The sequence below is a fragment of the Pelodiscus sinensis genome, chromosome 2 (assembly GCF_049634645.1).
Source record: "Pelodiscus sinensis isolate JC-2024 chromosome 2, ASM4963464v1, whole genome shotgun sequence".
In the NCBI taxonomy this organism is placed as follows: Eukaryota; Metazoa; Chordata; order Testudines; family Trionychidae; genus Pelodiscus; species Pelodiscus sinensis.
Window position 1 is genome coordinate 48393614 of NC_134712.1, and position 71443 is coordinate 48465056.

General features: G+C 42.9%; 3 protein-coding genes across 6 annotated transcripts in view; 2 read left to right on the forward strand and 1 right to left on the reverse strand.

The window, feature by feature from the left end:
- Positions 1 to 2230: 2230 nt before the first annotated feature.
- On the reverse strand, positions 2231 to 33704 carry CHMP4C (charged multivesicular body protein 4C). The gene is made up of 5 exons (XM_075920464.1): positions 33307 to 33704; positions 12051 to 12228; positions 10952 to 11066; positions 6598 to 6706; positions 2231 to 4862 (listed from the first exon to the last, which is right to left on the reverse strand). Exons 1-5 carry the CDS (start codon positions 33500 to 33502, stop codon positions 4798 to 4800), a joined length of 663 nt encoding a protein of 220 aa, XP_075776579.1. The 5' UTR covers positions 33503 to 33704; the 3' UTR covers positions 2231 to 4797.
- Positions 33705 to 35396: 1692 nt separating this feature from the next.
- On the forward strand, positions 35397 to 48259 carry ZFAND1 (zinc finger AN1-type containing 1). 2 transcript variants are annotated; one of them, XM_006135289.4, is made up of 8 exons: positions 35397 to 35550; positions 39713 to 39755; positions 41244 to 41283; positions 41537 to 41664; positions 41752 to 41843; positions 42937 to 43061; positions 47303 to 47458; positions 47578 to 48259. In XM_006135289.4, exons 1-8 carry the CDS (start codon positions 35496 to 35498, stop codon positions 47746 to 47748), a joined length of 810 nt encoding a protein of 269 aa, XP_006135351.1. In that variant the 5' UTR covers positions 35397 to 35495; the 3' UTR covers positions 47749 to 48259. The 2 variants fall into 2 exon arrangements, with proteins under 2 accessions (XP_006135351.1, XP_006135353.1); XM_006135291.4 differs by having other exon boundaries at positions 35550 to 35664.
- A 9432-nt stretch (positions 48260 to 57691) lies between these two features.
- The window catches only part of IMPA1 (inositol monophosphatase 1), a 14845-nt gene continuing 1093 nt past the window's right edge, over positions 57692 to 71443 (forward strand). Inside the window, exons 1-8 of one of the 3 annotated variants that reach the window (XM_075920465.1) lie at positions 57692 to 57778; positions 59292 to 59373; positions 60558 to 60691; positions 61993 to 62097; positions 65615 to 65660; positions 65788 to 65896; positions 66991 to 67099; positions 70333 to 70484. In XM_075920465.1, the coding sequence (XP_075776580.1) occupies positions 59311 to 59373; positions 60558 to 60691; positions 61993 to 62097; positions 65615 to 65660; positions 65788 to 65896; positions 66991 to 67099; positions 70333 to 70484 (718 nt within the window). In that variant the 5' untranslated portion in view covers positions 57692 to 57778; positions 59292 to 59310. The other 2 variants (XM_075920466.1, XM_006135288.4) reach the window with 2 other exon arrangements.

Sequence of the window (71443 nt, forward strand, 5' to 3'; positions counted from 1 at the left end):
TGCGAGCACATTATTGGGATGTCTTTTGTTTTTCATTGTTACAGTTGTCAGTTAAGAGTGTTAGAAAACTAGCAACTTTTCTTGGCTGGTCTATTACTAAGCCCTAAACTCTGGCATTACATGATATATTCTCAATCTACAGTAGGTACATTCCATGTAGATTATTCTTACCACAAGCCCACTTGGTGCCCATGCCTGTGGTACAAAGGCTGAGAGATTCAAGTTCTTTAAAAAGATAGAGCATGCTCAACCATGGTTACTTACAACTTTGTGAGTGAATTGGAAATCCAGGATTTCATTAATTGGGTAGGGTTGGAAAAGAAGATTGCCATAGAGAGCAAATTCTAGCCATAAAGACCCATGCCCAGGAAAGCTCTGCCTTTAGCAGTAGAATTCCAGTACTTGGGGAGAGATAGGAATGGGCAGACTTGAGTTTGTCTAAGGACCCATTCAAATAACATGAGTTCAAAAGCTCATCTCAGATATTAGCAAATATGAGCTTTGTTTCGGAATGACTAGGAGAGAAGTGGGGAACGGAGAGAGAGAGGGAAAGTAAAATTCTCATTAAAAATATGCACCGTACACAGACACGTACACCCCAAGCCTGGGCAACTAACACAGCTGTGTTTTTTTTAAAAGTATTAGAGGTGTAAAGTAAAGAAAGTCAAGAAATGACAAATTTGATTCTTCACGGTTTGGTTTGATTCTTTCAAGGCAGCCAAGGGTGTTTTCAGGAACCACATCCTCTAAGTCACCCACCTTCGTATCCTCCCCTGTGATTCCAAGTTGGATGATCTAAAACTCAGGTTTTGTTAACCCCTATTTAATTCCAATGTCTAATGTTTTGGTAAATTTGACAAGTCCACCATCTCAGGTGAGATTTGAAAGGCAATAATATATATTTTGGAAGAATCCTCAAGTAAAACCAGAGTTGATGTTCCTAATATATCTAAAGGTAAAACAAGACAACACACACATTCTGGAAAAAACAAGAAACATGTGATCTGTCCTATCTCTTCCAGGCTCTCGTTGATCAGTATTTATAAAAGTAATACTAAAAAGGGGCACAAAGTCCAGTTAAAGAAGAGACCTTTACTAGTCTTTCTTAAAGCTCTAAGAAAGGAGGGTCTGCTTTACAGGAATTCATTCTAATTCAATGGAATTCTCTTTGCGGGAAGATCCCAAATAGGACAGTTGGAATGGTAAGACTCCAGGAATGTAGACCAGGTATCACTAACTGAATCACCTTTAGAAAAATGTTTGTATTCCACACTAGTTTTGGGAACCCCCCGACCCCCCAAAATTGTTTTTAAAAGCCTTAAACTCCAAAAGGTTTGTCAATCCCTGATAACAGTACTGCATCCAAATTAAAGTATCAGGAGAACAGTTTAGGTACCATACAATAAGCAAAAACATCAATAGAGCACTTAAGACACCAAAATATTTATTTTTTTAAATATACACAAGCAGCAGAAATTTAATGTTTATATTTACAAAGATGATTTCCCATTTTGAAAATACCAAGATTAAACTGTCAAAGCTCAGTAAGAAAACAGAGGTTCCTAAAAGAGAGTGTGAAACTTCCTTTCTGAACTGAGCAGGGTCAGCTGTAGTGAACCGTAGGCTTCTATATTCCTTTGTGTAAGATACACCCAAGTGAATGAAGAATACTCTGTACTTCACAGGACCAGGATACAGGCTAACAGATAGCTGGAGTTCTGCTGTTTGTAGTGCCAGCTTGCCCAAGATGATGATTGGCCTCCTCACTTTCTACTGTCCTCAGAGGTATATATGGGAAAGGCTCCTGCACAGAGGCAGTAGGTTTGCATTTTCTCAAGTGGGCTGAAGTCACCAGGAGCCTAATATGGGAAGATTTGCACACATCTTTGATCCTGTTCACTTTCCTAAACATCCTTGTTCTGCTATTCATTGTGGCCTCCATTTCTCACCCTTAGATTCTGCATTCTAAGGCTATAGATTGCCTTGCACTTTGCTAACTTAAAGCAATATGCATTCCAGAGTTCCCTGTATAGCCTCTGAAGGTCTGCTGGGGATTTTTGGAGATTGAAAACTATAGTGTGCAGGGGTGGGAGGAGCCTTTTTGATTGTGTCACAAGGATGCTGACCCCCATACAATGATCAAAAAGTCACCCATTGTTGATATCTAGACACTTAAGAGGTATAGCTCCCATACAGAGGAGGGCTGTATATAACCAGACACAGAGAAAGCTTTCCAGAGCCCGGACAATGTCTTTATTTTCAAGAGAAAATAAATAGAAATACAAATCTCTCTGGTTGTTTCTAGAAGATACAATAAAATGTACATTGGTTTTTGTTAGTGTTAGTCAAGCACTTTGAACAGGTTAAGTGCTACATATTAGACAATTACTAACAAAAAAAACAGATACTATAGGTGAGTCTTTCCAAATGAAGCATGTAAACATATTGGCACTGCCTTACTTCTGTATAGAAATACCAAATGTGTGCATTGTGATCAGATGTGTGCAAACATAAGGCCAGTTATGTGCATAACTAGTCTATCCCTGTTACCTGATTTCTCCCATATCTTAGCTGCATTGACATTCAGGAGCTTGCTTAACCTTGGAAATAGAACCCCCCCTCATCCCAGCAGCTTCTTGCAAGTATATTATCTTGCATTTTAGAATGCAATATAATTGAATGACACTTTATTATGTTACTGTATTAATTTCCATACTACATTTAAAGCAATTTAAATTTAAAACATGCTATTTTAAAACAGAGACCTGTAAAGTTCCAGCTTTCTTTTTCTTACCAGAGAATCTTTCTGATGTATCTCCTAGCTCTGGAACCAAGTTTCACGTGCACCTGTTTTTTTCTAAGGCTTGGTCTACACTAAAGGGGAAGGTCGACTTGAAATATGCAACTCCAGCTATGTTAATTACATAGCTGGAGTCAAAGTATTTTAAATCGGGTTTTTGCATCATCCACAGAGCATGAGGTCAATGGGAGCACATACTCCCATCAATTTCCCTTACTCCTCATGAGGAGCAGGACTACCAGCAGCGACAAGGAACCCTCTCAGTTTGAATTAGCAGGTTTTCACTAGACCCACTAATTTCAACCCAGGAAGATCGACGGCGGCACCATTGATCTTCTCCATAGTGTAGAGAAGCCCTCACAGGCCACTTGCTTACTCAGCCTAGCACACAGACTTGATTCTCCATTAATTCCTGCACAGATCAGAAGTAACTCCAGTAAAGTGAATGAAGTTACAATAGTTCTTTACAGTGTTAGAAAAGGAGAATCCAGCCCATCATATCTGTTGTTTCTGAATCCATTCCATCAACAGGACTCAATCTACCAAGATGCTGAACACTCTGGCCTTCATCTGGTAACTTAATGTTAAATACGTGCTTATGCGTGAGTCATGAGAATGGTGACTCATCATTTTCTGGTGAGAGGCCAAAGTGCTTGGCAGAAAGTCCTAGGCGGCAAATCTTCTGCGCTTACAAAGATAAAGAATGTCTATTGTCCACTGTCTTCTAGCTGGACTGATTGTCAATTATAATTTTTAAAACAAGAAACCCAGAGTACTAGATTTCCAGTACTCCAGAAAACCCCACAATGTAAGTGTTTCACTATTTCACTGAGGATGGCAATGAGTTACCAAGTCTGACTGTCTCATTTAACATCAACATTCTCCTTCACAGAGAAGCATGTTTAATTTTGCTTCTTCTGATTTCTCTATGTAGACAGTACTTCAGCATTCAAAAGTTACATTTGTCCCTTCAGACTAAAAATAATCAGATGTACAATACTGTACATAAGCATCACAGATAAATCACTCACATACAAAAAAAAGAGAAAGAATGAACAAAATTTCAAATATTAACATTTCAATTTCTACTCAGGCCTTAGAGGAATTGAAAGCTTGGAAACCAATGTTAATTTTGAAATCATAGTGTTACAAGACCCTTCATGACTTCTTTTAACCATTTGTAATATGAAATTTAGATTCATCCTGGAAAAGTTAAATTGGGAGGCACATTAGTAGTAGTTAAGCCATATCTCCTCTGGTTCTTTCACAGAGTTAGCTAAATCAATTTTAAACTCAGATTTTTAAATTTAGCAGAGACCTAAATTAAAACTAATTTTACACCCTATTTTCTCCTAATCACACCGGAAAGCCAAATTGTATTTTCACTGAATGACTCTGAAATGATTTTAAACTTGGATTATAATTATATAGATTTATATGGTGATTTACAGAAAATTAAATAAAAAACCCAAAGCATATATAGAAGATTCTGCCCAAAGGAACTTACAATCTGAGACCCGGATAATGTAAGATGCTCTGGACACATGATCTTTGTGCCCCATTAAGTCCACATGCAGAGCAACTTACAGATGTTCCAACAGCTTTCAAATACTCTGAGGCAAACTGACTACTGCTTGTAAGCCTGGAATATATTTCACCTACTCAATTCAGCAGCTAATCTGGTCACCTATGTACATGGAGTCTCAGTGTCTCACAAAAATGCTGGCGCCATATGGCATTAGTCAGTAAAAGCTCTTTATAATACATATTCCAACTGGATTCTTTTCTGTAAGGTGACAGGACACTGGCCAAGTCCTTAAATCGCTCCCTTTTTAAAAAAACATTTAAAAATAGAATTGAAATTAAGTAATTTGGCCCTAACAAAGTAAAAACAAGAGGTCAAATCGGCTCTGACTTGGTAAATACATAAAATGTTATTGCAACTCTTTATACCAGTACTGTCAGAAACCTTTTGTTCTAAACACTGCAGTCTGATGTTACGAAGCCCAAGCTGCCAGCTGCTTCATATCATCATCGTCTTCCACTTTCTTCCTGGAGGATGCTACACAGTGAGAGAGAACAACAACAATCAGTGACTAAAGTAACAGTACCATTTTATTTGCTGCAGCACTAGTCAGCCTAGAGGTATCTCAAAGCAATTTACAAATTAGTGAGCTAAATATGGAAACACAGTGGCAAGACAGACTAAATGCATATCCATTATGCCCCCACAAATGGCTCACTTACAGCCTTGGCCATTATAGGTCTGATTCAAACGGACTTCAGTAGGAGCTATTTTGACCCCTAAATACTGTTACTGAGGGGTAACATGTGGCAACTCACTTTAGAAAGTGATGTGTTTTATAAACCTCACAGGGCACTTATGACAGAACTCCCATACGATGGAGAAGACAATCAAACAGAGCTCCTCCTCCTAGGACTGTGCTGTGCAGTGCTGCAATGCTATGTAAGCATTGCATGCAAGTCTCAGCTCAGTCTACACAGAGTTGCACCAATGTAGCTAAAGGGATGGTGTGGTTTTCTAGTGACTAAAGTATTGTATTGGGATCTGGAAGACCTGGGGTTCTATTCTTAACTCTACTACTCTCCTGGGTGACCTCAGACATATCACTTCATCTCTTGCCTCTGTTTTCCCATTTGTAAAATGGGAATAATGATTCTTCCTTTCTTTGCGTCTCCTGAGATATGCTTTTTTTTTTTTTTAGCACACACAACATTTAGGGGTTACTCTTATTACTAATAACTCCTGTATAGCTAAATTGGGTTAACACATCACTTGATTTAACCCTACCTTATACTGGGTTAGCTTGGCCAAACTAATATCAGACAGTTTTGAACCAAAGTAAGTGCCCCCATCACTGCCAGGAAAGTTGCACTGGATTAGCTACATTGTTTTTAAACAGATTCAAGTTATACAAGTGCAATTTGTATAGGCAGAGGAGGCCTTTGCCATGGTGTGAACGTTTTACTCTTCCCACAAGTCTTAAGTGTTGTCAGCTGAAATCTACTGAAGAGCAGAATAGATTAACAGCATCTTGTGCGTCACTGTAATGCCTTTGGACCAGATTTGTATGCTCTGGTGCAATTTCAGTGCAAGGTTGTTCTCTCAGCTGGCGAATAGGCATGAGGTGAAAAAAAAAATATCACCGGATAACAGTGAACTCGGAGTAAATGGTTCAGGACTCCAGCAAAAAAGAGCTGTGTACCTAGTTATTAGCTACAGCTTAATTTCAAAATGAGGTTGTTCAGGGTGTGAGCATGTCCCAAAAGGAAAGGAACTGAAGCTACTTCTCTAAATTTATATTTGCTTTCATCTCCTTCATGGTAAATACACTGTCAGAGGCAAATTACAATCCACTGCCATGCTGAGAAGGAGAAGGAGTTGTGCTACTGAAATATTCTGAACACAGGTTAGCCTCCCATTTCAAAAGGAAATAAATGGCTGTACTGCAAGAAATGGGGGGAAATTACTTCCCATTTCTGGATTACCTACCTATACGATCCATTGGAGAATACCGCCATACATATGCTAAAGGCCAAACAAATGCCAGTGAACATTCATTTATTTACACTTGCAGAGATTTTGATCCATGAACCAAACCAAAAATCTCAAGTATTTCATGTGCGCAGACACAACAAATGGGTAAGAAGTCTAACTTAAAAAAAAAAAAGGAAAGCTGAGTTAAATGCTTCATTTGAGCTGTCACTCTCTCCCCCTTCTTTCTTTCTCAGGACATGGCGTAATTACAGGAAACTTTAAATAGCAGGCAGCTTACTAGGGCGGGTAGGCAGCGATGTGGATGGGACACTTGGCAATCTGATATCCGTCATTTTCTTATTCAGTTCTTCTTGTTCCAATTCCTCCAATTCTGCCATCAACTCATCCTGAAGGTAAGAAAGACATAATTTGCAAAGCTGTATTTCAAACAATGGGTTCAGATCAGATCATTTAATATCAAGGGCATCTAAAACCACAATCACTAATCCTGTCCAGTGTAATAGTACTTGGAAGGGAGCTCTTGGATCATAATATCCAGTGTCCAGCTAGCTCAGGTACCTTGGTCACATAATCTGTTTAATAAATATCAAGTGCCATCTTAAAACCATGTAGGTTGTTCGTGTCCCCATTACTTCTGTTCTAGGAGCCCTCTCCTCTTGGTTAGAAACCTTCTTCTAGTTTCCAACCAAATTTATGGTAGAGATGTTACAATGGTTGACTGATTAAAGGAGAACGCTTAACTGATTAACCATTTTACCTTTGGTCCTGCCACCCAATCCTGCTGTGGCCATGAGGTCTTCCTGCATGCATATTGTGGCCATAAAGACCTACTGTGGAGTTCCACCATGGTTGTGGGTCCCACCGCCTGGCCCACCAGCCCTCTATAGCTAAGGCTGCTCCGGCCGGAGTACGCTGGCCAGGACTGGTTCACCAGTAAGCTTACTGATTAACTGTTAACAGCCTCAATTCATTGCCAATTAATATCCATTTGTCCTTGTATCAACACTGTCCTATAGCTTAAGTGGCTCTTTTCCCTGGTGTTTATCCAGGATGTATTTATGGAGTGTTGTAACATCCCTCCTTGGACTTTATTTTGCTAGGCTAAATGAAACATGCTGTTTCAGGGCTTGTCTCCACTGCAAGCAAGCAAGCAAGCAAACGGCAAGTCTCAGAACCTGGATCAACCAACTCAGGCTTGTTGGGGCTAAAAATATCAGTGTAGATGTTTCCACTCAGGCTGCAGTCCTAGCTGTGAAACCAAGCAGGATGTGCACACTATGGTATTTATCACTATAGCATAAATCTGAGTCAGTTATCACAGGCTCTAAAACATGCTGCTGCAGGTTTTGGGTTTTTTTTGTTTGTTTGTTCGTTCATTTGTTTGTTTTGCAGTGTAGACGTACGCCTCTCATAAGCAAGGTTCTCCATTCCCCAGATCATCTTAGTATTTCTCCTCTGCACCTGTCAGTTTCAATTCATCTTTCTTGAACATGGGTGACGAGAATTATACACTCCAGTAAGGTCTTAACAGTGCCTTGTCTAAGAGCATTAATACTTATCCATCTCTGCTAGAAATACCTCCCCTGATGCCACTGAACTAAAAGATTTAATTTAACAAAGAGGATGGGAAAACCCATGGGTCTTTGGGCTTTGCAAAACTTCCACTTCTTTGTTAAGGGATTTTGTTACATCCCAAACTTACTTAATAAATAGAGTAAGCATTTTAAACCTTTCCCCTTTAAAAACAAAATGTGATTCTAACTAAATGGAAACGTGTGCTATACAAACAGTAACGAGCCGCATTTGAAAGGCAGAAGAAGGGCAAGGAAAATTAATAGCAGAGAAAGACCATCAGAAGTGAAATAAGAACTTGAAGCAACCTAGCACCTGTGTTTACCAGAGCTCAAAATACCTTGCCCTTCAAGAGGTTTGTTGCAAATCTGGAAGACTATATTTAAGTGGATGTCCATTTTGAGAAAAGGTTTTCCACCTCCCATTTCAAAAACAAATACATTCTACACAGCCACCTATCTGAGACTCTCCTTCTGCAGTGCACATTGCTGTCACATCAAACTCAGGATTCTCCAGTGTCTCTGGGCAATACTAAAATCCTGGTTATCTTCCTAATTCCTGTTAGACTCTCCTAAAACACGTACCGTGTTTATTTTTTAAACACAGAACCAGATATGGAAAGACAGCCAAATCTGCTTTTGCAAGACTAAAAATATAAAACAAACCCTTCAACAATTTGTTTTTACGCAGTCAGAGACTCACTCCTCAGAAGAAGCATTTCAAGGTGGGCAACTAGATATAATGTATGTCTGCCTCTACTGTTTTAATTCAAAACATTTTAAAAATAACTAAACAGAATGTGGGATAGCAACAGCTGAAAGGAAAAGATTCTAATAGGTTTTGGAAAGGGTTCTTTCCAGATATTTTACAGGGGGCTCATCCCAAGATAGAAGCTAGAAATAATCTCCAAAGCTAGGGCCCTACCAAATTCACGTCCATTTACGTCAATTTTCACAATCACAGGATTTTTAAACCCACAAATGTCATGAATTTGCCTATTTAAAATTGAAATATCATGGCATCTCAATTGTAGGAATCCCAACCCAAAAAAGGAGTTCAAAGCAGATTGCAAAGTTATTGTAGGGGAAGTTACAGCACTGCTACCCCTTTACTTCTGCACTGCTGCTGTCCAGGAACTGCCTTCAGAGCTGGGCACTTAGCTAACAGATGTCACTCTCCAGCCTCCCAGTTCTGAAGGCAGCATGGAAAGAAGGGCAACAGTAACATGACCCTCCCCCCTAAAATAACCTGGTGACAACTCCCTCTCTCCCCCTACCCCTGTAATTCCTTTTTTTCAGTCAGGACCTCCAATCTTTTTGAGAAACGCTTATCTACCCAGTGAAATCTGAATAATATACAGTAAAAAAATACACACACAACCAGAATTTTCATAACCATGAATTTGGTAAGGCCCTACCCATATCTCTTGCACAGAAAGACTTTCCACAGATTCATAGATTTTAAGCAAAGCTGGGTAGAAAGGGTATTTGAGATGTCTAAAAAAGTTTCCCCATCCCAAATCAGGAAAGAGTCAAAATCTCACATTTTCATGAATTAAACGCCTCTCGCTCCTCCCCTCCAAAATCAGATGGGATCATTTCAATTTTGACTGCTTTAAAAATGTGTGGACGGACACACACACACACACACTATTATATGTAAATTAGCTTATATGTAATTTGAAAAAATTAGAAACAGTAAATTTCTCAAAAACTGATCCTTCCCTTCTGTGTAAATTTTTGGCAAATGGACATTTTGACAGACAAATGTTGTGTCAAAACATTCCCAACAGGCTCTAATTAAGACCAGAAAGGATGACTATGATGATCTATTCTGACCTCCTGCATAATACTGACACAAAATTGTCCCCTCTGCCCCAAACACCAATTTCTGTATCAAGACCACAAAGTCTCATTTGTTGGAGCTATCGCATATCCTTTAGAGAAACATCCACTTGTGGTTTAAAGGCTTCTAAGAAGACAGATTAAATAAACAGAAGGAAATGGAAACAGAAGTCAATGGGAAAAACAAAACACAATAAAAAAGTATTGTTCTTTAACAAGTCACCAAAAGGCCTAATACTAAGGAACTAGGAAAAAAAGGAAGAAGTATTTTTTCGGGCACATATTAAAACATTTGAAATTCTCTCTTCCTCTCACCCCCCCCCCCCCCCCCCCGAAGGCTGTATGTTTGTTTTCAGTGGGGGTGGAAAAAGTGATTAGAGTTATTTAAATAATTCTTAGTGCTCATCATTTCAAAAATCAACATGCAAAAATCTTCAAACTTGCCATGGATTTTGAATCCAATTCCGAGAGGTGCCAAGTGCTTTCAAGAATCAGTTGCTACCTTCCATTGATTTCAATGCTTGTTACTTTGCAGGACCAGATTCTTAGGCCCACAGTAAGAAACAGTATTTTTTCCACATTTGAAATAATTGAGGGCTTAATTATGTGCCCAAAGACAACAGGCCTCCCATTCACTTCAGTGGGCACTGGATAAAGTCCTAAGGTCTAGATTCTAAAAAAGTTAGTTGCCTAAAGATGCAAACAGATGCCGATTGGGATTTTTTCAAAAGGACCTGAACAGGTTGTGCGCCCAAATCCCACTGGAGCCCATTAGAAAGTTTGACACGTAACCCACTCTGCCACTTTTGAAAATCCTAAAGTGCATATCTGCATCTTTAGGCACCCAAATACCTTTCAAAGTCTTGGATGTTTGTGCTATTTGCCAATCTAATGTGTCTTACAAAAGCTGAAGTGCAGTGGTCCAAATATTCACCCCATCAAATGTGTGTCTATTTAGAGCACTGGCGATCACGCATTTCAGTTACGCCCACATGGACAAGGTAAGAACATGAAGAGCGTGTCTGTGAGATCAAAATGTCTTTCAAAAATATTTTAATCTTATTTATAAAAGATTTATTTAATGTATCCTAACAATTACGTAGTCACAACTTCAATGGGAAAAAGCTTAAAACAAATCACAGTACAATAAAATAACCTCTGTATTAGGCTGGTACATTTTTTTTTTAAAATCCTTGATTTTATTGCAATACTAACCTCATCAAACTCATCTCCAAACCCAACTCGGTTTGAAATAGCTTCTGAGATCTCCTGGGCAACTGCTTGCTGTTCGGTGACATCATCCATCAAAGAATCAATTTTGTCTAGGTCCCTAGAGAAACAATATTTAAACCAATTTTAAACCATGTCTTCCTTGGGAAAAACTAATCTGAAGAGGTTCTCATCCCTTTATTAATAAAAAATTTGAATACAGAAAGTCTCCAATTTAAGTTGTTAATTCAGGAAGGTACTAAGCATCTTTAAGCATGTGACAAGTTGACAAGTCACACATGGCAGGTCTTAGTCCTATCCTTGAATGCACTACAAGAACCCATATTAAACAGAACTGATTTTATTTTAGCAGAACTAGTCATGTGCTCAAAGCCTGTTGAATTGAGGTTGAACTTGGACACCTTTAAAAATCTGAATTACACAGCCATTTAGGGCATATTTACACAGCAGGGCAAAAGTCGAATTAAGATACGCAACTTCAGCTATGTCAATTGCATAGCTGAAGTTGAAACCGCTTAACTCGGCTTGAGGCGCTGCCTACACAGTAGGCAGTCGAAGGAAGAACACTCTTCCTTCAATTTCCCTTACTCCTTGTGAAATGAGGATTACAGGAGTTGGAGTAAGAAATCCTCCAGCTTGACATTATTTTGAAATAATGGCTTGCTGCATAGATACGCAGCCATGATTTCAAAATAATGTCAGTTATTCCTAAATAATGCTGCTGTCTAGAGACGTACCCTTAGAGACCTAGGAGAGAAGAGTTCATATTGTTCCTTTAAGTGCTATTCTTCTGTTACACTCTGTTCTCAGCATCCTGCATCCCCAATGGCATTCAGATACAATAACAACATCCCTTTGCACTTCGCAGGACTGTAGGGCAAGGTTTCAGATTTGTAGTTAAGGTGAGCTATTTTTTCTTCCCGATAGTGTAATACTTTATTTGGAGCGCTCCCCAAAACATTGAATGTTAACAAAAACAAAAATCAGGTGTCTCCATGAAACTAAAACATTTAATCCATACAGTCAGAGGGCAAGTTATACAACACTGAAATCCTTACTGTGGAAGTGGACAGAACACACTTACATATTTTCATGTACTTTTTTCATTGCTTGTGCAGCATAGCCCATATTCTTGAACACTTCTGTGTTGGTGTGAGAATTTTCCAAAGCTTCCCGCTGGAACTCAATGGTGGACAGTGTCCCATCAATTTGGCTCAACTGTTTCTCATACTTCTTTTTTCTCTTCAGGGCTTGTAATGCAGCTATTGTGTAAACAGAAGGGACACAGTTAACTGTCTTTTCAGACTGAAATGCACATATGAGATTCAGTGACAGTATAAACAGAACAACATATAATTTAGGAGATGTTGAATGAAAAATTCACATTCCTTTGCCTTATTTTAAGCTCAGAGGAGTAGCCGTTATAGTCTGTAGCTTTAAAAAAAGAGTGGTCCTGAGGCACCTTAGAGACTAACCAAAATATAACAAATTATGAGCTTTTGTAGGCAAAAACCCACTTCATCAGATGAATTGGAGTGGAAATAACAGAATCCAAGAAAATATATATATATATATATATATATTTTCTTGGATTCTGTTATTTCCACTCCAATTCATCTGATGAAGTGGGTTTTTGCCTACAAAAGCTCATAATTTGTTATATTTTGGTTAGTCTCTAAGGTGCCTCAGGACCACTTTTTATTTTAAGTTGTTATCCAGAAGCACTGACACAAAGAAAAACTGGGACCCATTCCACAAAATGCACTGCTCAGAGGTCTGCCTGTTTGTTCTATTATTGCACAAATATACTCTGTGGAAATGGGCTAGCCCCTCTTGTGCATCACAGAAGCAGTATTGCCTGGAGACCAAAGGCAGCTTCTTCCTCCACAACAGAAGGCACTGAATTTCACCATGTCGCAGCATAAAACAGGACAAGACAAGTGAGGAAAAGAAGGAGCAGCGGAGAAAGGCTGGAAAACAACAGGGAAAGGAAAAAAATAGAAGGAAGGAATAAGAGGATGAAAAACAGGAAAGAAAAACAGGGAACCCAAAGAAAATAAACTATCACATCACTGGTGGTGTCTGAGTACTGCCCCCTGAAAGTCACATTCCAGAATCGGAAGTGCCAGGAACAATAGAAACCCTGCATCACCTAGCCAAACAGGTCAGTTAGCTTGGCGGGAAGAGGCAGATTTATTTGGGAATTAACAGAATTGTGGTCTATCTGCTTGTCAAAACTGCTTTGGGGGCTAATCTGTGAACCCTCACATCAAGACCACCAGCAAATTTCAGCCACTCCCCACTATCTCTGGGACTTACCAGAAATAATACAGCAACAGAACAGGACTTTTAAGTGAGCACCTCAAGATACCATACAGCATAGGCAAAAACACAAGAAAAGATGGCCCATGCTGGAGTTGAGGAGGGGTTTTAGTCAGGCTCTGGGTGTGGATAGTTGTCTTCTCACAGCTATTCTCCAACTTCTGTCTCTCCAGCAGCCTGTAGCAGGCTGGTCTGCTCCATTAACAGGCACTGGGAATTTATCAGACCCAGCTAGGAAGAGGTCAGGTTGTCCCTCTGAAGGGATTAGTCAGCTCAGTTGAGGAGAGATTTGCTGGAGAGGGAGGTTACTCCTGAGACTGGCCCTGGAGCTGACAGGTGCAGAGTGAGGCCCTTGGCAGCACCCATGGCTCAGGAAATAGCTTGGCAGGGTTGTGTTTTGTTTGTTTGTTTGTTTGTATCTATCCATGTGTTGAGGAACTAGCCTGAAAGAGCCTGGGATGTGGTGTTAGGCCTGCCTTGGTGGGAGAAAAGCCAACAGCCCTACGCTGCCCTTCCTCACTGGCATTTGTACCAGGAAAAGGATGCAGTTAAACTCTTTGTTTACTGTGGACAAAGTAGTACTCCTGCACCCTGTCATACTCTTCCTGCTCTCCCAGATCTCATTTTTTAAGCAGGTAGCATTGCATGTCACTTGGTGCTATAACTAGGGTTGCCAGATAGTCTCCCAAAAAATACCAGACGCGATATTTTTTTGGTCGAGCAACAACAACAAAAAAAACAAAAAAAAAAAAAAAAAAAAAAAAAGGAACGCGTGATAAGCAGCCCCCCCATTCTGGGGCACCCAGAGCAGCAATCACAACCCAGCCTCCCAAGCTGGGAGGCGGGACCATGATCGGTGCTGGGAGCCTGTGATTGCTCAGAAGCCTGGCGGGGGGAGTGGCTGCCCCTGCCAGGCTTCTGAGCAATCACCGGCTCCTAGCACCGATCGTGGCCCCACCTTCCAGCTGCTCCCTCCACCCATGCCAGGCTTCCGTCCCGTGCACACCCGGAAAAAAATCAGAGAATACCGGACATTGCACATGTCCAGTATTCTGATTTTTTTTAATGGGACAAAGCGCAAATACCGGACTATCTGGTAGAATACTGGACACCTGGTAACCCTAGCTATAACTAGCTACCAAATGGCTGACTGAGGTTATCTATTTTGTCTCATTCTAACTGCTTATCTTCAACAACACTGAGCTTAAACTAGATACTGCAGCACCTACCAATGAAGCCAAGACCCTTACACAGGTATAGAACAGTCACCATTGGTGACAGTTGCCCTGAAATGTACTGTGCTTTACTGATGAATGCCATGCATTATGTCTTATCGGTTGTATGAGGCCAAGTGTTTGAGTAGATTCTGAACTACTGACTATCTTGCAGTGCCTACAGCAAAGTGTTTTGGAAGGAGGAAATTGTAGTTACAACATCCTGCCACTCAAATGTACCCAAAATTGGAATGCTCAAATTCAAGATCCACCCAGTCTTGCTGGGCTGGTCCAGTGACTTCAGACGTGCTGAACCGGCATCATGTGCTCAGCCGACATCATGTAAAAAACCCTTGCCAGGCGGAACCAGAATTTCCACAACCTAAATACAGACCTTTTCAACAGACCTGAATTCCTTCCCTGCTTCACATACTCTCGCAAGTATTTTTCATGCTGGTTTTACACTGTCCTCTATTCCCCAAGTGAGAATCACATCTCTTTGCCTGCTTCAAATCAGTCAGTCAACCCTTTGCAGGGGCCACTTTATAATGGATTCACAGTTTTAAGGCTAAAAAGGTATTCTAACTTTCTGCATAGCACAAACAGTAATAGAGAGCTTTCAACTGCTCTAAGTGAAAGATTTTTTTGGGGGGGGGCTATATAAATGATGTATTAGGTGCCATTTGGCAGAAGAGTATGAATTGGGGGAAATGTCTGTTGAAAGGGAATGTAAATTAATAAGAGAAAAAAGGCATTTTTGAGCTGTGGAACTTAAAAATGGCATTAGTATTAGTGACTATTCATATTGATTATGACTTCGTTCTATACGTAGAAGTTACTTCTAAAATCTAGAGGGCTCTGAGTTGTATTTGATTTTCATGTAGTTAGCTGCCTGCCTTTAGGGTAACACACCATCTTTATTAACTCATTTAATTTAGCTTTTTCACTATGCACTTATGGAATGCATCACTTTGTAACATCAATTCATACATCTTTCACATTACCCAAGATATACAACATTCCCATGCCTCCACTTAATTAACCCGTATTTGTGAACTGAATACCACATTTGTTAGCTGTAATATTGCCACGTCTTACATCATCACATATATAATGTCCCTTCCAGGTTTAGTATTCTATGACTCTATAAGCAGCACCATCATAATACATACAGGTGAGGGAGTTACAGCTTTCCTGTCAATCTCAGATTTGAGTTTCTAAATATTGTAGATTCCAAGTCTCAAGTACAACGTGCAATTGATTTAAGGTTTTTCTTATTGCACATACATGACTCAAATATTTGTAACTGTGTTACAAGTAGATGGTAGCATTGTATTGAAATTCCTCTCAGAAATGCTACTATATAATTAATAATCCATCTGTAAAGGAAAAAACAAATAAAAGGACATCAAAAAAGCAAAGAAAGTGAGTACAGGAGAAACTTACTTCACCGAATGAGACTGAAAGAGGATGTTCTCCATTCCAAAGATTTCAGAAAAAGAACAGAACGAGGCAGGAAGAATCAGAGAATAATCTGAAGAAATAAACGTAACACCAATTTAACCAGGAACAGAACTATGTTTTCTTCAGGAGACAGTAAGCTCTTACATTAACATTAGTCTGCTCCTAAGAAGTTCTGAGTACCTGCAGCTCCCAGTGGAGTGAGAAGCAGTTACCACTGTTCAACAGCTCTCAAAAAATCAGGTGCAATATATTTCACCTTGAGTGAGGTGTCAGGGATCACTTGGGCCTGTCTAGCTATACAGTAGAGTCCCTATCATCCGACGTAAACGGGATCAACACATGGTCGGATTACCGAATATGTCGGATGATAGGGACTGCTGCCCTGGCAGGAGCCCCATCAGCTGCTCCTAGAGAGCACGGGAACAGCTGCTGCCGCCGCCGCTGCCACCAGAGAAGAAGCAGCCCCGGCAGGAGCCACATCAGCAGCTCCAGGGCACGGGGTGGGAGAACAACCCCACTTGCTGCTCCGTTGTCCCGGGCAGGAGCGGCAGCAGCTGCTCCAAGAGAGCAACGGGGCAGCAAACAGGGCCGTTGTCCCCGCCCGTGCTGTATCCAACCCTGCAGCTCCCAGGGACAATGTCTCCGGGATAATCCGGACTCCAGACTCCACTGTACAACTTGTAAGGTCTCCATTGTTGTACCAGCCATTAGAGCATCTCCCAGCACCTTGACTGAATTTATCCTCACAGCACCCTTATGAGATAGGAAGGTGCTGTTATCTAGAGCTATGTAAGTGATGGATTTTTCAGTTCGCCAGTCATTCCAGAAAACAGAAATATTCTGGACCAAACCTAAAATGAAATATTTCAATATTTCCAGCATGTTAAAAAAAATATACAAGTTTTGGTCAAATGAAATTGTTTTGTTCTAACAAAATAAACACATTGCTTTGATTTCAACCATTTTAATTTTTTGTTTCAATTAAAAAAACAACCCTGAAATAATGTTTTGAATCAAAACTAAATAAATATAAATGCTTCTTTATTAAAACGTCAAAAGATTTTTTTTCCCCCAACTAAAATATTTTGTGAAATCATGACAATTTCATCAAAAGATTTCAGTATCACCGAATCTGCATTTTGAGTATTTCCCTCCCCCCCAACTCTACTATTACCCTCATTTTAAACTGAGGCACTAAGCAACTTGCCCAGGGTCACACTGGAAGCCTATGGCAGAATAAGTCTAGGCTAGTGCCATAGCCACTGGACCATCCTTGCCTTCAGCAGTATGCTAAAGCCACACTAGGATTTTGTTCAGCTTCATACAGAGGACTAGAATGAAATGGATTGCTAAATTGTTATGATTACTTGTGTACACATGGAGAAAAAAGCTCCATGGTCAAAGTAATCATTGTGTCTATGGTAGGAAAATGTGGATCTTCAATTCTCCTCCAAAGCACCTCCACTGGGAGTAGCAATGGTATAAATAGTAGATTAGACAAGCATTTTCAGTGTCATATCATGAAAACTAAATCAAGATGAGATGAAAGAGTGATAAAAATGCCTGTGTTTTTGCTACTCAATGGCTTCTGTGATTGTTACCACCACCAGAGAATTATAAATCTAATCTTCCAAACTATAGACAGGAGCACAGTATTAGAAATGTTGTTGTTCACAGAGAAAATCCAAGTAGAATTCCCAAAAAGTGATTCCTAAAAGGATAGAGCTTCTATGACCCGTATGTGAAACTACACAACTTCATAATCCATTTACCCACATGTTTTCCATACAAAGTACAATTTCCACCTCACATTAGTGAAACAACACTTAAGGCTATATACTCAGTCGGTGTAAATCAGCATAGCTGTACTGACTTCAATAGTTCTGCCATTTATATAAGAACATTAGAAAGTCCATACTGGGTCAGAATAAAGGTCAATGTAGGCCAATCTCTTGTCTGCTGACAGTGGCCAATGCCAGGTGCCCCAGAGGAATGAACAGGAAATTAAGTGATTCATTACCAGTTTCTGGCAAACAGAGGCGAAGGACACCACCCTTGCGCATCACGGATAATAGCCATTGATGGATCAATCTTCCCTGTATTTATCTAGTTCTTTTTTGAGTCTTGTTACAGTCATGGTCTTTAGAACATCCTCTGGCAAGGAGTTCCACAGGTTGCCTGTGAGTTGTGTGAAATTTATTTGTTTTAAACCTGAAGCCTATTAATTTCATTTGGTGACCCTAGGTTCGTGTGTTGAGAGAGTAAACGCTTCATTATTTACTGTCTCCACACCAGTCATGATTTTGTAGATGCATTTACTCATTTACTCTCATAACACAAGAACGTAGGGTCACCAAATGAAATTAATCATATCCCCCCCCCCCGCAATTATCTCTTTTCTAATCTGTAAAGTCCCAGTCTTATTAATCTCTCCACATATGGAAGCTGTTCCATACCCCTAATCATTTTAGTTGCCCTTTTATGAACCTTTACATTGTTTTGGAGATCAGGTGACAACAGCTGCACACAGTATTCAACATGTGGGTGTACCATGGATTTATATATAGAGGCAATAGGACATTCTGTCTTATCTACACCTTTCCTGATAGTTGCTAATATTGATAGCTTTTTTGACTGCTCCTGAATGGATGTCTTCAGAGAAACTACCCATGATGATTCCAAAATGTCTTTCTTGACTGATTACAGCTAATTTAGAACACATTTGATATGTATTGTTAGAATCAGGAATTTTTAAATGAAGTTAGTAAATTGAGTAGTTTATAAACATTCTATTAACTATTCATTAGTCGATAGGCAGCCTGGCTCATTTCTGACTCACGCTAGTCTGGGACTAAACCCCAGTGTGGCTCTGCAAAGGGAAAGGCTTCTCAACTCCTACTGCCTTTTAATTAGAGCGCCGCAGCAGGGTTTGATCCTGGGCCCAGCACCAGCTGGGACTGAGCCAGGCTGCCTGCCCGGCCAAAGGAGCCTCTCCCCGTGGCCAGCCCGGATCCACTGCAGACAGGGGCTGCAGCAGACCAGGTCCCCGCTTGGACAGAGTTATCAGGTGGCTTTAAAAAAAAAAAAATTATACACACATACACACACTTGATCTCAGATGGGGGGGGGGAGAGAAGGGGGGACACCAACTGGGAGGGGAGCAGAGCTGGCCGGGAGGATGGGGGGGGAAGAGGAAAACCGACTGGTGGGAAGCAGGGGGGGCTGGAATGGGGGTGGGGGCAGCGGAGCTACACAGTCCTGTTTTTTGTTTCAGCTGCACCAGACTAACACGGCTACATTTCTACCACTAAAGATTAATATGTCACTCCTTGCTTCAACCTCCCTTCCAGAAGAGATATGTCCCTGCTGACAACAGGGTCTGCTCAGTAACGATCCAAAGGAGTACAGACCCATGTGCTTATTTTCATCATCTGATTCAGATGGGGTTAGGTTTTGTAGTTTCCACATCCAAATGCTGCACTTCTAAGACTTCTGGAAGCATGCTCCACACTTCGTCCTTCTCAGATTTTGGAAGGCATGTCAGATTCTTAAACCTTGGGTCAAATGCTGTAGCTATCTTTAGAAATTTCACGCTTCTTTGATTTTATCAAATTTGCAGTGAAAGCGTTTTTCAAAAGAACAACCTACCAGGTCATCATCTGACATGGCTATAACATGAAATACAACAAAATGTGCTTAAAACAGAGCAGGAAACATACAATTCTCCCCAAGGAGTTTAATCACAAATTTAATTAATGCATTATATTTGTATAACAAGCATCATCAGCATGGAAGCATGTTCTCTGGAATGGTGGCTGAAGCATGAAGAGGCATACAAATATTTAGCATATGTGGCATATAAATGCCTTGAAAGCCAGCTAAAAGTGCAATGAGAATGCTTGTTCTCACTTTCAGATGACACTGTCAATGTGAGCAGCATTATCTCCTGTAAATGTAAAACATTTCTCTTAGTGATTGGCTGAACAAGAAGCACGTTGGAGTGGATTTATAGGTTTTAAAGCAGGATTGGGCTACATAAGTGGCCTTCCATCTCAGCAGGCTGCAAGATTGTCATAATCAAGATAGTCTGTTGGGTTAGGATAGTTTTGCTAATTGTGCTAGATAACCTATAATTTGCAGAGTGACAATTAAACCGTAGCAGTGCTTTGACTGGATGCAGATGGAGCTCATGGCTCTCAGTCAATGTTGTGTGCCATCAGCACACGCCTCACTTCATGTACACCTGCTTTATGTCTGTGCATGTCGCTTTAGTATTAATCAGTAGGAAAAAACCTACAAAGGGAAACCAAATGAATTTGGCAACTCTGCACTTGGGCAAAAGGTAAACAAAATGACTAGTAGGCCATACGTAGAACCCTTGATGGGCCACAGGTTGCCCACTACTACTCTAAAGTTTTACATTTTTTAACTGCATTCCAAAACAACCACACACTGTATTTATATGTTGCACTTGCACAAGAAGTGAAAATAAGGGTTCCGTGATAAAATTCCATTACAATAACATTGTGATTTAAAAATAATTAATATTATGTGATTTTTGTTTTTAAGTATGTGCAATTAAACTAAAACTCCACCATGAAGCCTCAAGGAGTTTCATGCCAGTTTCATACCATGGATGAAGGAGGAGAGTGAGAATGAACAATGAGCGAAAAATTAAGACCTTGGTATTAGGCATAATGGATGGTCCGAATAAGAGAGAGGCAGACCCCATGGAGAATGGGTAGATGATGTAGTAGATTGGTGGGGAGCTCATCTCCAGAAACTAACCCACTCTGCACTGGACAGGGAAAGATGGAAGGAAATAGTTGGGAGGCATCAGATACCAACGGGCATTGAGCCCATGGTTGTTGTTGATGATGAATTAAACTAAATGTTGATCTTATGATCTTGTTTAGCATTTGTTTATTATTATCCTCACTTATTTGTGGCTACTTTTTCAGCTCCATATATTAGACTATTAGGGGTTCCGCAAAATTCTTTCAAGTTTAAAAGGGTTCCTTGGCCAAATAAAATTGGGAAACACTGGCCTAAAGTGTAATTTCTTTGCTATGAATCATTTCATTTACAGCATTTGAACAGAACAGGTTTCCAGAATAAAAGGCAATATTGGCTTAGGAGCCCATATTGTTAACAGTAAAAAGTCCCTCCCCTTGTGATATTTACGAACTTCGCAGGCTCAGGCTTTCAACTTCCATTGTTTTCACAGAAATCTGGCAACATACTGATAAGAATTAGTCTGTAAATTTTTTTAAGAACTGAAGCCAAACCTCAAGGGACTTTTTCTACTTTTGGAGATCAAAGTTTAGTTACCTAGAATTCAGATAATTGAGGTTCCATTGTACCATGTGTCACACAGCCATCAGACGTATGCTGCACCATAGCTTTTAAATAGTCTCCTTGACCCCGTCAGTGTGCCAGACCTCTGAAGGGTAGGCCACACAGCCTCACTGCTTCCTGGACCAAACTACAGGGCTCCAGCAACCCTGCTTCACACCATGAGATCTGCTCAGCGACTCCAACTGAGGCAGATTCCTACTAGAGACATGTACATTTCCCAGAAGTATTTGCAGCCCAGCCAGATTTGCCATGACACCCCAGATAACATTTTTCAAACAGATGGGGATTTATTACTTAATTGGAATGCAGCTCTGGAAGTCCTTAGGTTAAGATAAAGAAATAATTAAAGCAGGAGTCCATTTTTGTCAAGCCAAAGCAATTCACCAGTCAAGCTGTAGCAAACACCATTTTTAAGCTCTGGCTCTCTGACCTCCTTAGTCAGATCCATAAAGAGCTCCCAGACTCTTCCCAAAGTCAGATCGTCATCTTCTGTTCCAGCTCAGTCCTTGTTTTCCAGGCAGGGCCATGAGGTGTTCACAATCCATGCAGGTAAGAGCTTCCAGGAATTGAGTCACTGGAACTTTCCTCCTAGGGAAATTCTGCACCCTTTGCAAGGTGCAGAATTCCTACCTTCTGCAGATTTCTTGGCTCCCCTGCAAAAAGAAATAGGGGAGCAAAGAAAATTGTGGGGAACACATGCCCCATCTGCAGCAGTTTGAGCATGCCTGCTGGGAGCAGCTGGCAACACAGAATAGATGGGGGAGAAGGAGGTGAGCATTCTTGGAAAGACATTAAGGGAATATGGCTGGGCATCTGGCTGTCTGGGAATGAGTAAAAGAATCCCTCTAAATCACTACTGCTGAAACCTCGGCTTGGAGGCCTAGAGCCATGTGTGAAGCAGGCTGTATTCTGGAAGCAGAGCAGAAATGCAACAACTAAAAAGGCAGAGCTGCTGGTGTTTGGCACTTATTTCCATTCTTCATCAATTAAGGCTCTTATACCTTGCCAGAATGCTGTACAGCAGGGTGTTGTATCATGCAAGCAAGGTACTAACAAACTTTATTTACCAAAGGTGAAACCTCTTTACAAAGCTACTGCTGCCCCCTCTGTAGCTCTCACTTAGCCTTAGCTCCTCTCCTCCCCCTTCCTTCCTATTTCCTGTGCTTCCAGACTCCCAACAGCCAGTGCTCCCAGTTCTAATCATTACAAGCAGCATCTAAAACATCACACAGGGCTACTCAACTTTGGAAGGCCAGGGGGCCACAATGATACACATAGCACATGCCGAGGGCGGCAACTTAAGTGTGGTTGAATATACATGTAAACAGATATGCAAATAGCTTCTTTCTCTGATGGGCATGACTGCAAAGATTAAGCCTTAAGCCACGGTGCCAGACCCAAACATGACCAGTGTGAGCCAGTCAGCACCTCTCAGGCTCTGCCCACAAGGCTAAGTAGCCAGCACTTCCCACAATGCCCAGGTGCTCCCAGAACCTCCTCTTCCCTGCACTCGTCTGTTGCAGCCAGCCTGTCCGCTTGCATCTTTCAATGCTCACCCCTCCTGGGAGACGCCTCGCCATTGCGGAGTGTGTTCCCAGTGGAAGCCATGTTCAAAGGATCCCACCCACAGGCCATGTATTGAGCCCCATGTAAACCCAAACCATACCATGGGCCGCATATTGAGTAGCAGGAACCTTATTGTTACAATAACAACTTTACAATAATTGAATCCTCGGCTAGTAAGGTCTATGTGCTTTCTGGCTTCCCCCCCACCCCCCTCCTCCTCCTCTTCCTCCTCCTTCCTGTGCCAGAAAGGAACAATGAGGTTAGATTACAGCTCAGGATCTATTTCATTTATATGTTTACACAAAAATGCAGGACAATCATTACAAAACTGTTTGACTTTCTGCTGTGAAAGTCAGCACAATTTAAAGCGACATTCTACTTCATAGAGCACCAAACACCAAAATGAAAGTAATGTTATGTAAACGAAAATCCAGGGTTATAATTGGAATATGGGGTCTTGGTTACCACATATTTTAACCTAACCTTCATGTGTTTCTAAACGCTCAATGATTATTGCAATTTTTATCTGTATTGTAGTTTAAATAAATTACCAACGTAAGTGAAACTGGTGTGATTATATTGCATCAGTCTGACAAATAAAATATGCAGAACTTTGCATTTTTGATGCAGAATCTTTTATTTTTTGACACAGGATTCCCCTAGGAGTACAGCTTGCATGATCTCTCTGAACCAGTGATGAGCAACCAAGACTAGGAGGGCCATATGAGTGGCCCGCCATCTCAGTGGTGGACAACCTGGGGCCCACTGGGACTCCACCCAGGGTCCGCACACCTCTTTTCTGCCCCCTTCCTCCATGCCTCACACACTGGAGCTCTGCACTTACTACTCCTTCCTAGACCTTTCGGAGCACCATGATTCTGCTGATTCGTGCTCTGTCCCCGCTCCTTCCTCTTCCTCCCACAGCATGAACAGGTGGGAACAACTGATTCACCACATTCAAGGTCTAGGAGGGAGGAGGAGGAGTGGAGGCAGAGCATGAATCAGCAGATTCATGTCTGTCAGTGCTGGGAGGAGGGGAAAAGCGTAGGAAGTGTGGGGCTCCAGTGCCCCAGTATGCAAGAGTAGGGTTATCATACATCCGGTTTTTCCCCCAGACATGTCCTCGTTTTCTCTTGTTAAATATGCAGCCAGCCAGCTTTTTTAAATGGCAAAAAATGTCCAGGATTTTGCCCTGCAAAGAGGATTGGGGAAGGGCTGGGGCACATGCCTGTCAAATGCCATTCATGGCCACTCTGTGCACGTGCCCTAGGCCAGAGCCTGGAGGGAAAAGCACGTGGCTGTGGCGGCAGCAGTTCCAGTGAGACCCAGGGTAGCTCTGATGTGTGTGGGGGGGGGGGAATTGGCTCCTCCCACAGTCACTCCACGTTACCCTCCTCCCCACTAGATTATGTCCCCCGACTCTGCGGGAGGGGTGAGGGCACTGGGTTAGAGCAGGAGGCTGGGGGTGCCTGGCTCTAGGGAAGGGGAAGGGCATTGGGTTGGAGCGGGGAACCTGGGGGTGCCTGGCTCTGGGGGAGGGCATGGGCACTGTGTTAGAGCAGGGAACTGGGTGTTGGAACTTCTGGCTGCTTTCCTTTCCCGTAGCTGGGCAGTGGGTCTGTTGGTTTGATTTGGGGGTTCCGGTCTTAGCTCTGTGAAGACTGTGGGAGCTGGGGCTTGGTGGGGCGGGCAGGGGAAAGGGAAGTAGAATTTCTGGGTTCCTTTTCTAGCTATGCCATTTCTCTCCTCGGTACCTTGAACTTCATGTCCCAGGATCGGCTCCAGCCAGCGGCCTCTCTGGCCCCCCACTCTCTCTTCTTGGCCCCGCAGCAGCTCGGGATGCTGGCTGGTTGGCAGCGCCACTGGAGCCCGCGCTGCCACATGTCTCAGGGCGGTGTGGCAAAGAAGCAGGAGCCTGGCATGCAGCATCCCCTCACACCATGAGAGTCAGTGGGGGCAGTGGCATCCCCCAGCAGCAGCAGCCAGAGCCGCGAGCTTGGTTATCTAAGGTGTTTGTACACCAATGCGAGAAGTCTGGGTAACAAACAGGAAGAACTGGCCCAGTCCAGGAACTATGATTTGATTGGGATAACAGAGACTTGATGGGATGACTTGCATGACTGGGGCGCTGTCATGGAAAGGTATAAACTGTTCAAGAAGAACAGGCAGGGGAGAAAAGGAGGAGAAGTTGCACTGTATGCAAGAGAGCACTATGATTGCTCAGAACTCCAGTACATAGAAGGAGAAAAGCCTGTTGAGAGTCTACGGGTCAAGTTTACAGGTGTAAGCAACAGCAGTGATGTTGTGGTTGGTGTCTGCTACAGGCTGCCAAATCAGGTGGATGAGGTAGATGAGGCTTTCTTCAGACAACTGAGAGAAGTTTCCAGATCGCAGGCCCTGGTTCTCATGGGGGACTTTAATCACCCAACATCTGTTGGCAGACCAATATGGCAGTACACAGACAATCCAGGAAGTTTTTGGAGAATGTTGGGGATAACTTCTTGGTACAAGTGCTGCAGGATCCGACTAGAGGTTGTGTGCAGCTTGACCTGCTGCTCACAAACAGGGAGGAGCTAATAGGGGAAGTAGAGGTGGGTGACAACCTGGGAAGCAGTGATCATGAGATGGTCAATTTTAGGATCCTGACCAAAGAAAAGAGTAGTAAAATACACACCTTCAACTTCAGAAAAGCATATTTTGACTCCTTCAGAAACCTAATGGGCAGGATTCTCAGGGATGCTAACATGAAAGGGAAAGGAGCCCAGGAGAGCTGGCAGTATTTTAAAGAAGACTTATTGAAGGTACAGAAAGAAAAATCATTCCAATGCATAGCAAGAGAAGCAAATATGGTAGGAGACTGGATTGGCTCACCGGGGAAATCCTAGGTCAACTTAAGCACGAAAAGGGAGCTTACAAAAAGTGGGAACTTGGACAAATGACCAGGGAGGGGTATAAATGTATAGCTCGAGAATGCAGGGGAGTTATCAGGAAGGCGAAAGCGCAATTGGAATTGCAACTCGCAAGGGACGTGAAGAATAACAAGAAAGTTTTCTACAGGCATGTTAGCAAGAAGAAGGTGATCAGAGAGGGTGTGGGGCCCTTACTGGATGAGGGCAGTAACCTAGTGACAAATGATATGGGGAAAGCTGAAGTACTTAATGGGACAGTGGACAGCCCTTGGAGGGGGAAAGAACAGGTTAGGAACTATTTAGAAAAGCTAAACGTACATAAATCCATGGGTCTGGACTTAATACATCTGAGAGTACTGAGGGAGTTGGCAAATGTAATTGAGGAGCCTTTGGCCATTATCTTTGAAAAGTCATGGAGCTCAGGAGAGATCCCAGATGATTGGAAAAAGGTAAATGTAGTGCCCATCTTTAAGAAAGGGAAGAAGGACAATCCAAAGGAACTATAAGCCGGTCAGTCTTACCTCAGTCCCTGGAAAAATCATGGATGGGATCCTCAAGGAATCCATTTTGAAGCACGTGGAAGAGGGGAAGGTGATCAAGAATAGTCAGTATGGATTCATGAAGGGCAAGTTGTGCCTGACCAATCTGATTAGCTTCTATGATGAGGTAACTGACTCTGTGGATACGGGGAAGTCAGTGGATGTGATATACCTTGACTTTATCAAGGCTTTTGATACGGTCTCCCACAACATTCTTGCCAGCAAGTTAAGGGAATGTGGATTGGATAAATGGACGGTAAGATGGATAGAAAGCTGGCTGGAAAGTTAGGCCCAGTGGGTAGTGATCAACAGCTCGATGTCAGGATGGCGGTCAGTTTCCAGCGGAGTGCCCCAAGGATTGGTTCTGGGACCGGTTTTGTTCAACATCTTTATTAATGACCTGGATGAGGGAATGGATTGCACCCTCAGTAAGTTTGCAGATGACACTAAGCTAGGGGAAGAGGTACACATGCTGGAGGGCAAGGATAGAGTCCAGAGTAACTTAGACAAATTGGAGGATTAGGCCAAAAGAAATCTGATGAGGTTCAACAAGGACAAGTGTAGAGTCCTGCACGTAGGATGGAAGAATCCCAAGCATGTTTACAGGCTGGTGACCAAGTGGCTAAGTAGCAGTTCTGTAGAAAAGGACCTGGGGATTACAGTGGATGAGAAGCTGGACATGAGTCAACAGTGTGCCCTTGTAGCCAAGAAGGCTAATGGCATACTAGGTTGCATTAAGAGGAGCATTGCCAGTCAGTCCAGAGATGTGATTATTCCTCTTTACTCGGCTCTGGTGAGGCCACATCTGAGTAGTGTGTCCAGTTCTGGGCCCCCAATTACAGGAAGGATGTGAATGCATTGGAGAGGGTCCAGCGGAGGGCAACCAAAATGATTAGGGGGCTGAAGCATATGGCCTACGAAGAGAGGCTGAGAGAGTTGAGTCTGTTTAGTCTTCAGAAACAAAGAGTGAGGGGGGATTTGATAGCAGCCTTCAACTTCCTGAAGGGAGGTTCCAAAGAGGCTGGAGAAAGGCTGTTCACAGTAGTGATGGATGGCAGAACAAGGAGCAATGGTCTCAAGTTGCAGTGGGAGAGGTCCAGGTTGGATATTCGAAAAAACTATTTCACTAGGAGGATGGTGAAACACTAGAATGTGTTACCTAGAGAAGTAGTGGAGTCTCCATCTCTAAAGGTGTTTAAGTCTCAGCTTGACAAAGCCCTGGCTGGGTTGATTTAATTGGGATTGATCCTGCCTTGGGCAGGGGGCTGGACTTGATGGCCTTCTAAGGTCTCTTCCAGCTCTATGAGTCTATGTGCAGGGTCAAGTTTGCTGGCTCCCGTAGGGTTGCCAGATGGTTTCAACAAAACCGGACACACTTGACATTACATCGCAATCGACATTACATCTTATTTAGAAAATACCGGACACTTTTATTTTCTAATTTGTTTCCTGAACAGAAAGCTCAAATAATGGACTGTCCGGCTCAAAACCAGACACCTGGCAACCCTAGGCTCCCGAGCCTGGCCTCCTGTGCAAGTGGAGCAGCCGCTGCCACAGTGGCACCGGCAGGCACCAGGTGTCCTCTTTTTTGAATGTTCAAATATGGTAACTCTACGCAAGAGGCATGGGGAAGAAGGGAGCAGACAGGGGGTGCATAGGCCGCATGCAGAGTCCCAGTGGGTCACATGCAGTGCGTGGGATGCAGATTGCCCACCACTCCTCTGGGCCCTTTGTTGATATAGGTCAATTTCAGCCAGTTTTTTTAACAACTCTATTTATTCCACTCAGGAAGGGAGATGACACAAACACCTATCTCTTGTGCTGATTCCAGAGCAGCGATAATCCTTTTAACTCAATGAGTAGCAATGCAATGAATGAGGAAAACTGAAGCACACACTGACTTCATAAAACTATGTTTAGAAGTGAGCAAGGTGTGCCTCCCACATGACAGCCACTAGATGTGTTCTGTAAGAGTACTGATTAGTATGATTCTCTTTTCCCCAGTGGGTCAGATTTTAATCTCACACTGGTGAAAATAAGGAGTATTGCGAAAAGTCAATGGAATGGTAACAGTGTAAATGATGGCAGGATCAGGCCCATAATTCTTAAAAACCTTGTGGGAGAAAATTGTGTATGTTTGCTATGAGTAGCACAACACAATTCTAAGGCAGATTTTTAAAAATGGAAAGGAAAGGAAAGCTGGCTGTAACACAAGGTACAATAAAGATGCTGGGGAAGTTTCCACACACAACTCTGCCAATCTACTTCAATTCTCAGGTGACACACACTCTGCCATTGAAATGATAGACTTGTTTTGTGGTAACACGAAACTGTTGCATCATTGCTCAACTTCAAAAACCTTATGACTACAAGTCATTTACAAGGAACGCCAGAACATAAGGCATACCCAAATGCATCAATACCACATTTGCAGCAGGGTCTATTAGTAATGCCCTAAAATTGTTATCCCGTGCCTCCACCTAGGGTTTGTCATCACCAATCTGCTGTATGGACTTCTGGTTCTTTAGTGAAACTTTGTTCCTGGTCACAAACGATATATCCACCTTTTACTTGTTCAGTTTATTTTCACTCAACTTTTAATATTCATAAAAGGTGCCAGACTGAGACCACAATCTAATTAAATCAATGCAGCCTAGGCAGCTTCATGGCAGATTTCCCCAACCTGCCTTACAAATGAATCTCAACTCTGAACTGTAGGGAACACCTCTAGCCATGGAAAGAGGTTTCATTCTCTATGCCAGTGATTTTAAAACTAAGGGTTGCAACCCACTAGCGTGTCACCTTGCTGTAGGGTGACTGGATGACCAGGAGGAGCGCTACAGCAGGCTTCCTCCCTGTCCTGACACTGCAAACCCTGCTGCCCCCCAGAAACAGCAAGCTGTTGGTCCAGCTTCTAAGTGGAACTGGATGGGGCTCCCTGCATTGCCTCCATCCTGAGCATCAGCTCTGAGGACCAGTGCCTGTGAGCAAAAGCAGTGTACAAAGCCACTTATGCACCACTGCCTATGAACCAGACCTGCTGCCAGCCACTTCCAGGGTGCAGTGCAGTCCATGGTGCCAGGACAGGCAGGAAGCTTGCCTTGGCACCCATGCTGCAATACTTACTGGGAGCTGGCAGATGAAAGCCATTCCCAAACCCTGAACACCAACCCCCTACTCCAGCCCTGAGTGTCTCCAAACCTAGTGCCCCCCCCTACACTCCAAACACCTAATCTCCATCCAACCCAAGAGCCTGCACCCACCCTGAAACCCACCTCCAGAGCTTCTTCTCACACTCTGAACCCCTCTGCCCTGCCACCCAGCCTGCAGCCCCCTATATACTCCAAAATCCTCATCCTAGCCCATCCCAGAACCTGCACACTTCACCTCCAAACACTGCCGCCCCCCACCCCATCAACCCATCCTGGTCCCTCTCCATATCCCTCACTCTACTCAAAAGATATAATTAGGTTGGATTGCAGAGTCCTTTGCCTTTCTACTGAAATTGTAGTGGATGGAAGTTCTTCTGATGTGGATACCACTCTACAAAACACTGCACAGAAAACACCAGTGCATTCCATGTGGGCAGACATACTCCCAGTGAGTAATAATCTCTTTTGGCCACTACTGACCTGAGGCTGCATTTTAACTCCTAAGAATTCAGTGGTAACAAATAAGGAGCCCGTGTCTAATAATTTCGCCTTCCTTTCCTCTCACATGTATGCCATTTAAAAAAAAATTACTCTTTATCCTTTTGATTTTTTTTCCAGCAACCAGAGAGAACCAAAGAAGAGTCCAGGCTCACAGCAGGGGTCAATAGGTTTAGCTACATTAACTTATCTCTAGCAAAGGATGTGGCACAATGAGATTGCAGATTCACTACGGACAAGTGATTGTCTATGGGGCCCAAAGAGATTTCAAAGCTGTTGTGGAAGGAAACAAAGCTTGTAATGAAAGCACCAACACAAAGAATCCCAACTTGTATCCTGGCCAGAGAGAAAACCTGTTAGTATAGCTTCACTGAGATATTAAGATGAAAAAGGTGAAAATAGTCTGTGGCTACATTTGTAAATAATTTCAGACTAAGATACAGAAACTGGACAGTTGTATTCTCAATAATTATGAGTGAGGAAGACGACAGATTCTAATATCTTGCATAGAGAATATAGTATAGTTATCAAATCAGAAGTTTGGGGCTGGCTGATGTTATTTATGCAAAGTCTTTTCAGGAATCCTTTGACCTCATGGAAAACTGGGCATAAACAGGACCTTATTTATGTTAGCATAGCTAAGCTTAGACTCATGTACCTGGAATCTTGTGAGGTCATTCATATTCAGCCAGTATGCATTCTGTATGAGATGTGCAAAATTCTGTAGTGGATGCACCTCACACACTTCTAGTGTAGGTACACAAGGCCTCTCAGATCATGCAATTACAAATAAGTTGTTCCCAATGCCCACTCCCTCCTGAAATATTAACCTCTGCCAAGAAAAGTAAAATGAAACTTGTGCTCACTCCATCTCTTGTAGTCCCAGTTCATGTTACAAGTTTAGCTAGGTACTGCCTATTTTCCTTTCAACTAAATATTTTGCAAAATATACTATGGTTATGTTATTAAATATAATCTGTGGTAATTAAAACACATGACTCTCAAAACAAATTAAAAGGATGTATTTTGGGAGATAGTATACTTGCTTTTATTATCTATTCACTGGGTAATTTTCAAAATTTGATCGTTTGCAGTTGTTGTTCTCAATCGGAAACACAGAGGTCTTCCAGAGGATAAGCTATTAGCCTAGTTTTACAAGAAGCTACATTAAAAGCACTATTAAACTCAATACAAACTAAAATGTTATGCAGACAAAATGAGAAAGTAGTAATTTTTCAGTAATAATACAATATCAGTTTGGTATTTTATGTCTGAGTTTCATAAGCAGGTACTTTTTCAGGGAGACAAAACTTTGGCTACGCAAGAAAAATCAGACTCCTGAAAGAGATACAATTGTCTGGAAAGGCTGAGAACCACAGATTCACAGTTCCTCTCTCTCTCTCTCTCTCTCTCTCTCTCAATTTCTACTTTGTTGATTTTACTCACTTTCCTCTTGTTCTGACATGGTTATCTACATAGCAGTCCTTTTTAAATTAAAATATTTTCTCCAAAGATAATCAGGAGTTAAAGTACAGTAAACCTAAAGCACAGCTAAGAGACTACCCTTAATAATCAGCCTTCTGTGAGATTTCTCCAATGTATTCCCCCATGTATTTATATTACATTATATTAGCCTGTATTCATCAATAGAAATATCACTTAAAGCGGGAAAAGCACTACTGAAATAAAGACCAGTCTGCCTACTAGCACAGCACAATTTTAGCAGCATATTAAACTTTAAACCAAAAAAAGGCTTGTTGAATACAAAGACCTTGCATACGTTGTCTCTTACAGTATTTGTAGAAGGGTGACATGTTTCAAAGCAATAATCCTATACTGAAGATTATAATTTCAGCACCATGGTTGACTAACAGTTAAAAATCCCACCACTGAGCTGTTAACAGTGAACTTAAATTAAAGAGGCTTAAGTTTCTGCAGAAAAAAAAAACAGCTTGATGCAACTCTAGTCAACTAATTTCCAAGGTTGTTCATGTTTCCATGCTTTTAAAACTCAATTATGTATCAAAGTAAAAAGGCCTGCTTCTGCACTCTCAGAAGTTAATGGGATTTTTGTCATCGACTTCAACAGGAAAAAGACCACATTCATACTATACCACTTCCACAATGTTGATTGCTTCCTATAGCTAAATGAAGAAAGATGGTGTAGTTACTAAGGCCCTGTGTAGGGAAATGTTATTTCCCTGTTCTACCATAGATTTCCTATCATTTAATTCATTTATATACCTCTGTAAATGTTTTGCAAACTCACCATAGTGTGGTAAGAATAAATCTATAAATAGTTGGAAATGCTCAGGTACTTCAGCAACAGAAGCTACTTTTTCCTCTGCTGCAAAGTTGGTGCTTCATTTTACCACCTGAAGGCCAGAGTGCGTGGCTCTTATTTATAGTGGTGCAAAGGATTGTTCACAAGTACATCCCACTGATATCAACAGAATGTAAGGTGCAAAGTACTAGTTAAGATGTATAAGGGCATCATAATCTGGCCCATAGTTAATAAGTTATTTAAGGGCAAGACAATCTGTTCCATACTCACAATTAAGCTGAAAAGCACTGAATACACAAAGCTTTTCTTGTATGGCACTAGTGTGTATAAACATGAACACACACCACTTCTGACTTCACACAAACATTTATACTGTTTAGCTGGAATGGCTCTAGGAAGTCATAAAAGAAACCAAACACCATGTACATGCAGGTTTAAAAATAGAATAGACTTTAGTATGGGCCAATGCTCTCCTACAAGATCTTCCAACTTGCCTATTTTTCTCTGTGATACAAAAATGTGGCACATAATAAAGGAATGGAATAAATATTGATGCACAGTTGGTCTCCTCCACCTGGAAGTATTTAAACTCATGGAGAATATTAAAATTATTTAAAATGTCATATTGGGAGATAAACTAAGATGAACCTATCCCTGTACTGTCCTATATGCCCACGCTCAAAGAGAAAATTACACCTGAATTCATCTGCTTCTGGTGTTAATTACAAGGTACAAGACAAACATCACTTTCCATTCAAATAAGCTGACAGGCCATTGCCTAGCTAGCATTTACACTGGATGCCAGCGGTGGCTCTACACCGCACTGTCCTTGCAAAGGCCTCCAATGCCTGGAAATTGCCCTAAGAATAGCTGCGAGTTACGTCTCCTCGCACCGCAAACTCCCCCGCAGGTGCACTGCGGCAGCTTTGGCAGGCTCCCTGTAGGGGGAGCTCGCCTCGCGGGCTGGGCAGTGACCGCGGGGCGTGGGCGCCAGGTGGCTGCAGGTGCGGGCAGAGGAAGGGGGCTCCTGTCACCTCTCTTGTTGCCGGTGCCGTGGTGCTTGGCCGCAGCCAGCTCCCGCTGGATCCTGGTCTCCAGATACTCCTGCTTCTTGGTGAGCATCTCCTCGGTCTCCCGCAGCCGGGCCAGCGCCTCCTGGGGCGTGGGGCCCGCGCGCCCCTTGGCGCGCCCGGAGCTGCCGCCCTTGAACAGCTTGCCGAGCTTGCTCATGGCTGCAGCCTCTGGTGAGCGCTCAGCGAGCCGCCCGCAGCCAGCGCATCTCCCGAGCGCCCGGCCGAACAGCGCTGGCAGGAGGCGGAAGCTGCCGGGCGGGCAGGGGGCGGGGCCTGTGACGCACACGCGCCTCACACCTGAGACAGGTGTCACAGGAGACTCCGCCTCCCTCGAGCCCTTTGGACGCTGGTCCTCACCGCCTGCTGCTGGGACCCTGTCTGCGCATGCGTCGCGGGCTCCTACAGCGCAGGAGCGGGGCTGCGGACGGCGATAGCCCTGCCCCAGGCCAGGGCCGGACAGCGGCCCCTGCCTCAAGCTGCTGTTGGGGGCGCGCTCTACCCCCGCCCTCATTGCCGCGCCCGAGCGGTGACAAAGGGCATCTGGAGCCCCATAATGGGAGCTCAGTGCGAAAAGGGGGCCTGGAGGAGAGCGGAGGAGGGGAGTAGACGATAAGGCTCAGGGGGAGGAGGAATAATAGGTGGCAGGGCAGAGGGGCCTTGGGCAGAAAGTACATTACAGTTGCTAAGGTTGGCTGACTGTAGTCCTGGAGGTTTCATCATATGACATCATCCTTAATTAAAGATTCATTTTAATTCCTGGAGATGCCAGGAGGACAATACATATATGCATATATCTTGGGGGAGCACAGCCTATGCACATACATGGGACTGGAGAAGTGCAGAGTGCTGAACAAGACACAACTGATACAAAAGTACTTTGGACACTGAAGTTATAAAAAGATGTAAATCACAAGGGAGAAGAGGCATTTGACAGAGCAGGCTTTAGCCCAGTGGGGAGGTTGAGTTCTGGGGCCTAGGGCTTCAATTGCCAGCAAAGTGCCAGGTGCCAGCTGAGGAGGGAACCTGACTGGGTTTCTCCTCGGCTACGTCTAGACTGGTATGATTTTCCGCAACTGCTTTTAACGGAAAAGTTTTCTGTTAAAAGCATTTGCGGAAAAGAGCATCTAGATTGGCATGGACGCTTTTCTGCAAAAGCACTTTTTGCAGAAAAGCGTCCGTGCCAATCTAGACACGCTTTTGCGCAAAGAAGCCCCGATCGCCATTTTCGCGATCGAGGCTTTTTTTGCACAAAACAAATCTAAGCTGTACCACACTGGCCCTTTTGCGCAAAAAGGACTTTTGCCCGAATGGGAGCAGCATAGTATTTCCGCAAGAAGCACTGATTTCAGACACTAGGAAGTCAGAGTTCTTGCGGAAATTCAAGCGGCCAGTGTAGATAGCTGGCAAGTTTTTCTGCAAAAGCAGCTGCTTTGGCGGAAAAACTTGCCAGTCTAGACACAGCCCTGGTGTGCTTCAGCCTTTTAAGTAGATTAAAAGTGGACAGGCTCTTAATCCATTTAAAAGGCAGAGCCACAGGTAGGTTTGATCTAGGCAGGAGCTAACCCCATTGCAGTTTCCCACTTCCATAGACTAGTAGATTATTTGGTTACACTAAATTTAACATTCCTATTACAAACAAATAACTGTAGTACAACTGCACCCCTTATCTATTCGTCAGTTCCCTTAGTTTCAAATGGCAATTTATAATACAGAGGAATGACATTTACCTAATTGATGTTTGTAAAGCATGAACTGTTACTACTGGAGGAAGAGTTCTTGGCATCGCCACGGATTGTTCTCTGAAAACACCCACGCAATACGAAACAGCAACAGCCTCCCACACAAACGTAGTCGTTCCCCGCTTGCCTCCCAAGCAAACTCTCCCCACCAACCCCATTCCTCCCACCCCACACCTCTCTGCTCATACCAACTACAAACAATTCCGCACACTGGATAAAACTAGACGAGGCAACTAGCGCCTCTAGGCCCCGCCCAGTGACCAGCTCTCTCCGGCCAATCGCTGGGGGGAGCGATGACGTATACTCAAGGACTGTAACTCCGCCCCCTATTACTGCCGCGGAAAGGAGTCCTCCTGTATCCCAGCGAACCCCGCGCAGCGACTAACAGAGCAGCCCTCGGCCGTGTCGCAGATGGCGGAGCTGGCGATAGGGCAGCATTGCGGCGTGGAGCACTGCGGCCAGCTGGGTAGGCGGGGGGAGCTTTTGGAGCCCTCGTAGTGGCTGCCTGGGGATGGTGAACTACTTCCGCTTGGGCAGAGCTGCCTGTAGCTGAGCCCAGGGGGCGGGGCTTGTATGTCAGGTGCGTTGAAGGGACGTGCCAGATCTCTGAGGGGGGCGTGGCAGGTAACGACGTACCAATTGCGAGAGGGCCTGGAGGAAGAGGGCGTGGCCAGATGGGCGCGCGTGTGTTGTGGGGGCGTGGTCGATTGTGTGCACCCCGCGCTGGGCACGGGACGCTCGGCTCAGTTCGTGCATCGCCGGGCAGCCGCGCCCGGTGCGCTCATCATCCCCCTGCCCAGGGCAGGTCAGTGAGGCGGAGGGATCTGAGCCCTGCTCCCTCCCCACCATGCTACAGCCGGCGGCTGCCCACGCTGTGTAGAGGTTTCTGCTGACTCCTATTACAGAGCGTGAGAAAGGGAGAAAGAGGGGTAAATAGAGGAGGTGGCCGAAACAGTGTGGCCACTTGCCAGGTCCTGTTTAAACCAGCATAGGCAGGAGCAGTGTCCCTAGCCTTTGTCAAAAGCTGGGAATGGGCAATAGGGGTGGCATAACTTGATAATTCCCTGTTCTGTTGAGTACCTCTGGGGCACCAGGTATTGGTCGCTGTCAGCAGACAGGATAGTGGGCTAGATGGACCTTTGGACTGACCCAGTATGGCGTTCTTAAAATTGACTGGGAAACCACTGGTGGGCATGGGGTAGGATTTCATCAGTGAGCTGATTATCCCATGGTTTGTATTGCTTCTGGGTGAAGTGCTACAGTGGCTGCCTACTAGATATGTTCTAGGAAACCAGCATATTCATCACCTTTGCCAGGGACTATTCATAAGCAAGAGCGAGATGACAGAAACAGGGCTGAAATAGTGCGTATCCCTGGAAACTGCAGAGGCATTGTGCTAACACACCTGTCAGTCACAGCTGACATGTGCCTTCAAGAGATTGAGGGCCTTTGCAGCTAGCTTGCCTGTGCAGTGTCAGCATGTGATGGAAACTTTTTTTAGAAGAACGTGTTAAAAACTTGTTACAATGAAAGGGTGGCAACTGAAGCATCAAGGGTGCCTTCACTGGACGTAGTTTTTGTTTCATTTACTGCAGTGTTTTCAAGAACTGACAGAATTTTTCATCTCCTTTAATGAGATAAGAGCAGGTAGATTGAAGTACAGTAAAACTCCATTTGTCTGGCATCTGATGGTCTGGCACTCCTGATGGTCCGGCACATCAGGAACCCAGAAGTGCTCCGGGCAGCTAGACCATTGGAGCTGCTCTGCCCCCAGCTTCCTCGATTCAGCTGCTGCTGAAACTAACCAGCGGCTGACTCGGGGAATCTGGGGGAAGAGCAGCTGGAGTGCTGCCGGTAGGTCCCGTAGCGCTGCCCCTTGGCGCTGCAGGACCAACCGGGCTGCACCCCAGCTGTCCCCGATTCAGCCACCGCTGAAACTGACCAGTGGCTGACTCCGGGAAGCCCGAGGCAGAGCTGCTCTGCCCCGGGCTTCCCAGAGTCAGCCGCTGATCAGTTTCAGCCGCGGCTGACTTGGGGACGCTGGGGGCAGAGCAGCAGGGGTGCTGCCGGGTTGGTCCGGTAGCGTCGCTCCTCGGTGCTGCGGGACCAACCCGGCAGCACTCCAGCTGCTCTGCCCCAGGCGTCCCCAAGAGCAACTGGGGTGCTGCCGGGTTGATCTCGCAGAGCCAAGGGGTTGCTCTGCCGCAGGCCTCTCGATTCAGCTGCTGCTGAAACTGACCAGCAGCGGCTGAATCGGGGATGCCTGGGACAGAGCCGGACTATCGGAAGGGGGGGGTATGAGGCATCTGGGGTGGCATCCCCCCACTACCCTAGACCCCTGATAGCCCCCCCTTCCGATAGTCCAGCATATTTGATAATCTGGCACCCCCTGGGTCCTAAAGGTGCCGGATTATCGGAAGTTTACTGTATGTAGTTTAGTGGGCCAGAAAAAAACAGTTTAACTTAGTGGAGCCACTGTTAATGGGACTGATATCTCATTTCCCCATTTTTTCTGGTCTGGCTCTTTGAAATCAACGCTATTCCAGGGCCTAATGACATGTATAATAGTACCTCAGAAGCTATAGAGAGTTAGGAGAGCTATAGAGAGCTTTGTGGCCACACTTTTTGCAGCTTCTTTTAGAACTGGCACTTACATATGTTTTGTCTACACCACCAATTTTGGGGAAAACTTTCACTGTTGCTCCATTAAAATAGATGGAGCTTGAGTGTTTTCCTAAGTCATTGTCCAACTTTGTTTTGATGACTGTTAGGTGATACATTTGTAACAACACCTGTCCCTGTCTGCTCTAATGTTTACCACCATTGGAGTTGATGTGGTGCAGGGCCAGTGGTAGTGCAAAACTGGGAGATTTTCTAAACACTGCTACTTCAGGAATAGCCATAAAGACAACAGATGCAGTAAAGAGAGGTACAGCCTTGTTAAAGGTTGGCAGTGGGTCAATTCGCAAATGCCAGTTTGGATGGATAATGTATATAAGACGACTTTACACTGTTATAGCACCATTCTTCAAAAGTTCTCAAAACACTTTACAAACATTAATTAGGTACATTTAATTCCTCTGTATTATAAATTGCCATTTGCAAATGGGGGACTGATGAATATAAAGATACAGTTGTTTACCACAATAAAGATGCAATCGTTTACCACAAAATAGTCTTGTTGAAAGTACTTTCATGAGTAAGTGCTCATCGTTATAAGTAAATGTCACACTCTGGACTAATGTCTTGCCTAAATTTATAGTGAAAGTTGGCAGTAGAGCCAGGAATGTATAGAGCCCAGTAAACCAGATTGATGACCAGTGCTATGGTCTAACTTGGGATGGCAATAATCTTTTGCTGGGGCACATTTAAGAGATTTTTGAAGTGGCCCCGGGCCATATCCATAGTAGTTATTTCTACTATTTGAACCCATAGACAATGATTTTCTGAGGGAGGGGGAGCACCTTTGTTCCCTGTACACCCCCTTCCCCATCGGCTCTCCCTAGGTACCCATGCCCCTGGTGGTGGGAGGAGACTTCCTGCGCTCCCCCACCCCCAGATCAACCAGGGCCTGGGGGCAGGGGAGCATGCTAAGTCTCCTCCCACCCTGCCAGGAGCACATGGCGCTTCTAAGCACTCTGTGCTCTTCACAGGGTGGAGGCAGGGCAGAAGAAACTTCTCACACTCCCCTTTCCCTCAGGACAATCAGCTTGGGGGTGGGGGAGCATGTGAAGTCTCCTCCTGCCTTGCCAGGAGCGCATGGTGCTTCTAAGTGCTGCATACTCCTGGTAGGGTGGAGGAGACGTTGTGCACTTCCTTCTGCCCTCAGGCGTTAATTGGCCTTGGGGGAGGAAGGGATCAGCAGAGCCTCTGCGGGCCGTATCCGGCCCATGGAGGCCCTTTTGCCCACCCTTGGTCTAACTACTAGACATAGTTTCACCCGTGTAAAAAAATAATAATAATAAAACATTCATATATGACTGTTAGATTACACTAATCATTCTACATAATAGCTTCAAAATCTAGATTTGCCCCAGAATTAAGGGATGAATATATTTGTTTGTGTCTCATCTTCTATCCAAATAGATGTATAAAAGCAAAAATCCCCCTTGTATTCCATCAGACTAACTGGGGTACTGATCAGGATGATCTTTCTGTAAATAATAAATTGGCTTCTACTATAATTACAGCTTTCTTAATGTTCTCGTTTATTTATATAAAAAATCCTATTGGTGCTGCTTACAGAAGTGCAACTCAAATTTCTATTCCCAGAATATACATGAATGTACTTCATTTTACCTCTTATTTTTTAGTAGCATAACAAACTAGAGTATATTATGCACATTTTAAGATGGACTAGGAAAAAAACACAGTGTTAAGTAGATAGAATTTTTTTACCCTTTTTGAGTCTGTAGGATTAGCAAATAAGACTTTGTCCAAGTTCTTAAGTATCAATGCAGTCTCTGTATGGAGAGCTGAATGTAAATTTGTTTGAATGCTGTGGTAAGGAAGACATTTTTGTGTTTATTTCTAGTGGGCATTGGTACTTAACTTTATAAATGTCTAGACTAAAACATATTAGCTAAATAATTACTTATCTAACTAAAAAACTTCTCTTTTGGTTTCAGATTTTCTTCCCTTTGTGTGTGATGGCTGTTCAGGAGTTTTTTGGTAAGGCATCATCTAGGATCTTGTGAATTCATCTGTAATAAATAAAAATACAAATCTGCAGTTAGACGAAGAAGATGGGCATATTCCAGAGGGCATGTTTGGTCTTCAGTTTGTGCTTTTGATACTCCTGACTTAAGTCAACAGGAAGACGATTTTTGTACCTAGCCAGCTCAAAACAAAGTTGTCTCACTTAGAGCTCCCTATATAGGATTTAAAATTCTTGGAATGCGTACAATACATTTAGCTCTTTTCTTTCCCAGTTAAGCTGTCAGATAAAGCAGCTCACTGCTCAGATGCTTCTTACATTTCTTTTTGCTTTCTGGTAATATTTGATCAAAGTCACTTGTTTAACTACCTGCTCCCAATACTGAGAATCTTGATAAATAAACATTCCTATATTTTGATGTGACACTCAAGATTAGATTTTGCTCCTGTTGAAGATGTTCTGTTTTGGAGAAATAAATAAATAGTCATTGGGACAGAGAGAGGGAGCCTGGTAATTAGAGTACCCATCTGGAAGATGAAATGCAGTGTCCAGACCCTCTGCTCTATTGACTAGGTCTGCCACATCATGGGTGCTCTAACCACTGGATTGAAAGTCATAAGGGAGGCACATCCTCTAGTCCCTTTCCCGGATTTTGAGTGTGACTCTAGGCATTTATTGAATTGAATCATGCAAGCAAGATAGGCTGTTTTCCCCTTGTCCCATCCTCCTTGGTATGTCGATTGCTTTGGGGATTAGGCATGAGATTGGCTTCTAGCCACACAGAATGGGACAGCAGTACACATGTCTAGGGGCAGAAACTTAAGTGACTAGAGAATTTTCACAGCAAACATTTAGGTGCTGAATGAGTTTATGGTTAGTTAGGCCATTGCTGTGTGGGGTTTTATGGATCACTGTGGAGCTTAAAACTGGGACTAGAACAGGGATTTATCCAGCCATTCCTTTGAAGAGCTGGGTTTTAATTTAAGCATGTAATGCTTTCACCAAAAGCATTTTGCTGAATTTGGATCTGATTTGTTTTTTAAACTAAACCTTCATATACGGTCAGGAACAATATGACTAGAGTCCTAAACATCTGCAGATACTGCTTTATATCCACAGATCTCTGTAGATGTGGATACAAATTTAGTTTTTAGAATCCTGCACATTTGCAGGTATCTGCTTTATACATGTGGGAATTCACATTCGCAGATGTGGATGCAGATACCTGCAGCTCATCTTTGCAGATGCAGATACCAATTTTATATCCCACACAGGACTTGAATTATGCCACTTTTAGCTAAAACCAATCTCTTTGGTGGAAAAAAAAACCCAACCCTGTAGGTTGGGACAAGTTTTGGTGGACAAGAATAGTGGTTATTTAGGTGAAATTGATCAGGATGAAAGCTATGCTACATTATAGCTATTCAAACACATACATACACTCATGTTTTCTTTTTTGAAATGTTGATTGTGATGGGAGTCTTTTTTTCTTTAACTTTAAGCCTTCAACATAGAAGCCGGGATTCCCATGGATGTTCTGAGGTAAGTTGATAATTTGTGATTCCTTTGCAAGACTTCAAAACCCTATGAAACCTGGCTATTGGGAATGTTAAATTCACATAGCTGCAAATGGAGAATGTTTTGTTTTTAGCTTGGAGGTCTATCTTAAAGCAATCTAAATCTACTGTTTTTCTGTAATGTCAGAATCAGTGCACTGAAGCAAGTTGGATAAGGTTGCAAGTTATTTTTCATTACAGATATCTGTTTACACTGGATGTTTCTTAATAATGTTTAGGTGAATATAAAAAGTGAGAGCATGAAACTGGATCAACAAAAATCTTACCCATGCACATATAAGGCCTGTAATGGAAAAGAGCTTTTACCAGTTTTATGCCCCTTCTGCAAGAAACAGTTTTGCTTAAGGTGAGTCGAGCAAAATGTTGAAACACCTATGCGTTGTAGCTAACATATGGAACATCTAACAAGAGTTTGTTTTTCTGTTGTGTATAGACACCGTCATCAGTCAGACCATGAGTGTGAGAAACTAGATACTCTTAAACCTCGCATGGCTGCTACCCAGAAGCTAGTTAAAGATATTATAGGTAAGTACCATAGGATATTTATTGTATTATTTTCTGTAGCAGTTTCTTTGAGCTTCTGTATTAGTCTCGATGTCCAAGCTTGTCAAAAGAATGAAGGTTCCTTGAATGGATATCCGCTGCTTGTGAGTGCCTACATATAGCCCTGCTCCTATATTTGGAGACATAATTTACTATGTTAGATGTCCCCAAAGTATGCCCTGAAAACCAGATATGGCCCAGAGCTGTCCTCTTCATATAAATATGGGATGAAAACAAAGCCTATCAACTCTGGATTTTATTGCTAATCAAGTCTAACTAGAAACTGCTGTTTTTGGTGAAAGATAAGTATTGCAGTTGTGTGGACTGCTAAAAATGTATGTACCATTTGGGTGCAAACCTTAGGCTGCTGACATGTTGCCTGGGCAGCCTTAATAGAAGCAACGTTTGGGCACTTCTATGGCCCCAGAGGGTAGGCCTATGCCGCAAAGCAGAAGGAACTCTGCTGGACTTGGGTCCCTTGGACACAGAATGTCTGTTTAGTGGAGAGGCTGGAATGTGGTAGTAAAGCACATTTAGAAGCATCGCTTCTACCTCTGTTCAGCTCATGTAACTTATGCTCCCCAAACACTGCTCTGCAGGCACAGATGAGTGCAGAGGACATAGTCCCTTTCTCCTCCCTTCTCCCTCCAGCATATTCCTCTGGCCCAGTTACTAATTCCAGTAGGACTGGCCAGACTTCCTAGTGCTTGGAGTACTAGCAGTTGTGTGGGATGGTTGCATGAGTTCATAGAAGAGAAGGGGATCCCCTCATCAAGGGTATGTCTCAAACTTAAGGGGATTATGGGCTTGAGAGTTCATGATGAAGTCCAAGCTACCACATGCATACAGCTATTTTGGTGCACTATCTTGAGCCCTGTTATTGTGAGTCTGTCTAGCCTTGCTGGTAGGCATGTCCCAGTGGCAATGTAGGCATACCTATAGGGAAGACACAAATTATTCCAGTGCATTGAACTCTAAACATTATATAAAAATAGACACCATAGCAATTTCATTTGTAGCAAAGTGAAAGAAAACATTACTAGCAGTAACATTCAGAAAAAATGTTTTCCTCAAGAGTCTAAAAAGGAGGAGGATGTAAGAAGCAAAAGACGGAAAGGAGCAAAAAACAGTGAAACAGCAGCAAAGGTAGCACTAATGAAACTGAAAATGCAGGCAAGTGGGGATAAATCCTTGCCGCAGGTCAGTATACTGTTTTTCTGATTTACTCCTATTTTATTTAAGGATATAAACAGATTCTAGACTTTTGCAGTTAATTTTACTCATTTAGAGTAAAAAAGAATATTTTTTTAAAAAAGTAAACTTTTTACTTATTTTTATTTCTGTATTAGCCCCCTTAAAATACAATAATTCACACTCATGGTTAACTTCACACATGAAAGTAGTTCCATTGAACTCAGTGTAGTACTAGTGTATAAAATTCACCATGTGCAGGATTATGCCCTGACTCTCTTGTCCGAAATCAAATTCTCGTCTGTTGTGAATGGGAAAAATGGACATGCCGTCCACTATTTAAACAGAAAATTAATCTGCGACACTAATCATAAACGAGTTGCAGCCCAGGTCTATACCATTAAAGGCTGTGAAAAACTTCCTCTGTCTGAAATAGCTAGTTCAGCTTAATCCCCACTGTAGACATAATTGACCTGGCTACCACCTCTGAGAGGTAGATTATCTACATTGACAGAGTATCCCATTTGACATGTCAAAGCATTTACACTATAGCGGCACAGCTGCCACACCATAGTTGTGCCACTGTAGCATAGATGTGGCACAAATCTTAAAGCTGCCCTCCCATAGTATGACACCTGAGAGAGGCTCACAACTGAAGCACTTCCAGCCCTCTCATGTGGGTGTATGGAAGGTACAGTTTGCATATTTTTGTGCCAGCTAGGGGAAATCTGGCTTGTACTTGACTTGAACTTTGCGTAATAGCAAAATGTATTCACACTTCTGCTACAGTTTTGCTCATATATATATATATATCTCACCTTCGCCACGGTCAACATTATCCATTTCTTCATAGATTCTTCATTGTTTCTTAATGTGATCATTCAGACCAGCATCTTGTTCTGTTTTGCTTTTTTCAAACGAGGGTGGCTTTTAGTCTGTAAACTTCTTTTTACATTTCCCTCTCCTAGGATTTAATTCTGGACCAGTGCTTAAACATGATCATAAAATATAACTGTTTTTAAGTAGTTTTCTTGCACCTGATTATTTTTAATTCTTTCAGGAGCAGGTGGAAATTAGGTCTCATCTATGGAATTTGTAATGTATATATTGCCCACATCATATGCATTGCATTTCAATGGCAATTACTATTTCATTGCATTACTATTAGGCCTTCTCTTGTAGAACATTCCCTTTCTGAATCTTATTATGACTTCTATTTTTCTACTACAAATTGTGACTTGTTTGGAGAACAAATTAGACATTCCTATTTAAGTAGCAATCATAATGCGAAGTCTGCTTGCAGTACAGTCCTTAGATTATGGCACTTTAATCACGGTCTCCATTTGTACATGTATTAATGTTGTGAGATGCAGGAGGTAATGTAATGAGTGTTGGGTTTTTTGTTGTAATGAACTTAAATTGCTGCTCCCTAACTCAAAAGATTGTAACCAACAGCACAAATGGCTTTATCTTAATTCCTTTCATTATTAATTTGCTTAACTGGAGTTTAATTGTTTAATCATCTAGTTAGTGATAATTTATCAGAGATTCAATTAAACTCCAACCCTCAATTCTCCTCTTTACAGTTCCTTTCTCAGTCTCTCTTCCCAGCCTCCATTCTGTGCTATTGCCTTCTCCTTAGCTACCCCTTCAGCTTCTCACAGATGGAAAGTTGGTCTAGTGAAGTCCTTGGGGTTTCTTTTTCATCAGACCCTTTTCCTTAAACTGGGATTGAGTTTTTTCTAGATTGTTTCCCAAAGTATGCTTTGACTTCAGAATAAATTCAGGTTATTCCTCTTGAGTTTGCTTGGCTTGAGTGAGAGTAGCCTGACTGTGAAATAAATACAGGCAGTCCCTGACTTACGCAGATCCGACTTATGTCGGATCCGCACTTACGAACGGGGCTTTCTCGCCCCGGAGGTCGAGGTGGCGGATTGCTACCTGTGAGCTCCGGGGCGAGAAAGCCCCGTTCGTAAGCTGCTCCGGTGCCCCTGGTCTGCTGGAGACCGTCTCCAGCAGACCAGGGGCACCGGGCGGGTTCCCGCGCTTCTGAGGCTTTGCCAGAGGCAAAGCCTCAGAAGCGCGGGAACCCGCCGCGGCTGCGGCTTCAGTCCCGGTGCCTGTGGTCTGCTGGGGACCGTCCCCAGCAGACCACAGGCACCGGGACTGAAGCCGCAGCCGCGGCGGGGTCCCGTGCCTCTGAGACTTTGCCAGAGCAAAGCCTCAGAGGCGCGGCACCCCGCTGCCGCTGCGGCTCTGCTCCCCGTGTCCCTGGTCTGCTGAGGGGGGGGCGCAGCTAGTGTGCCCCCCCCCAGCAGACCAGGCTTTCGTTTTGGACCCTGGGGCAGAGCAGCTGGGGCGCTGCCGATTGGTCCTGCAGCGCAGCTCTGGGCACTACTGGACCAACCCGGCAGCACCCCAGCTGCTCTGCCCCAGGCCCTGATTCAGCCGCTGCTGGTCAGTTTCAGCAGTGGCTGAATCAGGACGCCTGGGGCAGAGCAGTTGGGGTGCTGCTGGGTTGGTCCAGTAGCGCCGAGGAGCGGTGCTACTGGAGCAACCCAGCAGCACCCCAGCTGCTCTGCCCCAGGTGTCCCCAAGTCAGCCGCTGCTGAAACTGACCAGCGCTGACTACAGGAAGCCCGAGGCAGAGTTGCTCTGCCCCAGGCTTCCTGGAATCAGCCGCTGATCAGTTTCAGCAGCAGCTGACTTGGGGAAGCTTGGGGTTCTTAAGTTGAATCTGTATGTAAGTCAGAACTGGCGGTCAGTTTCAGCAGCAGCTGAATCTGGACGCCAGTTCCGACTTACATACAGATTCAACTTAAGAACAAACCTACAGTCCCTATCTTGTACGTAACCCGGGGACTGCCTGTAGTCAATTTGCTATGTCTGCCATGGCATCATACTCACTTAAGTATTGCAGTTAGACAACTGGAGGCACATCTTATGCTTAGCATTTCACTAAGCTGAGCCACTGTATGAATTGTATCCTAGCAAATAGTCCAAGTCAGATAAGTTGTCTGGCCTTGCTGGACAAATGGTTGTAGTTGGGGGAAAGTATTGGAGAACTATAGGTAGTAGAGTAGCACTATTCTGTATCCAACTACAGAATGGTCATGTTAGTAGGTTATGAGTTGTGCTTGTTTGAGCCTATATTTCATGGGCCTGCTAAGCTGCTTGAATTAAAATCATAACCACACTTAAATTAAAGGTTTTGTGTGGGTGTGCGGAGGAAATTCCGGTTAGGGTCAGCACGTGAGTTATTACTTGAGCTAACTGCAGTGAACACATGCCCACAGACGTAAGGGTAGGGTGGGTGGGGATGTATGATCTCTTTCTAAGGGAAGCCCAAATGAAACCTATGGGGAAAAAAATGTTTAACTTGCTTTCAGTTGGCACCTGCAATAGAAGAACCTATTTAGTGTAATTATAGAACATAAAATAGAAGTTGATGTAACTGGGGGGAAAAAAACGGGGGGGGGGGGGGAAACAGGTTTTCCTTACTTCATGTTCAAAATATGCATCTTTTAGACAATATAGATTGTAATAGTACTCTCTCTTATAAATACTTCAGTCATGGGAAAGGCCATAAAGCTTTTGTTACCTACAGGGTGGAGTTATGAGATGAAGGTTGAGAAGCTACTCTAGGCAATGCTAATAACACGGTTGCTCTGTACCATCAGACAGGGGCAGATGATGGTTTTGCGGGGCCCCGGGCAGCATACTTCCGCAGAGCCTCCCCTTTGCCATGGCGCATGCGCAGTGACGCCATGCGCATGCGCAGTGGCGCCACGGCGCATGCGCAGGGCTTTCTGAAGCGGGGGGCCCGGGGCAGCCGCCCCGTTCGCCCTGCCGTATATCCGCCCCTGCCATCAGAGCTCAAGCATGTTAACTCCACCATGTTCATGACTACCAGCAGCCCTTTGTTTGTTTGCAGCTTGGGTCTTTTGCAGTTTTGTGACTCATTATACTCATGCCAAGCATCAGTAGCCCAGCATTTCCTCTTTAAACAACCCTCTTTCTCTTCAGAGTGATCATTAACGACTGATGACCAGTGCAGAGATTTACTCTTCATGTAACCTCATCCAGCACACTAAGCTCGATTGGGACCTTTGGGAAATACAGCCGTATAACGAGATTCATAATAATTAATGCACGTCTGCTTCGTTCTCTTTAGACCAGCAAAATTAATCCATGTATATTTGTAATTGTTTGTTTCTCCTGAGTGTATGTTTCTCTGTTTCCTATTGTAGACAGAAAGAATTTACTTTCAAGTATTCTTACCTAAGGGAAGCAAGGAGAAGAGGAAACCCATGTTCTTTTGCAGTAAATGGAGTATTGGCAAAGTAGTAGATTTTGCAGCTTGCTTAGCAGACCTTAAAAATGACAACAACAAATCAACAGCCAAGGTAAATCAGTGGTAGCACTTTTCATTTAATGTTACAGGTTTTTTTTTTCTATTCTTACTGCATGAATATGAACTAACAAGATTTTTTTTTTTTTTTTGTCGGTGGGTGTTTTTTTGCAGAAATTAAGGCTGTGTCATACTGCCTCTGGAGAAGCTTTGCCATTGGACCACACACTGGCTACTTGGCTGTCTAATCAAGAGTGTCCATTATATAATGGTGGAAACATTATTCTGGAATATCTTGGTCCTGAAGATCAGTGTGTAGAAGATATAAATTCATATTTAGAGTAGCTAATTGGTGAACTGGATGGAAACAAAGATCACAGGAAAAATCACTAAGCTAAATTGAAACACAACTTACCTTTAAAATGGGTTTGGGCCTGATTCAGCCTTAGTCATACAGCCACAATTCCCACTGACTTCATTGTGAGTTGCTTCCACATAATTGTGGGTAGAATTGAGTCCTATCTCTTTAAAAATAAATGTATATATTTTAATGCAGAACACTTGTGGTTACTTGAAACAATAGTTTCACCCTTGTAATAAATATTTGAGGTTGATCACTTTGAAATATTTATAAAGCAGAAAGCGTTTCAGTCATAGGACTGGTCAGCCAATCATAAGAAAACTAGCTAATCCACCAGTTATCAGAACTAGGGAGTGATTGATAAGTGAGCATCTTTCCTTTTATTCTATTGACATTATACAACCAAATGAAATTTTTTTCTTGAGGTTTTGCATTTTAAAGTATTTTTTTGTACATTACAAAGTATTGATGAGAACAATAAATGAATAAAATGTACATCAGCCACAAGAACCATTAACTAAAGAGATGACTATATATTAGAGCTTGGATACCTAGTTTGACCTAAAACCCTTCTTCAGTGTACATCTGCTTCTTTTGTGGCTAAACAGAGTGTTCTGTTTAGTAGGGCTGTCAGTCCAGTACCTTTCAAAAGAACTACAATAATGTATTTTTTATTCTTTATTTCTTGCTTTTAATAATGTACAGTACAGAGTTTGGGGGGAAATCACATTTTACAAGCTCACAGATGAGGTATTGTCCTGTGGTTAGGGAGCTAACCTACTATTTGGGAGCCATGGGTTCAAGTCCCTGTGCTATCACAGATGTCCTGTGAGACCTTGAACTTAGTCTTTCTGATCTTCAGTTTTCCATCTGTTAAAAGGAGATAATAGCATTTCCATATGTCCCTAGAGTGTTTCATGTATTTATCCTTAAGATTCTGAGGCATTTAATTACTACAGTAATCAGCACCATATAAGTACCAAAGACAAGCTAGTTTTCATAATATATAAAATGCTATTTAGCTAATGTTTAAACGGGTGTCTCCTCCCAGGCATAGACTCTATGTCATGCCACACATTCAACAGAATTGTTACACATGGATAACAATGCTCCAGATTTATGCAGCAGAAAGTCCAAGTTTTCGTTCATGTGTAAATCTTTAGATGCTTTACTAATGAGATCTTAAAGGGCAGTAACAGCATTACATACCACAGGAAGCAGGGTACAAAGGCATTTAAGTGTAGTGGTTTGCCTATGCAGATCTAAAGGAGTTTGGTAGACCAAGCCCGACCTTGTGAGAGTGGCACACAAAATCTAGGGGCGTGTAAAGTCAGGAAATCCAGAGTTCAGAAGATTGGGGGCTGTGACTGTCCGGGCCGTGTCTGGGCACAGCTGAGGGCGTCCACTCAGGTCGAATTGCTCAAATCCGGGGCTCCTTACAGCCCCCAGACTGGTGACCTTCCCAAACAGGCCGCAAACCAGTCCCACAGAGCGCTTCAGCAGCCTGCCTGAAGCCTCACGAGCAAAACCCCTCCGACACCCCAGCAATATCCGTGCCCCAGATGGCCCCGGGCCTCATATACCGGTGGGGGGGGGGTCTTAGCACCCAATCCCACGTACTCCGAACAAGTTCTGTCCGGTTCCAAGAAACCAGCCACAGATCTCTGGTTCAATTTACCCTCTGGACCTTACCCACAAATCACGCTGGGCCAATCCTTTAGCATCTAACAACTAAAGGTTTATTACCACAAGAAAGAAAAGCAGGAGAGTAAGGTTGCTAAAGAATCATACATTACATGGATCGAATCTCCCAGTTCTCGATGCAGGCTCTAGCAGAGATGTTACAGCCGCTGGCTTAAAAGTCCTTGTTGCGCATCCTAGATCAGGATGGGTCCACAGTTCTTCCTGGCTCTTCGATCCCTGCACTGCTGCCTCTGGGATGAAGTGCTGAGCTCAAGACCAAGATGGCGTCGACCACATGGCCTCTTTATACATCCTTCCTGGCCTCTTCTTGGTTGCAGCAGGTCACCTGGCTGTCAGCCTCTCTCTGCTGGCAGCTCTTAGGTGTCCGCCCTCATGCTTTAGGTGTGTCCTTGGCCCATCGAGTGCCATTGTCCCACAGGGCCTCGCTAATTAGCATGTCCATAGGCCAGGCTCTGCCCAATGCTCAACCACATTCAGAGAAATATTCAGTATGCACACAGATTACAGATTCCTACCTACACACACAGACATTATACAACCACATAAATAGCGTACACAGGATCAGCAGACAGTAAGCTCCCATTCAACACCCCACATGGCCCCCCTTCTATACCATTTTTGGGGCCAGCACCCCCACCTGTGGGTGCAGCCATGATCTGGCTGCGTCCCTCAAATTCAGTCACGTGACAGGGGCCTCTTTAATTGTTGTCATTTCCAGGGCTTGCCAAGCGCACCGTGCGGAACCGCATGCTGCGCTGTGCGGCCATGCCAGGCTAAAATCTACTCGCCATGGGCGAGTAGATTACATTAATTGTTGATCCCTGGTCATTTCCTATGGGCTAAATATCATCCAGCATAGGAGATTTGTAAGAGCAGGTTAGACAGACATCTGACAGGGATGATCTAGATCAGGATGGGGAACCTAAGACCTGAGGGCCGGATGTGGACTCCAGCTCACCTGGATCTGGCCCCCGAGGCTCAGGACTCCCTTACTGATCCACCATGGGGCTGGAACACACAAAATCTACTAGTCTGGGCCTCTTTAGGCTTTGGTGGGGGGAGTGTCTTTCTGCTTCTCAGTTGGGGGCCACATCAGTGAGTTGGGTGGTTTTGCTTTTCACTTTTGTACATAAGAACAGCCGTACTCGGTCAGACTAGCTCAGTAGCCTGTCTGCTGACAGTGTCCAACACCAGGTGCCCCAGAGAGGGTGGACTGAAGACAATGATCAAGCGATTTGTCTCCTGCCATCCTTCTCCAGCCTCTGACAAACAGAGGCCAGGGACACCATTTCTATCCCCTGGCTAATAGCCTTTTATGGACCTAACCTCCATGAAATGATCTAGCTTCTCTTTAAACTCTGTTATAGTCCTAGCCTTCACAGCCTCCTCTGGCAAGGAGTTCCACAGGTTGACTACTAGCTATGTGAAGAAGAACTTTCTTTTATTAGTTTTAAACCTGCTACCCATTAACTTCATTTGGTGTCCTCTAGTTCTTCTATTATGGGAACTAATAAATAACTTTTCTTTATTCGCCCTCTCCACACCACTCATGATTTTATATACCTCTATCATATCCCCCCTCAGTCTCCTCTTTTCTAAACTGACAAGTCCCAGTTGTTTTAACGTCTCTTCATATGGGGCCCGTTCCAAACCCCTAATCATTTTAGTTGCCCTTTTCTGAACCCTTTCCAAGGCCAAAATATCTTTTTTGAGGTGAGGAGACCACATCTGTACACAGTATTCAAGATGCGGGCATACCATAGTTTTATACAGGGGCAGTAAGATATTCTGTGTCTTATTTTCTATCCCTTTCTTAATAATTCCTAGCATCCTATTTGCCTTTTTGACCGCCGCTGCACACTGTGTGGAAGTTTTCAGAGAACTATCCATGATAACGCCAAGATCTCTTTCCTGATTTGTCGTAGCCAAATTAGCCCCCATCATACTATACGTATAGTTGGGGTTATTTTTCCCAAAGTTCATTACTTTACACTTATCCACATTAAATTTCATTTGCCATTTTGTTGCCCAATCACTCAGTTTGGTGAGATCTTTTTGGAGTCCCTCACAGTCTGCTTCTGTCTTGACTATCCTAAACAGTTTGGTATCATGCGTAAACTTTACCACCTCACTGCTTACCCCTTTCTCCAGATCATTTATGAATAAGTTGAACAGGATTGGTCCTAGGACTGACCCTTGGGGGACACCACTAGTTACCCCTCTCCATTCTTAAAATTTACTATTTATTCCTACCCTTTGTTTCCTGTCTTTTAACCAGTTCTCAATCCAAGAAAGGACCTTCCCTCTTATCCCATGGCAATGTAATTTACACAAGAGCCTTTGGTGAGGAACCTTGTCAAGGGCTTTCTGAAAATCTAAGTATACTATATCTACTGGATCCCCCTTGTCTGCATGTTCGTTAACCCCTTCAAAGAACTCTAATAGATTAGTAAGACTGGATTCCCCTTTACAGAAACCATGTTGACTTTTGTCCAACAAATTATGTTCTTCTGCATGCCTCACAATTTTATTCTTTACTATTGTTTCGACTAATTTTCCCAGTACTGAAATTAGACTTACCAGTCTGTAATTGCCAAGATCGCCTCGAGAACCCTTTTTAAATATTGGTGTCACGTTAGCTACCTTCCAGTCATTAGGTACGGAAGCCGATTTAAAGGATAGGTTACAAACCACAGATAATAGTTCAGCAGTTTCCCATTTGAGTTCTTTTAGAATCCTTGGATGAATGCCATCTGGTCCCAGAGATTTGTTAACATTAAGTTTTTCTATTTGTTCCAAAACCTCCTCTGATGACACTTCAATCCGGGACAGTTCCTCAGATTCATCACCCACAAATGACGGTGCAGATTTGGGAATCTCCCCAACGTCCTCAGCCATGAAGACTGAAGCAAAGAAATCATTTAGTTTCTCTGCAATGGCTTTATCGTCATTGATTGCTCCTTTTATAGCTCGATCATCTAGGGGACCCACAGGTTTTTTAGCAGGCTTCCCGCTTCTAATGTACTTACAAAACATTTTGTTATTTCTTTGTGAGTTTTTGGCTAGCTGTTCCTCAAAATCTTTTTTTGCTTTTCTTATTACATTTTTACACTTGATTTGACAGTGTTTATGTTCCTTTCTATTTATCTCACTAGGATTGGACTTCCACTTCTTAAAAGATGCCTTTTTGTCCCTCACTGCTTCTTTTACATGGTGGTTAAGCCATAGTGACTCTTTTTTAGGTCTCTTGCTATGTTTTTTAATTTGGGGTATACATTTAAGTTGGGCCTCTATTATGGTGTCTTTAAAAAGTTTCCATATAGCTTGCAGGGATTTGGCTCTAGTCATTGTGCCTTTTAATTTCTGTTTAACTAATCTCCTCAATTTTGTGTAATTTCCCTTTTTGAAATTAAATGCCAGCGTGCTGGACTGCTGAGGTGTTCTTCCCACCACAGGAATGTATGGCCCCCGACTGATTTTTCTGTGGGTCAGCGGCCCCTTATCCAAAAAAGATTCCCTGCCCCTGATGTAGACCGTGCTTAGTCCTGCCATGAGGGCAGGGAACTGGACTTGATAAGCTCTCAAGGTTCCTTCTACTTCTAGTATTCAATGATTCTGTGAAATCTACAGATGAATACAGATGCTGTTCACTGTTCACTTGTTCCTTTTCCTCTCACAATAATTGTTTTGTGTTAAGTAGCAAACCGGTCATTAAAGAAGAAATTTTCAAAGAGCAGTAAAACATCTAACTCAGTGAAAAATTTCCCCCTAATTTTTTTTTCTTGTTGGGTTGTAGCTCTTTAAAAATGAGCATGTGTGCTGGCAGATTCTTTGTTTACTCCCTTTATGGATCTGTTAGAAGGCTGCTTCTTGATGAACTTTGGTTACTTCTAGGCTGTTTGTAATGGGGTGCTATTCAATTATTTGAAAGCTATTGCCATGTAGCTGAGGGGTGAAGTGTCAATCTCCATCCCTTGTTCTGTGCTTCTTCGTAGTCCCTGAGGAACTATACATCTTGAGTAGGATCTGGACCAGAGCTGGGCAAGATGCAGACTGGGGGCCAGATCTGGCCTGCCTAACACTTTGACCTGGCCTGAGGACTACATCTGGCCGCTTTCTATTTATATCCTGCTGCCCATGCCACTGAATTCCCAGGTGGTGGCTCAGGCATCAAGATCCTATGTAAATGGCATCACAGTCATGATGCTACCCTGGAAGGGGTCGGAGCAGCAAACCTTTTAAGTAGCTGTAGCAATCACAGATGGCTGCCAGGTAATATGGTAGCGGTGGAGCTGGGAGCCCTATGCTGTGTTTTTAATTCAAAGCCTCCAGCCCTAGACAACTCTGGCAAGAGACTAGTCCCTAGCCCCAACTCTTCCGCCCCAGGCAGGGAGGAAATACCACATGAATAATGTTATGCATAAACCTGGAAGTTGAGGTAGATGCTGTACCAAAATCTCAGCCAGGAAGACCAGACTAAGACTCCAAAACCAAAAGTGCTCTTCCTCCCTTCTTCTCCCCCCCCCCCCCAAAAACCAAACCACTTGGGTTTGGTCCAGCTCTACAAGTCACAATGGTTAGAGGTTCCAAGTCCAGTTCCTTCTCTAGCACCTGCTTCCCCAAAGGAGCCCATGCCCCCACTTTTTATAAATACATTCGAAGCAAGAGGAAGATCAAGGAGAGGGTAGGCCCACTGGTCAGTGAGGAGGGAGAAACAGTAACAGGAAACTTGGAAATGGCAGAGATGCTCAATGAATTCTTTGTTTCGGTCTTCACCAAGAAGTCTGTAGGAATGCCTAACAGTGAACGCTAGTGGGAAGGGAGTAGTTTTAGAAGGTAAAATAAAAAAAGAACAAGTCAAAAATCACCTAGAAAAGTTAGATGCCTGCAAGTCACCAGGGCCTGATGAAATGCATCCTAGAATACTCAAGGAGCTGATAGAGGAGGTATCTGAGCCTCTAGCTATCATCTTTGGAAAATCATGGGAGACAGGAGAGATTCCAGAGGACTGGTAAAGGGAAAATATAGTGCCCATCTATAAAAAGAGAAATAAAAACAACCCAGGAAACTACAGACCAGTTAGTTTAACTTCTGTGCCAGGGAAGATAATGGAGCAAGTAATTAAGGAAATCATCTGTAAACACTTGGAAAGTGGCAAAGTGATAGTGAACAGCCAGCATGTATTTGTAAAGAACAAATCATGTCAAACCATAGAATCATAGAACTGGAAGAAACCTCAGAAGGTCATCAAGTCCAAACCAATCTGATAGCTTTCTTTAATAGGATAACATGTCTTGTGGATAAGGGAGAAGCGGTGGATGTGGTATACCTAGACTTTAGTAAGGCGTTTGATACGGACTCGCATGATATTCTTATCAATAAAGTAGGCAAATACAACTTAGATGGAGCTACTATAAGGTGGGTGCATAACTGGCTGGATAACCGTATTCAGAGAGTAGTTATTAATGGTTTACAATCCTGCTGGAAAGGCATAACAAGTGGGGTTCTGCAGGGGTCTGTTTTTGGGACCGGCTCTGTTCAATATCTTCATCAATGCTTTAGATATTGGTGTAGATAGTACGCTTATTAAATTTGCAGATGATACCAAACTGGGAGGGGTTGCAACTAATCTGGAGGATAGGATCATAATTCAAAATGACCCAGACAAATTGGGGAAATGGTCTGAGGTAAATAGGATGAAGTTTAATAAAGACAAATGCCAAGTGCTACACTTAGGAAGGAACAATCAGTTTCACACATACAGAATTGGAAGCGACTGTCTGGGAAGGAGTATGGCAGAAAGGGATCTAGGGGTTATAGTGGACCACAAGTTGAATATGAGTCAGCAGTGTGATGCTGTTGCAAAGAAATCAAACATGATTCTGGGATGAATTAACAGCTGTGTTGTGAGCAAGACACGAGAAGTCATTCTTCCGCTCTACTCTGCGCTGGGTTAGGCCTCAGTTGGAGTATTGTGTCCAGTTCTGGGCATCACATTTGAAGAAAGATGTGGAGAAATTGGAGAGGGTCCAGAGAAGAGAAACAAGAATGATTAAAGGTCTAGAGAACATGACCTATGAGGGAAGACTGAAGGAACTGGGTTTGTTTAGTTTAGAAAAGAGAAGATTGAAGGGGGACATGATAGCAGTTTTCAGATATCTAAAAGGGTGTCATAAGGAGGAGGGAGAAAACTTGTTTATCTTGGCCTCTGAGGATAGAACAAGAAGCAACGGGCTTAAATTGCAGCAAGGGAGGTTTAGGTTGGACATTAGGAAAAAGTTCCTAACTGTCAGGGTAGTCAAACACTGAAATAAATTGCCCAGGGAGGTTGTGGAATCTCCATCTCTGGAGATATTTAAGAGTAGGTTAGATAAATGGGATGATCTAGACAGTATTTGGTCCTGCCATGAGGGCAGGGGACTGGACTCAATGACCTCTCGAGGCCCCTTCCAGTCATAGTATTCTATGATTCCTTTTTGCGCAAAACCCCCCTCTTGTGCAAGAGCCATTCTTCCTGAAAAAAAGTGGAAGAACGGCTCTTGCACAAGAGGGGTTTTTTGCACAAAAAAGAGCAGTGTAGATAGTTCCTTTTTGTGCAAAAGCCCCTTGCGCAAAAATGGTGGCTCATTAAGTATGCAAATGAGGCATGGTGATATTCACTGCTTTGCCTCATTTGCTTATTTTCTTGGGCAAGAGAGGGCAGTGTAGAAGTAGCCAAAGGATATAAGGAAGTAATTTAGCGTCATGGGTATGCTTATTCTGATATAAGTGTAATGAAACCGGCTTGTTACTTCCCTGTGACCCCACACAACCGCTAGTATGGGGTTTCAAGGACTGTTCAAGTGCTAGAGCACTTGCTGAAGTTGAGTGATCGCTGGTAAACTTAGCATGCATGTGGGTTCTTTGTTTTTCATGTTTTTTTTTTCTGTACTATTTGAATAGAAAAAACAGTGTGATAACCATAGACTAGCCATTCTCAAATTGTGATTGGGACCTCACTGGGTTGCTACGGCTGGCTTAGACTTCCTGGGGCTGAAGCCTAAGTCCAATTGCCTAGGGCCAAAGAAGTCCAAGAGTGTCAGCTGTGGTTATCAGAGCTCAGGTTACAAGCCCCCTGTGTTGGGTTGATGTCTTGGGGCTGTGGCATTAGCCTCTCTCTCTCTCTCTCTCTCTCCCCACCTCCCCCCCCCCCCCAGGCCAAGGCTTTGCACTCCTCCCACACCTACACCAGCTCAGGCTTTGATCTTCCTCCTGGAATCATGTAACTTTTGGTTGTAAGAAGGTGGTTGCAGTGCAGTGAAGTTTTCGAACCTCTGCTGTAGGCAATTACGTTCTCTCTCTGGGATTATCAGGCCTGCTGGGGAATTCATTCTGCAGGTAGGAAACTGTGCAATATAGAAATGCCCTCATAACGAGGAAGAAAGAGAGAGGACTAAACCTAAAAGACTTTCTGCATGGGGAATATAGGATAGGTGACATTGCAAGACCATGGAAGGGGAATACAGCTGCAGTCACCTTGAACTGGTCTGGCAATGCATCTACATGTCAATGCTAGCAAAAAAAAAAACCCACCCCAAACCAGAAGGAAGGCCTGCACCGTTGGGGGAACAATAGTGAGTAACATGGATAAGTAAGAAAGTATATTGGATAAATGCTATACCCAAATTTGCAGGGCCCCTGTGTGTCACTGCCCCTGAAATCTGCATTGGCCGAGGATTTGCACCATCTCTCTAATAATGCCGTATCTTGTACTGGCTTAAGCCCTGCATTCTCTCACTCCCCCATATTCCCTCTCTTCCTCCTTGCTCTCTCCCTCCCCCTTGCAGGCAAAGAATACAGTGCATCCTGTGTGAACCTTCATGCTGTAATTAATCATCCAAGCTTCCACAATTGCACAACAATCAAGCTAACCCTGTTTCTAAATAAGGCTACAACAAGCCAGTCCCTAGGAAACCCCCAAGACACTATGCAGTTGGATCCCTGGCCCGCTTTGCACGCCTGAGCTCTCTTCCCCTTGCTTGCCGGGAGGCAACCAAAAGAAAGACGCTACACGCCACTTAAACCTGACACAAGCCAATTTCTGCAGCTTTCAAGCGTTTTTTGCTGGTAGCAGCCTCCCCCCAGGATGTGTCCCCGGCCTCTCTCCCGTGCGCAGGCGCAGAGAGACAACCAGTCAGGCGGCGCGGGGAGGGAAGGGTTAACGCTTGTCAAAGGCCGGCGGGGGCGGGTGTGGTTTCGCCGGTGTGCGCCTGCGCACTGGCTGGATCTGCGAGGGTCGCGGCGGACCGGCACCGGCAGAGGCTGTGGGAGGTAAAGGTGGGAGACGCGCCGGCCGAGCTGGGGCTGCGCGCAGGCCTGTGGCGGTGGATGGAGTCGCCGTCCCGCGGCGCAGTTCGGGGCGGTTTGGACGCGAAGCTCAGGCCGTGGCGCGGGCTGCCCGGGGGGTCGCGGAGCTGCAGGGCGAGGCGGGGGCTGCCGTGTGGGCGACAGACGTTGCCGCGCGCGCGCGGGGCTGTTTCCGTGGCCCGCTCGGTCCCTTCCGTGCAGCTGCTCCCAGAGAGCGGCCGGAGGCGCTAACGGGCGGGCGCGGTGTCCTGGGTCCAGGCAGCCCGCCACCCCCGTGGCGTTCAGCCGTATCGGCATCGGCTCGCCAGTCGCCTCTGCCTGCCGTTGGGAGAGCGCTTGGCATTCCCCGGGGTGGCTCCATCGCGTTAAAGCAGCGGCTCCGCAACAAGTTCTAGCGCAGTAGGACGCTGCTTCCTGTCTTTAAAAAAAGCCCTGGCGATGCAAGCGGCTCCTGCCCTTCTCGTAAGCTAAAGGGTCACGTATCACTCTGATGTCATTAAAGTTAACCTTATGTGAAAGTATCGTCTTAACTTACCCGGTAAGTCTCACCCATTAACTGATGGGGAGTGGAGCAGCTTCCTGCCTGCTGTGGCAGGGGTACCAGCCCAACAGCAAGGTGAGGGGTGATCCGGCCAGGCCTGAGTGATTTCCCCCATCCACTCTTCCTTTTAATGGGATTTTACATCCCTATTGTGTAGTACATTCATACATTGTATATTATATTGCTTGTGCAAGTTTACCTACATGATAACATTGGTAATGTGTTTTCATACACAGTTCATAATATTTTGAGGGTATAAAATGTGTATTAAAGTAATTACAATACTTTGTAATTTTTTCTATGTGAAATTAACCATTTCTGAGCTGTCTGAATCTGGAATATATCTCCGAAATAGGACAGATACTGATTTTGCTCTCTGGTTTTGAAATGTCTGAAGCAATTTAACCGAAACGCTATCTAAAAGTAGACTGAATTATGCCCGTTTTACATTTGAAGCATATTATAATGAAAATTCTAACTTGAAGTGAGCATTCAACATTGTGTAAAAATATCATCTACATAACCCCACTGTAGCCCTGATCCTGCTAAGACATATGAATGTTTAACTTTACATGGGGTGAGTACTCCCATCCAAGTTGTTGACTGCCCACTGTATGTGAAATTTATCACACATATATGTCGTTATACTTTCAAGGTCTATGCTTAATAGTGTCTTAGATTTAATAGAAAATTAGTATTCATGATTTAAACTTTAAATTGCCCGGCAGTGGCGTGACCAGAGTAAAGCATTAGAGTTATCACAAATTAATCTCTTTGCTGTGGAGGACACGGCAAGCTTTATTTCTCAAGTATCTTTGAGCATAACTTCCATCAGAGAAGGGATGTTGAAATCAGAAACAGAGAAAGAGTAAGTGGACTGTTGGTCAACAGTTTGAACACTTATTAAGTGTCTATACTAACATATCTATCGAATAGGTACTGTACCTAGGATAAGATGGCTGATTCTTGGCAACAATGCATGGATTATGCAGTTATTTTAGCAAGAAAGGCTGGAGAGGTATGTAAACTTATTTTATGTTTCCAGAGATACTCATGTATGTCTTTTAGAGAAATTTTGTTTTAAAGTTTGCCAAATATTGCACCTTTATATTTTGCCAAAAACAAACATAAATTAAAATTCTAAAGTGAAATGGCAATGAATTAAAAATAAGAGTGCATTCTGTTCCTCAACTAGGCTAATTTAGGAAAAAGTCTTTGCAATGCCTTAGACTGATAGATAGCAATTATTTGTGGTTTAGCTTCTCTCCTTGTTGCACATATGCTTTTGGTACCTTACATTTGGTTAAAAGCAACTCTCTTTAGTGCACTTGCTGCTGTAGTAGGCAGCATATCGTTTGTCCCTCATAGTGCTGCCTTTCTGTCTGAACAGAGTGCATGACTACTGCCTGCATTTTCTCAGAGTGGTTTTTCCACAGTCCTGTATCTCTTTACTCAACAGAAGCCTGCTTCCAGTCTGGTGCCTCTCTAGTCCTTGGGCAGACAATTTGCCATCTCCCCTCACTCCACTTTTTATTGAGATTCTCTCCCTTGTGAGGCAACAGCTCTTGCTCCCTCACTTTTGGTGGCTTGCCCCCTCTGCCTTCTGGCTGTGGTGTAACATGGCAGGAAAGCAAGAAGAATTGAAACAGATCTCTGAGGAGCCTAGGGATAGAGTGGATAGCCAGGTCTCTGCTTCTATACATCAGTTTCTTATTGTGCACACAGATAAGGTTAGGGCACATACCAGACATAAAGTCTTCAGAATTACAGTAAATATTGAAATCCCTTCAACTGCCTCAGTAAATATTCCCTCAAACAAAGGTTCATTTCATTACATTAATAGTCCTCAGTATGATTTTCTAGGTTGGAAGGCAGAGATTCAGTCACATGTCCATAGTCTGGCCTGGAAATAACTTAACCTAGGGTGTAGCATTTAGTGTTTCATTTCACTTTATAGCATTTTGTTAATGCTAAAATACCGTAAGACTTAAATTTTAAAACTGCTTCTAGCAAAATGGAGCTGACCAATATTCCGTCCTTAAAGGAGATGATTTGTAGTACATAAAGTTAAGCACATGTGTAGATTTTTGTCAGATCAAATTATTACAGTCAGAAAAAAATAACTATGCCTTGGCCTTCTGGAAGCTAGAATAACTAGTATTTTCCTGAAGTTTTTTATTAACAAAATTATATTCTTTACAGGTAGTCCGGGAAGCATTGAAAGAAGAAATATCAATTATGGTTAAAAGCTCACCAGCAGATCTAGTGACAATAACTGATCAAAAAGTGGAAAAAATGATTATTTCTTCTATAAAGGAAAAATATCCTTCTCACAGGTACAACTTCTATTGATGATATTTTAATTGCTGTTGGTGGGAAAAGAGGAAATGGTGACTGAAGGGATAAAGTATTCAGTAGGGATGTAAATGGTTAACCAGCAAGGGTTGGAGCAGTTCCTTGCCCACCCCGGGCAGAGGGCAGCTCCAGCCCGGTGGGACCCACCACAGGCAGGGACTGCCCCTGTCTCTTAACACATCTGCCTTCTCCCCCCCTTTACCTTCTCCATCGCAGATTACATGCTGGCTCCCATGGAGGATTTGTTGCAACCCCAGCTGGCTTTGTTGCAGGCTCTGCAGTATAAAACTTATACTGCAGAGCCTGCAGTGCATGTAACTGCCAGTTCCCTGTGCCACTTCTCAACCCCCCATCTCCAGAAGAAGAGAGATGGTGAGCAGCAGGGACCTTCGAGTTGGGGATTGAGTAAAGAAGGAGGTAGGGTTCTTGGGGAAGGGCAGGGGCTCTGCGGCCCATTGTCTGGTAGCAAGTCAATGGCAGTTCCAGGGAAGGCAATGCATTCTCTGGCCTGTTATACCTGTCGCTCCTGACACTGACTATACGGATAAAGAGGAAACGAGACAGCTTTAATAATCTAATAAAATAGACTTCAACATTATGTCCAAAAGAATGCTGTTGTAAACTAATATTAAAACATATAAACATTTTTATTATCTCTCCCATTGTGCCGTTTTATCTGTAGTTCCACGAATATCACTCCTCAACAAGTAGCCCACCATTACTGGCTTGCTAAAATGCCAATTGCAATTCAGTTGTTTTCAGCTAAATTTCACATAGATAAGTGCTGCTTAATTTTCAGGTTACACATGCTTTTCTTCTAAGAATGATAAACATCACCTGTTGCAAAGTTACAGTACTATAAATTCCATTCATATTTTAATTTGGGATGCAAGCGACTAGTTGACTATCCGATAAACATATGCCTATCGGATAGTTGACTAGTGAGTCAACGAGTCATTTTCCCCCTCTTCCTTTGCTGCCTTTATCAGAGAGAGGCAGTAAGGGTGAGGAGGAGGCTCTTGCTTAAAAGCCAGTCCCCACTCCCCAGCACCATCTCTGCGGAGGGCAGGGGAGGCAGAGGCGTAGCAGGGGACCAGGCATGAGCCGGGAATCACCTGTCCTGGCTCGTGCCTGTTGTGTCTTCCTGCCCCCCCCCCCCCCCACCCTCCGCTTCAGTGCACTTTAGCCCTTTAACTGTGTTAGCCTGACAGACTAGCTGATTAAATACCATTTAACATCCCTAGTTTTAATTCATGTTTTAAATATATTTTTGCTACTCTAGTTTTATTGGAGAAGAATCTGTTGCAGCTGGAGAAGGCAGTACCTTGACAGATAATCCCACATGGATTATTGATCCTATTGATGGAACTACAAACTTTGTACACAGGTACATTTGTATGTTTTGTCCATGATTACTAATTAAATGAGGCAACATTTAGACTAGACTTTTTGTTGTTTTTTTTCTGGAATCATTCAAGTAATTGTGTTTAATGTTGTTTGCAATTGAAATGCAATAAAGACATAATAGATCTTGAGTTGTTTGCTCGTACTTGATTAGAAACTGTCTAGGCAAGCGTTACTAGAGTAGCAGTACTTTTGTGTAAGTCCTTTAATGCTCTCAAATAAAATACGAGCTGTAACCAACTGCTGGCATGCCTTGAAAGCGTTATGTAGTATAATTAGTACAGAGTTAAAAGAACAGACCCATTTTGCAGTGTATGTCGATCTGAAAGTTGAGAAGCAAAAGATGCAGTATTATAAAATTACAAAGAGTTTAATTTTTTATTTGGCATTGGCTGAGCCTGTTTGGTGGCAAAGGATAGTAGCTGAAAATTTCCAGAAGAGTGCTTTTGATAGCTTAAATCCTCCATATAATGGCAAGGAGAAACTGCCTATAATGGCAAGGAGAAAGGAGGGTCAGGGCACAACAGGGAGGCAAGATCAAATCAGTATCTTAGATGCCTATATACAAATGCAAGAAGTATGGGTAATAAGCAGGAAGAACTGGAATTGCTAACCAATAACTACAACTATGATATCATTGGTATTACAGAAACCTGGTGGGATGGGACACATGATTGGAATGTTGGTATGGAAGGGTATGGCTTGCTCAGGAAGGACAGACAGGGAAAAAAGGGAGGAGGGGTTGCCTTGTATATTAAAAATGTACACACTTGGACTGAAGTGGAGATGAACGTAGGAGATAGCTGTGTAGAGAGTCTCTGGGTTAAGCTAAAAGGGGTAAAAAACGAGGGTGATGTCATGCTAGGAGTCTACTACAGGCCACCTAGCCAGGTGGAAGAGGTGGATGAGGCCTTTTTTAAACAATTAACAAAACTATCCAAAGCCCAAGATTTGGTGGTGATGGGGGACTTCAACTATCCAGACATATGTTGGGAAACTAACACAGCGGGGCACAGGCTATCCAATAAGTTTCTGGACTGCATTGGAGACAACTTTCTGTTTCAGAAGGTTGAAAAAGCTACCAGAGGAGAAGCTGTTCTGGATTTGGTTTTAACAAATAGGGAGGAACTAGTTGAGAACTTGAAAGTGGAAGACAGTATAGGAGACAGTGATCATGAAATAATAGAGTTCATGATCTTAAGGAAAGGTAGAAGGGAGACCAGCACAATTGAGGTAATGGATTTCAGGAAGGCAGATTTTGATAAGCTCAGAGAACTTGTAGGTAAGGTCCCATGGGAAGCAAGACTGAAGGGAAAAACAACTGAGGAGAGTTGGAAGTATTTCAAAGGGACATTAAGGGCCCAAAAGCAAACAATTCCGCTGTGTAGGAAAGATGGAAAATATGGCAAAAGACCAGCTTGGCTTAACAAGGAGATCTTGCATGATCTCAAAATAAAAAAGGAGTCCTATAAAAAATGGAAACTAGGACAAATAACAAAGGATGAATATAGGCAAGTAACACGGGAATGCAGGGGCAAGATTAGAAAGGCAAAGGCACAAAATGAGATCAAACTAGCTACAGGCATAAAGGGAAACAAGAAGACCTTTTATAAATACATTAAAAGCAAGAGGAAGACCAAGGACAGGGTAGGCCCACTGCTTAGTGAGGAGGGAGAAGCAGTAACAGGAAACTTGGAAATGGCAGAGATGCTCAATGACTTCTTTGTTTTGGTCTTCACCGAGAAGTCTGGAGGTGTGCCTAACGTAGTGAATACAAGCAGAGAGAGGGTAAGTTTAGAAGATAGGATACACAAAGAACAAGTTAAAAATCACTTAGGAAAGTTAGATGTCAGCAAGTCACCAGGTCCTGATGAAATGCATCCCAGGATACTCAAGGAGCTGATAGAGGAGGTATCTGAGCCTTTAGCTATGATTTTTGAAAAATCATGGCAGACAGGGGAGATTCCAGAAGACTGGAAAAGAGCAAATATTGTGCCCATCTATAAAAAGGGGAATAAGAACAACCCAGGAAGCTATAGACCGGTCAGTTTAACGTCTGTCCCAGGGAAGATAATGGAGCAGGTAATTAAGGAAATCATATGCAAACACTTGGAAGGTAATAAAGTGATAGGGAATAGCCAGCATGGGTTTGTGAAGAACAAGTCATGCCAAACTAATCTGATAGCTTTCTTTGATAGGATAACGAGCCTTGTGGATAAGGGAGAAGCGGTGGATGTCATATACCTAGACTTTAGTAAGGCATTTGATACGGTCTCGCATGATATTCTTATTGATAAACTAGGCAAATATAACTTAGATAGGGCCACGATAAGGTGGGTGCATAATTGGCTGGATAACCGTAGTCAGAGAGTTGTTGTTAACGGTGCTAAATCCTGCTGGAAAGGGATAACAAGTGGAGTTCCTCAAGGGTCTGTTTTGGGACCCGTACTGTTCAATATCTTCATCAATGATGTAGATATTGGGATAGAGAGTACGCTTATTAAGTTTGCAGATGATACCAAACTGGGTGGGGTTGCAACTTCTTTGGAGGATAGGGACATAATTCAAAATGACCTTAGCAAGTTAGAGAAATGGTCAGAGGTAAGCAGGATGAGGTTTAATAAAGAGAAATGCAAAGTGCTCCACTTAGGAAGGAACAATCAGTTCCATACATACAAGATGGGAAGCAACTGTCTAGGAAGGAGCATGGCGGAAAGGGATCTAGGGGTCATAGTGGACCACAAGTTGAATATGAGTCCACAGTGTGATGCTGTTGCAAAAAAAGGAAATATGATTCTAGGTTGTATCAACAGGTGTGTGGTAAGCAAAACTCGTGAAGTCATTCTGCCGCTACTCTGCACTAGTTAGGCCTCAGCTGGAGTACTGTGTCCAGTTCTGGGCGCCACATTTCAAGGAAGATGTGGAGAAATTGGAAAGGGTACAGAGAAGAGCGACAAGAATGATTAAAGGTTTAGAGAACATGACCTATGAAGCCAGGCTTCATGAACTGGGCTTGTTTAGTTTGGAAAAAAGAAGATTAAGGGGGGACATGATAGCGGTTTTCAAATATCTAAAAGGGTGTCACAAGAAGGAAGGAGAAAATTTGTTCCTCTTGGTTTCTGAGGACAGGACAAGGAGTAATGGGCTTAAAGTGCAGCAGGGGAGGTTTAGATTGGACATTAGGAAAAAATTCCTAACTGTCAGGGTGGTCAAATATTGGAATAAATTGCCAAGGGAGGTGGTGGAATCTCCCTCTCTGGAGATATTTAAGAACAGGTTAGATAGACATCTGTCAGGGATGGTGTAGACGGAGCTTGGTCCTGCCTTGAGGGCGGGGGGCTGGACTCGATGACCTCTCAAGGTCCCTTCCAGTCCTATTATTCTATGATTCTATATTTCTTGTTATAACCCAGATGGAGTACAACTAGAATTTTAAAAATGTATAGTAACAAAATAAGCATATTTCAATTATGAATTAATAAAATATTTTTGTTTTGAAGGTTTCCATTTGTTGCAGTTTCAATTGGCTTTGTAGTCAACAAAAAGGTAAATTTACATTATTACCTAATATCCAACAGAGAAATAAAATCAAATTCATAACATTAACCATTGCTCACTTTATGTAAAACTGGCATTTGCACATTGATGGAAAGGAAACCTTTCTTCTTTGCAGATTGAATTTGGAGTTGTATATAGTTGTGTGGAAGACAAAATGTATACTGGCCGGAAAGGAAAAGGTGCATTTTGCAATGGTCAGAAGCTTTGTGTATCAGGACAAGAAGGTGAGTAGTACTAAGTAGCTCATTTTGGGAAGTGGAATGAGTGGCAATTCTTAATTTTATTTTGGAAAAGGTTTATTTATATCAGAAACCATTGGTGTTTAGTTTCTCATAGCTATTTCCATCTTCATCCCTGCACAAATGTACACTTATTTTGTCCATTTTGCTTACTTATTTTGTAAGGATGCATCTACACTGCACCGTTATTTCAAGATAACGAGCGTTATTTCGAAATAACAATGCACGTGTCTATGCAGCCATTCCATTATTTCAAAATAACAGATGGCTTATTTAGAAATCTGTAAACCTCATTCTGTGAGGAATAATGCTTATTCTGAAATAAGTATTTCAAAATAAGGCATGTATAGACGCTCCATTGTTGCTATTTCAAAATAGCCCCTCATCAGGGCCTCCTGGGGCTCTAAATCAAAATAGCACATCCACATTAGGGAAGCCTGGTCTCGGCCTAATGTTAAGGCTTCCCTGCAATGTAGATGTGCTATTTTGAAATAAGCTATTTTGGAATAACTGTTCCAGAATAAGCATGCAGTGCATATGTATCCCAAGTGCTTTAAAGTAGGAGCCCGTGTTTTGTTTTCTTTGAAGCACATAATAGGCTTGTGAATGTTATAAAATAAAATTAGGATGTTTGGGGTGTTATTGCCTGTGTTTGTTAAACTGATCTGTTTAGAAACAGTGACAAAACTACCAAAAAATTAGTCTTATTTCAGCCCTGAACCTGCAAAGCATTTGAGTTATAGGCCTAACTTCTGGTATCTCCTGTTTCTCAAACATGAAGTTGTCTACGTTTAAATATTTCATTGCATCAAGATTGTAAGGATTTGAATAGAAGTAATCCCAGTGAATATATGCCCAAAGCAAGACTGGACAGTGCTCTTTTTGCTAAGTGTTTCTTCCTCATAGGGTCCAAGCAAAAAGTATTTACATCTGTGCTACATTGATTGTAAAGTGAACATGTTAGATGAATGTTCATTACAATGACCAATCAGTGAAAATGCACGAGATGCTCAGATGTTTAATTACTGTCCTTATGTAAGTCAGACTGTTGAGAAAAAAATTATGTTTTCCATTCCCAGATATTACAAAATCACTTTTAGTAACAGAAATGGGATCTAACCGTGAACCAGAGACTTTAAAAATAATTCTTTCTAACATGGAAAGGCTTCTCAGTATTCCTGTTCATGGGTAAGAGATTTTTAAATTTATTCTTAGTCCTCTATTTTAAGTTTGCACCAAACATGATTTTTAGGAAAGAAGCTGAGTCAAACTCAGCTTTCTTTGCTATATATTTTTTAAATCGGATGATAACTTGATTTAAAATGCCTTGTGTCTTTTTTTTTTTTTTACCAAGAAACTGTACATAAGAAACAAGGTTTACAGAACATGAGGCATGGATGCAGTTTGACTTCTGTATGTTGGGTGGGGTGGATGACAACTCCAGACAGGCTAATGGGACTGTGCATGGGTAGGGATCTGTTCCATATTTGGGGGAGGGGACAACAATTTCAGCCATGATTGTAGGCCAATTTGAAAACTCTAACTTTTTGTGATTAATAACTTAGATTTAGTTGACAAACACTGTATCTAATATCTGTATAAAGAAAAATAAAGGGTTTTATTCTTTATTACTACTCTTGAATATAACAGTTGTAGAAAAGTATAGATTACTTTCTGTTATTTAGGCTACTTACTTTTCTGCGGTTCACCAAACTTGGGTTTAGATCATTTAACTTTTGGAAACATCCTACTCGGGCAAAGCCCTGTGAGTTTACACAGCACCTGCCTGGGGCCCTAGATGTGTTAATCTAAACAAATAATAATAGACTACTAAATGACTTTAAACAGGAGTAAACCTGACACTTATGTTGTTTTTATTTCAGTTTTAAATCTAATTACTTTCCAGAGGCTTTTCAGTTCAATCACTGTATTGTTGTTTTAGTTCTAACAAGAATATTTAAATCCACATGCAGAGAAAATTATACATTTTAAAGTTGAGAAAAAATGAGTCTTGTTTATTATTTACAGTTTGTGTATGTGTGGATCTCTTTTTAAGTACCATTCTGTGTTTGCACACTGACTCAGTTCCCATTGCTGTAATAATATTTGCCTGCCTGCTATATGGAATTATAAGAATTAGACTGATATCTGTGGAGCATGATCTGCACCTTCTTAATGGCTCCAACACCCCCACCGCTGAGATCCCAATACATTTCCTCTCCTCCTCACCACCAGCACTACAGAGTAACCCTGTGCTCCCTCTGCTCCACCACCAGTACCACTGGGGGCCATTTACTCTCACACACCCCATTCTCACCATGGGGTGCACTATGCTCCCCACCATCATTGGAGATCCTGGCACCCTCTTCTTGCTTGTTCCACCCTAACTTTTATGTAGAGCTTTTCAGAATTTTTTTTTTCCTGCAGACAAAAAAATTCAGCCATGGAGTGATATTTTTTGGGTTTTGGCAAAAATATTTTTCAACAAAAGTTCAGTTTTACACAGCCAATTTTTTTTGTTTATCATAAACTGTTTCAGTGGATATTTTTTGACCAGCCTTGCTTATATGCATTTGGCTTAGAGCAGAGGTGGGCAAATAATTTTTGCAGGGGGGTGCGGGGAGCACTCCAAGAATTTTGTAAGTGGTCATAGACCACACTTTTCTATTGTATTAATGAAGATGTGTGTGGAGTCTGGGAGGGAGTTTGGGTCCAAAAGGGGGTTCTGGCCTGGGGCAGGGATTTGGGTGTGAAAGGGAAGGGAGGCTATGTGCAGGCTTAAAAGGCACTTACCATATGCAGCTGGCAGTACAGTGCGGCACTGTGATGGCCCCATGCTGCTCAAAGCTGCCAGTTGTTGCTGGAAACCATGTCTCTGGACACCCCTTAGAAGGAGCGGAGCATCAAGTCTGTGTGCTGCCCCTACTCCCAGCACCATCCTCACAGCTCCATTGACTGAAAATGAAGGTCAGTGAGGGTGGCTGAGGCAGTGCTTATGGGCATGGGCAAAGTGTAGACCTGCTGTCCCCCTTCCTTGCCACCCCCTGAGGGACTCTGAGGCACACTTGCCAGTATCCTCCAGCCGATGCACTTCTGGAAGTGGCATGACTGGAGCTACAGAAGGCAGGCAGTTGTCCCTGAGCCACGGGACATTTTCTTCTGGACCTGACCCAGAGGGTCTTGATCAGAGTTCTCTCTCAGCTGTGCTTCAACACAGCTTCACAGGTGATTAATCAGTCCTGCCCAGTCAAAGGTTCAGGGCTCCTTGCATGGAGCTGACTGACTGGGTGGAGCTAATTAATCACGTGTGAAACTGTGCTGCTGCACAGCTTAGAGAGAACACTGGTCTTGATGGGCTGGAGGAAAATGTTTGGCCAGATCCAGCACATAGAACATACTTTGCCCACTTCTGGCCTAGAGGGTCCTATTATGCACAGGTCTGTGACCCAGGGACAAGCGGGGAAACCATGCAGTGTGCAAAGCTGCAAGGGCAGAAAAATGAGAAATGGTAGAGCCACAAATATGCTTGCTGGCTAAGGGCGGTAAAATGCCTTTTTACAGTTCTGATCATGCAATTTTTATTCACACAACTGAGTTTAAAGGGAATGCTTATATGAGAAAGAATTGCAGGATTGGGCCCAAAGTACCAATCAGAAAATATCCTTTCTGCCAGGATTCTCAGGCTCCTTTCTGATTCCTTGAGCACTTACGCTTTTCATACTTCCATAGAGATTTTTTTGATATCATGAAACAAGTTTCACCTGTTTACACTTGAAAACTGATTTTAGGTTTTCTGTAAAATGAATAAACTATATTTGCTCGGAGCACAATAATGTTGTTGTTTCAGTTTTGAATCTGTATTTTGAAGTTCTAAGATGCCAGATATATGCCCTTTGTAAATGAAGGAATGATTAAATTGGCTCTTGCCATGACCTGATTGCACCATGCTTTATGTAACAGTTTGGTCTAGATTTTATTGATAACTGTCTGACATACAAAAATATGTGCTATCTGACAAGTTCATGAATGTGATAATTTGTTCTGGGGCAATAATTATTGCAAAGGTAGATATTTTTCATCATTTTTATCTTGTGTTATTTTAACCCAACTGATGCTTTCACCTTAAAAGTAGTTTTGAGAATAATTTCCTATGAATTTACTATTATTTAGTTATGATTTCTTTTTAAGGCTAGTCAACTGAAATCAGTGAATGAACACATGCACACTTGTTTGCCATGGATAGAAAGTGACCAGGAGAAGACAGAGGAATAAATATATACTGGCACACTTCTCACAGTAATTAGCGTTAGTTCCCTTCTTTGCTTTATTCACGCTGTCCGGTGTACACTGTGTGGTTAGTTTTAATATTTTGATGTTCCTGTAAACTACTCTCAAATAATGCGTCTCTGTATCTGTTTTAGGATTAGAGCTGTTGGTACAGCAGCTGTAAATATGTGCCTTGTGGCAACTGGTGGAGCTGATGCATATTATGAGATGGGCATTCATTGCTGGGATATGGCAGGAGCTGGGATTATCATTACTGAAGCAGGTGGAGTGCTGCTGGATATATCAGGTAAATGAAAGGAACTTTTGGGAAATTGATATTTTTTTTACAATGTGGATACTTTCATAAACTGAGGTATGGAGAATGTTGGCATACGTAGGTGCTTTCTTGCCCTTTATCAGCCACATAGCAAATCAAAATGAAGACCAATATCAATAAGATTTTCAGCCTTTCTGTCATCTGGATATTTTTTTTATTAAACACTGTTTATATCAAATTAATGCTTAGGAATAATTGTTACTTGTTTTAATCTTTAGTTCGCTTAGCAGAAGTTCTTGCTCGCTAGCATGAAGTCACTTACAGCAGTATCATTTCTTGATAGCATTTTAAAGTAAATGATCAGTCTGAATTTTGCTCCCAGATCTGAATGTTAGTTTCTAGATTAATTCAGTGAAGCTTGTGCATGCTTATTGCAGGCAGAATTTGATCTGAAATAATTACCCTTACTAAATATTTACTTTGGTAGAAAAAATTGTAACAACTGTTTAATTCTACCTAAGTGAAATGGTTTCATACATTCAGCCACAGCAGACAGGAAAACTTTCCATGTTTGGTAAGTGATGGCAATAAGAGGCTTCAAAGACAGTTGAGAATATCTAGACCAACACTAATGGATAGAGCTCCTACCCATCCCCATGATTGTGATGATCTCTATTTCTGATTATCATTCCCTGTTCATATCAAGGGTCAAATTCTAGTTTGCCTCAGTAGTATGGTCTAATTAGGGACATGCAGGATTTACATCAGCCATAAGGCTGAAGTAGCCCCAGAGAAACCTCGAATCAGCTATTCCTTGAGTTGTGTGGAGCATACCCTTCCTATTCTCCTTTAGCACACAGCTCTGCTGTTCTGCTGGGTTGAACATTTGAAGAGGAGGGGGAATGAGGTCATGGTGTGTCTCTCTTTTTAACCTTTTACCCTTACTCATTTCTTGCCAAATCCTTTACAGATCCTTCAACTTAAAGATC

Bases quoted from the DNA above. Each gene is read 5' to 3' on its own strand.
- CHMP4C (XM_075920464.1), bottom strand. From the start codon at position 33,502: ATGAGCAAGCTCGGCAAGCTGTTCAAGGGCGGCAGCTCCGGGCGCGCC. The intron at 12,229-33,306 runs GTGACAGGAGCC...TTTACACAATAG, and splicing joins CGGCACCGGCAACAAGAGAG to CTGCATTACAAGCCCTGAAG. The intron at 11,067-12,050 runs GTAAGTGTGTTC...TTGTTTCTCTAG, and splicing joins AAAAAAGTACATGAAAATAT to GGACCTAGACAAAATTGATT.
- ZFAND1 (XM_006135289.4), top strand. From the start codon at position 35,496: ATGGCGGAGCTGGCGATAGGGCAGCATTGCGGCGTGGAGCACTGCGGC. The intron at 39,756-41,243 runs GTAAGGCATCAT...TTTAACTTTAAG, and splicing joins GGCTGTTCAGGAGTTTTTTG to CCTTCAACATAGAAGCCGGG. The intron at 41,665-41,751 runs GTGAGTCGAGCA...TGTTGTGTATAG, and splicing joins AAGAAACAGTTTTGCTTAAG to ACACCGTCATCAGTCAGACC.